This window comes from Stegostoma tigrinum, chromosome 34 (assembly GCF_030684315.1).
Source record: "Stegostoma tigrinum isolate sSteTig4 chromosome 34, sSteTig4.hap1, whole genome shotgun sequence".
Taxonomy (NCBI): domain Eukaryota; kingdom Metazoa; phylum Chordata; class Chondrichthyes; order Orectolobiformes; family Stegostomatidae; genus Stegostoma; species Stegostoma tigrinum.
The window spans coordinates 9,482,429-9,554,517 of NC_081387.1; the positions used below are offsets into that span (position 1 = coordinate 9,482,429).

General features: G+C 40.1%; 2 protein-coding genes across 2 annotated transcripts; one reads left to right on the forward strand and one right to left on the reverse strand.

Annotated features, from left to right (window-relative positions):
- Positions 1-23,129: 23,129 nt before the first annotated feature.
- LOC125467732 (muscarinic acetylcholine receptor M2-like) lies at positions 23,130-24,548 on the reverse strand. The gene has a single exon (XM_048563892.2). It carries the CDS (start codon positions 24,546-24,548, stop codon positions 23,130-23,132), a length of 1,419 nt encoding a protein of 472 aa, XP_048419849.2.
- A 9,343-nt stretch (positions 24,549-33,891) lies between these two features.
- On the forward strand, positions 33,892-48,545 carry LOC125467734 (probable G-protein coupled receptor 139). The gene is made up of 6 exons (XM_048563893.2): positions 33,892-33,959; positions 39,827-39,935; positions 42,012-42,107; positions 45,524-45,647; positions 46,917-47,734; positions 48,486-48,545. The coding sequence occupies exons 1-6, from the start codon at positions 33,892-33,894 to the stop codon at positions 48,543-48,545; spliced, it is 1,275 nt and encodes a 424-aa protein (XP_048419850.2).
- Positions 48,546-72,089: the final 23,544 nt, after the last annotated feature.

A 72,089-nucleotide genomic window follows, 5' to 3' on the forward strand; every position in this document is an offset into this window, starting at 1 on the left:
TAGTGTGTTAAGCCTAGTGATCGTATTGTTTAAAAAAATGTCGTTAAGTGCTCTGGCAGGAAGAAATATTTTAATGACTAGACAAGGTTGGAAGGGACTGAAAGGTTAGAAAAATAGAGAAAATCACAACCACCCCGAAATGGAAACCAGATGGGTTGCCACATCTGGTAGTTTCATACCTCTGCAGCTTTTATATGTCATTAATTTCTTGTATTATATCTTCATTGGCATTAATGCTGAACTTTATAGTGATTCTTTGTATAATTTTGCAGAAGTCAGATATATATTAGTGAATTTAAGTTGTTATGTAAACACAGTTTTTCCTCTGGTTACTCAGCTCAGATTCAGGGACCAAGTCAAGAAGTGTATGTTAAGTGTAGACAACTACATCAAGTGGATCTCTGAAAGACTATAAGGGGTGTAGTGGTACTCCTAAGAGGGAAATTGATAAGTCTAACATGAGATATGAAATGTCCTTGACAAGTTATATTAATGATAAATCAAAAAGATTCTACAAATGCATTAAGAACCAAATAACCACTAAAGTGTGAATAGGGCTGCTTAAAAATCAAAGAGGTCATCTATTTGTGGAGCCAAAGGAGATGGAAGAGACACTAAATATATACATGGATGCACATTACTGAAAAGGGGTGTTGGGTGTCTGAAAATATGTGAAGGTGGATAAATCGTTGCGACATGATCAAATCCATCCCAGCACATTTTGGGAAGTTAGGAAGGAAATTGCAAAGCCCCTCAAGGAGATATTTGTATCATCTGTAGCCACAGGTGAAGTGCTGGAGGATGAGAAGGTGGCTAATGCTGTGCCGACATTGAAGAAAGCTTGGAATGAGAAGCCTGGGAGCTGCACATTGGTGAGACTAACATTAGTGGTGCATAAGTTATTAGAGGGCATTCTGAGAATAGGATTTACATGCGTTTTGAGAAGAAAAGACTAATTAGGGATAATCAGCTTTGGGGTGGGATGACCAAATGATTCATTCGACACTCAGGAGTACATAGTATAAAAGAATTAATTGACATGACACTGCTGGGACAAAATCCAGAAAGCTCTTCACTGAAAAAAGGAAAATATGCATTTTTATAAATTTGTTTATCCCAGTTTAACATTTATAAAACAAGCATATTATTAATTAATAACACACATTTCCAAATAACCCACAGCTTCAGGTAGGCATGCTTGATGTCAACGTCTGTGCTCAATTGTCTCATGATGTTTACATGACTCTCCCCTCTCCCTTCTTGGTGCTTTTTTCAATGGACACTGCATTCAAGTACATTCTTTCTGAGGTATTTGTCAGCTGCAATCTGTCATCTGCCAATTGATTGGAAAGTTGGCTGTCACTTATGGATATTTTAAAATGCTATTCACCTCATTATTAGAAATGCAAAAGAATATTGATCTTTACTAATTGTTATCATATCATTTCCAACAAAGTTTTATGGTTACACCCAATGTTCTAATTCTGCAGCTAACGAGCCGTGAGCAGTTTCTTTCTCACCATGTTTACTCAACACCTTCATCTTTATCCTTGTGTGTCATACAATACGTTCATTCAACCCGCATTATAATGCCTGCCAGTTTCTGTATCTGTGATTCTAATTCTCCCTGTTATGATGTGGGGTTACTTTTACTGTCTGAGTCTGGCTTGCTCTCATACTTTTATCTGAATCTTTTCCTCTCATGCTTCGAGTGATTTTTTTTCTATCTCGGTGAATCTATTCCTACTTCAGAATCTATATCTATGTTTATTTGAAAGATCTTAAGTAAAACCTACTATTAGTATTTTAACAGATTGATTTAATAATTAAGGGTAGATTCATTAATTAAATGTAGTGTGAAATGTCATTAACCTATGTCATAGGTGTAGACAATTGCAACTACATATTCCGTGACAGTTCTGTTGCATTGAACGTGCAAAACTATTATTATTCAAACTTGTGCAGGCTATGCTCAGCAAATATTGACCCAAGCTCTCTGACTACGCTCAGCCATGACCTGTTCCATGAACCATGGGCTGCTGTTGACAATTTTTTGCTCCTCAGTCATGGGCAGCACTAACAAATCACCCTCCCACACCCACACCTTTTCCATAAAGGTCACCAACCGAAGGCAATTAAACTGAATATTGCTTTCAATTTATCATCCAGTATTCTTTTAAGATTATTTTATTTAATTCAGTATAATCAACTGCGAACAGGTATGACCCACCCTGCTTCTTAACTGTTCACACCAGTGAATTTGTGGTGGATACATTGCTTCTTAGGACCACTCAAAGCACAAATGCTGCAGTGATTTCTTCAACCACCTTTGCAGCTACAGGTTTGTGTGGGTTGTGAGACAGATGAGTAGGTATACGGATTTTGTCTCTACCAACACAACCCTATTTATCCTTAGCTCACACATTTTGGATTGCACAACAAATTGACTCGAATTTCCCAGCAACTGACCAATACTGTTCAAACATTGTAGTATTCCCTATCACTGCAATACTCCTACCTAGCTTAGGATTGCCTCCTAAACGTTGAATTTTTTTCCCCATTAGTTGTCTATATTTTTCATTTGCCTTTCATGTCTACTAATCCTTCCATCTCAGTGAAAACTTCTTCTCCCAATACTGTGCCCTCTGAAATTTTAGATACCCAAAATTGCTTCGGACTCATCTGTTTCCAATAGTTGTTTATGACTTTTATATGTGTGTATTTTCTTACCATATACTCCTTGAGTGCAAGAGTTATATTTTATGAGTAATAAGTCTGTATCTGTAACTGACACTGACACTCTTATGTCTAGATACTCTTCATACATGTGCAGTTTCTTTATGAATACTGGTGAAGTTTGACTATATGACTCATCTTCTGCTGTACTTCCCCAAACAGTTCACTTAAGTGAGGAATAGCATCTTCTCTTTCCTCATAATTTACGAGGTAATTGTGGAGTGGGCAGCATTTACAATTCTCATTGTTTGATGTGCCTCTTTCAAGCTTGGTCTCTAAGTAGGGTCGGTGATGGGGCAATATAATCAATGGCGTCTCTATATTTCAAATACAGCTCTACTGCCCTTATTATCATAGTGATGTGATGAGGTCATGGGTGATTGCTAACACTTTTGTGCTACTAAGACCAAAGAGATAAACTCTTGTTAGAACTTACAATATTCTAGTATCACACGAGATTGGATTATAAGAACCACAAATCAAAACGTGTACATGCATATGGAATATGGATGCCTTACCTGGTTCACTACCTAGAATCCATATATGTGATCCTCTTGTTCTCTGTCAATCAAGTGATTCATTTTCTTAGCATATGATTCCATCACAGTTACCCAAGTAGCTGTTTCTTTGGTGTCTTTGCATAGACCTGCATGTTCCATCTGAACATCCTCAGCCTGCATTGTCAATTATTTCATAATTTTTCTCAACTGTTGTATCATGCTTATTCATACCTCACTTTTCTAATGAATTAACAATGGAAGACCCATAATTAACCCCTGTCAAAATGTCATTCACTATCTCCTGCTTCTGTGTAGTGAAAATATGGTATTCCCAGAATTTATTAGCTCCCATGACATCAGAAGCTTGATGCTTTATTACAACGCTCTGAACTTTGGATGTGTGAGACATTGTTCAGGATAGGTACAATCTCATGGTGTGCATTACCATACAATATTGCTTTCTCTTTAACAGTACTATTTAAGTAACTGGACCATCTGTCAGGATGGGGCATTTCAATTCTATTGAGGTTGTAGGAGAGGGAAATTTGAAGCAGGGGAAAACACACTTAAAATGGTAGTACCTGCAACCACCACTCCACAACATACAAGCACGTTGTGTTGGGCACAATCACTTACTCATTTATCCCTTTGGTCAATCTATGAAATATCTACTTGCGGGTCTTCAATTCCCCCATTTCGAAACATGCCCAATATTTATTGTCTGTAAGGTTCCAGTTGATAAAGTCTTCATTAAATCAGGTACTCACTTCATCGTTAACGAGTTCTTCTTTTTACTATATTCTGCTACTTTACTGAATATTTCCCATCAATCTGCTGTCCTTCTATTAAATTACCCTTTACATCTACCGCTGCTCATGAGGTCCGGGGTCCTCCCTCGTAATATTCCTGATCCATCTACAAATAATTCTGGATATTGAACTCTATTTTGTTGAATTCAGAATCCACCATTGGAATTTGAACCCAGGTCCCCAGAACATAATCTGGGCCTTTGGATTAACAACCCAGCGATAATACCATTAGGCAATCACCTCCCTGCTTATGGGCACCTCAATACCATTTTTCTCAGATTTTGAGAACGTATCATCAGATAATTTTGTTCAGTGAGAATTTCATTTCCAAACTTCCAATTGCTCTATTACTTTGATACTTCAATACCAAAGCATATTTATGATGAACAGCTTTTTTCATCTGCTATTTAAGATTCACTCATGTTTCAAAACAACATTTGGAAGTTCACTCTGGCCAGATGATAATTGAAGCAAACATGCTAATTTAAACATAACCTGTGTGAAATTAAAGTTTACAGACTTTTTTCACAATCAAAAAGCAACACGAGTAGCATGTTAATTTGAGGAAAGAGCAAATAAGTTGTATCTTCTGACCTAATTTTTACTTCTTCAATTCACTCAATTCAACTGCAGCCAGTCCCAAGAGGGCAATTTTTACCGTGTTTTAAGAATCAAAATTTTAAATCGACATTTCATTGCAAGTTCATTCTTTACACCACCACAGATAAAAAGGGCAATATATTAACCATTCATCTTCCACACTGATCAGGCACACACCATTCTTTCAAATCACCATGCATTCCCAAAATACAAACTAAACTCAAAGTATTTACAGATTTTGAGCTCCAAGAGAGAGGTGGTGTGTGGGGGTGTGTGGGTTGGGTGGGGGGATTGGTGGAGAAAGAGAGAGAGAGAGAGAGAGAGAGAGAGAGAGAGAGATAAAAGGCAACAAATGAGGATGTATACAAACCAGGCCACAACTGTTGACACTTAGTGGAGGGGCTATAGGTACTCATATTTGCATCCTGAAAGGAAAGAATTATGACCTCCATAAAAGAAAAGCCCATCTCTCTCCCCCACCCCACTTCTCTCTCTCTTTTCAGGGCTCTTAAATAGAGAGAAGCATACAGCAGCTTCACATTCAAAGATTAACCTCTGAGGGTTCATTGTTAAGTAAGAAAAGCCTTGTTATGGCTTTTTCTTATAGACATTACCTCGGAAGCCGAAAGCCGCAAGAAGCGAATAATAAATGGCAAATGCTGGTCCATTTCCTGGTGCATGCATTTTCAGTGAAAATAATGTACTGGTGCACAATGTTCCCATCAATGTCATCTGTGGCAAATACTTGCTGACTTAAGAAATCCTCTTTAATTTGACATGAGATCAGAGTACTTTTTTCAATCATCATTGTTTTTAAGTATAGTGGGGAAACGATTAGGCAAGTCTCTAGGATCCATGACTCAATAAAACAAATCACAACACAGACTTGTACCCGTGCCTTGCTTGCAGTGCTAAACCAAACGGTGCACATGCACATTACAAAATACTTCACCAGGGCAGTTGCAACCCCTGCACACATGCATCAAATTAATCTTCTCGCCTGAGTGCTACTATACTAGTAGCCAAGACAGAGGTCCCCACAGTGGCTTTTGAAGGTCATGCTACAGCCCGTCCTGGAGACTGGGGACTTGCCAGAGCTCTGGGTAATCATTACAATGCATCAGCACTAAATACATCAACATCAGGCAAATCACCTTTTGATTAACCTTGGTTCAGCCTAACCTTTTAGCCCAAGTCTTATCTTGATGGGCAATCCAGAGATCCCAACTACAGACTGTCATTTGGTTCATTTGATTTGCCCTGGAGGGCTTAAACCACTGCTACTTAAGGGTATCATGACTGGCCACAAGGTACATCGCTTGTTATCCTGGTATCCCTACTCTGTGAGACTGAGTGAATACCATGTAATTTCGATTTCATCAAAAGATTCAAGCAGGCCCAGGTACAGATTGTAATGAATACAAAATACTCACATAACCCCGATTCCTCTGTTATCTGTGGTCCTGCCTCTCATACCCTGCTCTCAGCACCAAATTTTCCGGATGGAATAACCATGTGATTCACTGGAGACCTAAAAGTTCATTTCCAGCATCACGGAGTTTATTCAGCTTACACCAGTGGGAAGAAATCCTCTGAAAATCTAAAGAGGCCTTCTCGAAACAAAGTGAAACATATTTTTTATACATTAGCTTCATCCTACCTTTAGCATTTGCAAACCAATCATTTTATTAACCAAATACACATAATTCCAAATAAGCTACATTTATGACTGCACAACTAGAGAGCGACAGGTCATTCTTGGGCCCTTTACAGTGTATACTGTATTCAAATACATTCTTTCCCAGACATTTGCCAACAACAAACTAATTGGCACCTGCACATCACTTAAGGACCTTTCAAATCTCTTATAAACCTCATTCTAAGAAATTCAAAGGAATATTGATGTTTCCTAATTGCTATGCTATCACTTCCAACAAAGTAATATGCCTACACTAGAATTCGCTAGCTACTGAGTTATGAGCAGATTCTTTCTCACTGTGTTTGCTACTGTGACTTTAAAAAAAAAGTTATTTTGTCCTGGTTTTTATTTGAAGAAATGTCGCAAAGGCAGAGGTACTGAAATGTCTAGGAAATGAGAAAGGTAAAACGGCTTAATAAGGGAACGGGAGTGGCCAGTTGTTTCCAGTTCAGGACTTTTTACTTTTTGTTCGTTGTGACAGTCAAAATATCTTTTCAGCACTAAAGCATTACAATTTTCAGTAATCAATTCCTAACTGACTTTATCTGAAAACTGTCTGGATGTTCTTCCCTCCTACGGTAAAAATTTAAGTTTGAATTTAACTTTTTGCTCAGTCGTATGCTTATGGGATGTTGCTATATTGGAACTGTTAATTACTTAAGCTGCTGTATTGGGTTGCTTAAGTTTTCCAATAGTTAAAATTCTGCTTTATTTTGTTCATGTTTCAAATGTAGTGTTTGAATAAATTCTGCTTTGCTAACACTGAGTGGTTTGCCCAATTGCATCACGTCCAGAACACCCTCTGCACATCTACCTTTAAAATAAGTAAATAGCAGGGTTGAGGCTACCTTCTTACAATATTTTGAGAGGGTTTGGCCTATTCCATAACACTAGACACATCTATCTTTATCCTTGGATGTATTACAACATGCTAATTCACCCAACATTCCAATGTCGGCTAATTTTGGTATCTGTGATTCAATAGCCCATGAACTGATGTCAGGACTGCTTTTGTTGTCCGAGGCTGGTTTACTGTCATAATTTTATTTGATTCATTTCTTCTATTGCTTTTGGTGTTTTCTGAAAAAAATATATTTGAGTCTACTTCAGAATTTATCTCTATGATTGTTTGAAGGATCTTAATTAAAACCAAATAAGAGTATTGTAATGTTTTGATTAAATAATTAAAGAGCGACTCACTAATTCAATATAGCATAAAATGTTCTTATCTATGCCTTATGCATAAATAACTGCAGTCGCATATGTGATCTCAGTTCTGTTACCTTGAGTCCACAGAGCTTCTATTGTTCTATTGCTCTAGTTTACACCAGTAGGTGTAATGATTCTATTTGTTCGAACCTGCATAGCTACTTTAAGCAAATATTTTCACCGACTGCTATCAGTCATGTTCTGCTCCATTATTTATGGGCAGCCATTGGCCATTTTGTGCCGCTCAGTCATGGACAGTCCTAAAATTCAGCATGGATTTTTGTCCTAAAGTTGTATCTCACAAACTTAATTCTGATTACTGGAGAACACAACCAAAAGATTGATCAGAGCAGCATGGCGGATGTTGTCTGCATGGACTTCGGTAAAGTCTTTGACAAGTTTCCACAAAGTAAACGGATTAGTGAATTTATATAATATGGAATTCAGAGAGAGTTGCTCAAATAGATACAAAATTGGCTTGAAAGTTGGAAACTGAATATATTGGTGGAGAGTTGCTTTTTGAACTGGATGCCTGTGAATGGCAGTGTTCCAAAGGGATCAGTGCTTGTCCACTATTGTTTGTCATTTATATAAACAATATGGATGAGAATTTAGGAGAAACGATTAATAAGTTTGCAATGCAACAAAATTGATGGTATTATCAACACCAAAGAAGGCAAGCCAGGTTACAAAAAGAATCAGTTGGGCCAATGGCCTGAGGAGTGTGAGTTGGAGTCTATTTTCGATAAATGCGAGGCATTGAATTTTGGTAAAGTGAACAAGAGCAAGACATGGATTTAATGGTAGGCCCTTGGCAGTGCTGTTGAACACAGAGAGCTAAGGGTTCAGAGATACACTTCTTTGACAGTTGCATCACAGGTGAAATGCGTTTAACACACTGACCATCACTACTCAATATAGGAGTTGGGAGTTGGGACATCATATTGATTTTATATCAGGCAATGATGAGGCTACTTTTAGAGTACTGTGCACAATAATCGATGCCATCTGATAGAAAGGTTATCATTTCTTTGGAGAGGATTCTGAAAAATAGATTTACTAGGATGCTGCTAGGAATGGAAGATTTGAGTTATAAATCATATAAGGCTGGAACATTTCACCAGAGTGTAGAAGGCTGAGTGCTGACCTTATAGGCATTTATAAAATCGTGAGTGCCATAGATAAGGTAAATGACAAAATGTATTTTCCCTAGGATGGGTGAGTTCAAATGTAGAGGATTTTTTTTGAGTTGAGAGGAGAAATATTTAACAAGGAACTGAGGGGATTTTTACCCACAAAGGGCGTTTCATATGTGAAATAAACTGCCAGAAGATGTGATAGATGCAGGTACCATCACAGCATTTAAAAGTTATTTGGGCAGGTACATGAAAGGAAAAGTTGAGACTGATATTGGGCCACATGTCAGAAAGTTTTCAGCTTTAGAAACTTTGTCTGCATTGGTGAATTGGAGTGAAGTGCTGTATAACTTTATGACTCTAAGATGAGACAAGAAGGTTTCCCAGCATATCTTCTGTTTGGAACTAAACATTTCCGTCACATATATATCAACTTATTCAGCATGGTGTCCGCTGGAGACATGAACATGGTGGAAGCATTGGATAAATGTCAGGGAGGTATTAATTAATTAATGAGTTCAAATTCTTGCTAGACTCAAAACTACAAGCTGATGTAATGCATTCTCCACTTGCTCAATTGTCAGCTAGATGTTGCAACGTATTCAATTGAAAATGCTGCCCGTGTTGAAAACCCAAGTTGTGTGTGCGAGTTGATTATCTTCTTCTGAAGTAATTGAACTGATCTTTACTTCATACAATTGCTTACGCTCAGAAAAGGCAGATCTCCAGCTTTTAGTCTTAGTGACAGCAATGATGGATTTAATTACATGGCTTGTTGGCTCATGCGTCTACTATTTGGAATCGTCTCCTCCCCTCAGCTTCTTGTAGCTCTCCTTTCTTTATGATCATTTGCTTCAAAAATTGGATGTGGTCGTTATGTCTGCAAACAGTGTCCAATCTCAAAGATTCCACATCTCTCTCAACAGCGCTCCGAAATCTATTCCCAAATGTTTCAGAAATATATATGTAAAAGCCAGTCAGGTGAAGCTTCTGTCTTTTCCCCAAAAGGCATCTTATCAAAGTCATGAACAGGATCCTCTCTAACTGTAGCCAAGATAAACATTCACTTGCCGTCTTTCACTAATTGCCTGCCACCTTCATGGCACAGTCGCATTCAATGATTGTGACTCTGCCACCTTTGACTGTGCTATATTTGTTTTGATTCATCTTTCGTACTTTCTAAGTTTTTGATATTCTTTAATGTTGCTTCTTGCCAGACTAATTGTCTGTGATGTATATTATTATCACGAAAGATTACTCTTTATGAAATAAAACGAGGTTCGGGATTACAGTGAAACATTTTGATCACTCCCATTCTTCTGCTGTTATGTGCATCAACAGATTTTTCAACTTATTATTGTCGTTTATTCCTCATCAATTTGAATGCGAGCTTATTAAGCCTGGAAACATGCAACGGCTTTTATTTAGTATTTATCTTGCAATAAATAGTTTGATTCCTGTGTTGCGAGCCTTCAGCAAATGTTTTACAGGTCAAGCGAGTTTTGAGAAGATTTGTAGCTCTTGTTTTACAAGTCTATTAAATACACTCGAATGGCAGAGCAAGCTGAATGGACTGAATGTCGGAATTCTGCTCCCATATCTTATTGCCCAAAGATACCTATGAAAGCCCTGATGATGTAAGAACAAAGCACATTTATATGCTACCATTTCGCATTGGAACGCAATAGAGTGCCTGGTTTAAGTGATTATGAGAGGAGAGGTACACAGAGAGCCATGTCCCATTATTTTCTCTTCTTTCATTGTTAACTGAAAACTTTCAGCATCAGGAATTGGTTCTAACCCTGCAACAGAACAAGCTCATCCATTGAATCATATCTGTTAACAGACAAACTTGTTTTCCACCTTATTTACAAGCAAAGGTCAACTGTTGCAAAATTCAATAAAGTGCATGGATGCATAACTAAACATCAAAATGAATGAAATATTTAACTATATCCTCAGAACAGTTTAAGAATAAAACAACAGGTCATATTTTTCATTTCGTCGATACAAGTTTCTTCCAGAGTACACATACCTGGAGGACATTTCTAATTGAAGTTTCTGCAGCTCCTGTTCAGAGGTTTTGAGCTGGATGCAGATCAATAGAAGCTGAGTCAGGTCATGAGGTTGAAAGTTGTCATGAATCTTGTACAACGATACAGTCACATCTAGAAAAATAAACAGTCTGAGTGCTCAGTGTTCAGATGCAGAAGATTCCTGCTGCAAGTAAGCCTGTTAAAGGGATTCTTGTGCTTCATAGCAGTAATGCATTTGAAATCTAGCCCCCTTCACCAAAGTCATCATAAAAGTTCAAAATTTTCTTACAATAAGGCAGCATTCATCAATTTAAAGAGCTGAAAGGACATAGATGTTCCTTTGTTTTTCGTACTGACTTTTACTAATCATTTCAAACCTCAGGAATTAATTGTTACTACACCACGAGAGGAATCACAAGCAAGTTTTCATGTCTTAATTTCATGACTTAATGTCGATAACCAAATATGTTTCTAGCAACACTTAAATGATTAACAGCTGCTGGTAAATAGGTTCACTGGCAAAAACCATAACTGTCTTAGAAACTTCTCATGCATTCACATGCATGTGGGCAAAACGAAAGACTCAAATAAGAGAGACTGAGAAGGTGTTTCATTGATCCATATCCACAGCATTTGCTGATATGATCGCTCTAGTTTGTTAGGACTTGATATGCTCTAGTTATCTTAAGCCAGCAACTGTATTTTGGATCCTTGAGGCACAAAGTGACCTGTTGGCTAAATGACATACCTTCCAGCAGATAATGAGGATAAAGAATGTCTGAACATTTTTTTTTACTGTGAGCAGAGATCCAGTGGCTTATGAACAAGCAATCACACTTGCCATCAATTCATACAATGGCATACCACGTTACAAAACAAAGTCAAACAGAATAACTGGAAACAGTACTCGAACACATCAATGCATTCAACATTCTTCTGAAAAGAAGGTCAGTGAAACACCGTCACCTGTCTCATCAGGTTTGGTTGCACATATACCAATGATCACTACTGTAGATGTTAAATAGGATTTCTTGACAATGAACCCATGAAAAGTGAATGACCCAAATGGAGTCACAGCCCATGCACTCAGATCCTGCACAGACAAGCTGGTGGCAATGTTTGCTGATATCTTTAACATTTCCTTCCTACGATCTGATGTTCCCTGCTTGAAAAGGAACACTGTTACCACAATGCCGAGGAGAAATCATTCAACCAACCTTAATGACAGCCACCTGATGTCTGTGCCTGCCTTAGTTATGAGAAAATGTTTTCTGAAGAAGGGTCCAGGCCTGAAACATCAGCCTTCCTGCTCCACTGATGCTGCTTGTCCTGCTGTGTTCATTCAGCTCTACACCTTGTTATCTCAGATTCTCCAGCATCTGCAGTTCCTACTATCCCTACACATGCTGACATCTAGCTCTCGGCTCCACCCTCAGTATGTGGATCCTCGACTTCTTAACTCATTTACTGCAATCAGTAAGAATATGTGACAACATCTCCTCCAAGATAATCCTCAACACCGGTGGCCGGCAAGCCATTCCCCAAATGTACAAATTATACACTCACAACTGTATCGCTAAATCCAACCTAAACCCCATTTAGAAGTTTGCTGATGACATCTCTATTGTAAGTCAGATCTCAAACAGCAAAGAGACGATGTGCAGGAAGGAGATACAGTGCTTAGCAGTATAGCGTAAAGACAAAAATCTCTGCATGAACATCAGTAAAATGAATGTGCTAGACATGGACTTCAGGGTGCAGAGTTGAGGCCAGGGCCCGGTCTGCATCCCAAGTTCCTGAGAATGAAGATCACTAACAATTTGTCTTGGTCCAACAAGCTGACACGACAGGCGAAAAAAAGCACAACAACATCTCTACTTCCTCAGGACGCTGAGGAAATCCAACATACCTGCAAAAACTTTTTCTTTAAACCAATGCACCATGGAGAGTATCCTAAGTGGATGCATCAGAGTGTGGTATGGCAACTTACTTTCATAAAACCACAAGAAGCTATTGAGAGTTGTGAACACAGCCCAGTCCATTATGCAAACCAGTCTCCCATCCACTGACTCCATTTATATTTGCCAGTGTCTTGGGAAAGCACCAAATGTAATTGAAGACTTCTCTGACCCCAATTATACTCTCTTCCACTCTCTTTCATTGAGCAGAAGATATATAATGTTCAACATGCATACGAACAGATTCAAGAACATCTTTATCCCGGTTGTTATCAGACTTCTGAATCACTTGTGAAAAGTTAATTGTTGATCTCTCTCTCTGCACTTTCTCTACTAATGTAGCACTGCAGTGTACACTCTGTTCTGCTATCCTGATGTGGAATGATCCTTGTATGGAAGGTGTTACCAATATAACTTTTGTCACTCTATCTCTAAATATGGCAAGAATAAATCAAATCAAATCAAATTAAATTTCAGATATTCTGGAATCAATCATATAGATTTTGGCAGGCAGAAGACCTCTGTCATTGATATTGGGTTACTGTTCCAGAGACCAATCACCTGCTTGTAGGCTCAGCCTCACTTGGACAGGTCTGCTGGCTCCAGCCCTTCTTCAGTCATTTTCCAAATGCCTGAATAAGCAATGATATCAACCATACTTGCATTTTTTAAAAAAAATCCAGTAAACCTGTGATCATACTTTGGGATTTGTTTTAAAGAAACAGCCCTTTTCCTATTTCAGTCTACATGAACCTTACTTGTTTATGGTAGACCTGTCCCTAAAGCAAAAGAAGAGTGGGAATCAGAATCTGTTGATCAATAATGGATGTGTCTACCAGGTATCTGGAAGCCGTCCCATTACATAATTATACAGCTAAAGGACTGTAAAAGTGTTGCAAATTTTTGTTTTCCTGTATACGCACTGTGTAAAGAGGTACAATCTAAATGAGTGTCAAATATTACCTCAAGGTTATTCAAGGAACTTATGGATAGCTTAAGAACAAAACAATTTAAATCAACTGATTCCCACCCAGAATCGCTAGGAGCATTGGAATGACGACATCAAACTGTCAGGACCACGTTGAGAGTGTATAATCATGAGGATTTAGGAATTCCATTTGTACTTTTTGCAATCAGAGATGTACCCAATTGATGAACTAAATTCGGTCCATTTCAATCAGAAATGAGTTGAGAGGACCACTGAACTTCATTAAAGAAGAAATGTAGCCACATTTCAGAGACTGTATATTTGGATTTATTGCTAAATTTGGATCATACCAGACTGAAAGTGGCCATTTTTTACCCTTTCTTCCAAATAAGTATAACACACATAGTTTGGCATTTTAAGGAAAGAAGATTTATTACCTTGATCATACACAAAAGCTGGCCTCTCTCTCTTCACCAAAACGCCTAAAACTGTTATTTTCTCACCTTATGTTTATCCTTTACTCACAATAGAATACTAATAGTTTCACAGCCATGAAACAAAAGTTGTGCATCTGTGATTCCAGCACTCATTTTGGTTTTTCTAAGTGGGTCGGAGGAATATTGGTATCTTTGAATATCTTTTGTTTATTTTTAGTTCCCTTTATGAATGCATTTATTCCTCTATTTGTCATCATAGTTAGTTTTATTTTTTTAGCCAAGTCCTGCCAGTGCATGCCAAATCTCAGAAGTCCATTTGTCAGAACTTGTAACCATTATGCCTAGTTAACTTTCAACTGTTGAAACAGATTTAAAATAGTAGGGTAGGGGAAACCCAGCGAGATATTGAGAGAAGAATTCAGTCTGAGACTGGTGAAGTTGGGAACATGAGCGAGTCAAGCAGTCAAGGCAGACAGGAACAAAGTAGTGAATGAGGTGGGACTGATAAATTAAACAGCATTTATTTCAATGCTGGAGGCCTAGCAAGTAAGGCAGATAGACTCAGGGCATGGTTGGGGACATGGGACTGCAATATCATAGTGATTACATAAATAGAGACAGGTCTGGAAGGTTAATTTTCCAGATTATAGGTGCTTTCAGAATATATAGAAATGGGAGCAAGAGATTAGAAGGAGCGGAGTTTTTGGTAAAGGATAACGTGACAGGTGTACTTAGGGAGGACATTTCTGGGAATACGTTCAGGAAAGTTAGTTATGTCAAACTGAGAAATAAGACAGGGAAGATCACACTATTGGGATTATATGATTGAATCTCCAATCGTCAGCACTAAATTGAGAAGCAAATATGTAAAACGATCTCAGTTATTACTAAGAATAATAGAGTTGTAATTGGAAGGAAATTTTAACCTCTCAAACACAGACTGAGATTGCCACAGTATTAAGGGCTCGGATGGAAAGGAAACTTTTTATGTGACCTACTCTTGGGAAATAAGACAGGGCAGGAGATTGAGGTGTCAGTGAGGGAGTACTTTGGGGCCAGTGGCCTTATTTCTATTCATTTCAAAACAGTTAAGAAGAAGGTTAGATCAGAGATAAAAGTCAAAGTTCTAAATTAGAAGAAGGCAAATTTTGACGATATTAGGGAAAATTTGCAAAAGTTTATGACGGGTGGGGGGGCCACAGCAGATATTCATAGATTAACGTTGGGTAGAAATTCTTCAAAAAATTAGGTAACGAGTATGTTCCAGTTTGGGTGAAGGGCAAGGATGGTAGTTGGAGAGAATGCTGGATGACTGGTGAAACTGAGGTTTTAGTTAAGAAAAAGAAGGAAACATATGTTAGGTACAGAAAGCATGGATTGAGTGAATCCCTCGAAGAATACATAGACAGTGGAAGCCTACTTAAGAGGCAAATCAAGAAGGCAAAAAAGGGACATGAGATAACTTTATCAATTAGGGTTACGGAGATTTAATGGGATTCCAAAAATACATTAGGAAAAACACGTAAACTAGGCAAAATAGGGACGCTTAATGATCAGCAAGGCCACCGATATGTGGAACCATAAGAGATTGGGGAGATACTTAATGAGCATTGTGCAACAGTGTTTAATTTGGAAAAGCACATTGAAGCTAATGAACCTATGGAAATAATTAGTAACATCTTGATAAATTTTCATATTACAAATGAGGAAGTGCTGGACTTCTTAAAGCGCATAAAGGTAGATAACTCCCCAGGACCTCATCAAGTGTACCCTGGAACGTTTTTGGAAACCTCGGGAAATGATTTTTATGCCCCTTGTTGAGATGTTCGTATAATTGTTCGACACAGGTTAGGTGCCAGAAGACTGGAGGTTGTCTAACGTGGTGCCACTATTTAAGAAAGGTGGTGAGGGAAATCCAGAGAACTATAGGCTGATGAGCCTGATATAAGTAGTGAGCAAGCAGTTGGAGGAGATCCTGAGGGATGGGGTTCACATTTTTTTGGAAAGGCAAGGACTTATTAGGAACAGTCAACATGATTTTGTGTGGAGGAAGTCACTTCTCATTAACTTAAGTGTTTTGAAGATGCAATGAAGATTCTTGATGCAGGCAGAATGGTGGACATCATCTATGTGGACTTCAGTTCGGAGTTCGTCAAGGTTCTCTATAGTAGACTGGTTAGCAAGGTTAGAGAACATGGAATACAGGGAGAATCCACCATTTGGATACAGAACTGATCCAAAGCTAGGAGGTGATATAGGTTTGTTTTTCAAACTGGAGGCTTGCAAGCAGCGGTGTGCCACCAGGGTCAGTGCTGGGTCCACTGATTTTTGTCATTTACACATCTGATTTGGATGAGAACACAGAAGGTATGGTTAGCAAGTTTTCCAAAGACACCAAAATTAGTAGTGTCGTGGACAACCAAGGAAGCTAACTCAGAATACAATGGGATTTTGGCCAGATGGACCAATGTGTCCAGGAGTGGCAGATAAATTTTAATTTAAATAAATATGAGGTGTTGCATTTTGAAAGGCAAATAAGATCATGACTGATACACTTAACGATAAGGTTCCTGGGAGTGTTGGTGAATGGCGAGACCTTGGAGTGCAGGATCATATATCCTTGAAAGTTGAGTCACAGTTAGACAGGATAGTCAAGAAGACATTTGGTACTCTAGCCTTTATCGGTCAGTGCTTTGATTATAGGAGTTGGGAGGTCATGTTGTGGCGGTACAGGACATTGATTCAGCCTCGTTTGGAATACTGCATTCAAATCTAATCACAATCTAGATGTGAGATTGCTCGCTGAGCTGGAAGGATCCAGAAACTCAACCTGAGCTACAAATCTTCTCAAAACTCTAATCACAATGATGCAGGAAAAATGTTGTGAAACTTGAAAGGTTTCAGAAAATATTTATTGCCAGGGCTGGAGTTTTTGAACTCTAGGGAGAGGCTCAATAGGCAGGGATTGTTTTCTCTAGAGTGTCAGAAGCTAAGGAGTGGCTTTATAGAAGTTTATAAAATTATGAGTGGCATAGATACGGTGAATAGCCAATATCTCTTACCCAGATTAGCAGAGTCCAAAGTCATATTCTAAGGTGGGAGAGGAAAGATTTAAAAGGGGCACAAGGGTCAGCTTTTTCACACAGGGGTTTGTGCCTTTATGGAATGAGCTGCAAGAGAATGCGGTTTAGACTGGTACAATTAGAACATTTAAAAGGTATCTGGGTGAGTACAAAGGTGTTTACAGGGATATGGGCCAAATGCTGGCAAATAGGACTAAATTAATTCAGGATGTCTGGTCAGCATGGATGAGTAGGACAAAAGGATCTATTATTGTGCTGTACAGTTCTATGACATGGTGACTCTATGAGTTAAGGCATATTCAACAAGTAAGTGTCATGACCTTTTGCCTGTCAGGGTACACTGAGCAATGGCTACCATTTGAAACTCGATGTCAACTTCCGTGGCACTGTTCATGAAATGGAGCCAAGGTGAAGTCGAATAAGTTGTGAAAAGCCCTGATGTTAGTAGTATGCTGTTCTTTTTCTGAATACTTTTCCCAAGTATTTCTCTGTGATTCGTGGTAAAACAAAAACAAGCCCAGGTATGGCTGCACAGTAGCCTGTTCCCATGCCAAGTCCATCTCTTGCAAAACAAAATGTTCTTAAATATATTTCAACTCTGCTCCAATTGTTTATTGTCAGGTCTATTAAACCTTCATGATATGCTTTGAGATATCAGTTTTAGATTCATACACTGCAGTCTACATCTAAATACTGTCACTTTGTATGGTTAACATTTTTAATGAAGACCAGCGGATTATGATTGTTGCTAATATGCATTTTGTTTTTATTGTGTTGGGTAAAAACTTCAAAGTGTTTGCCAAGCAAAATGAAAGCTCTTAAATGTTTCAATTTCTGTATTAGAGGGCATCATTTGATTATATTTATTTTCTCAGAGATTCACACTACTGGCCTTTATATTCCCCAGGTGTAATCCTGAAAAAGGCCTGTGGTTATCCTGAAGTCACTAACAGAAATTACTGTTTTGAACGATCAGGATAATTTCAGGTGGATTGCACTGAATCGTTCAATTGGGTTGTGTCAAGCTTCTCCACGTCTGCCTGGCATTCCAATGATTACACCACTTCTTTTTTTCCTTAACAAATTTGTTAAAGGTCCAGCTATCCTTCTAAGATTTGGGAAAATCAACACATTTTTACAATATCACTTTTTTATTTGGTTCAAAATTTGCTACAGCAAATTCGATTACATCATTTTCTTTCCATTGCCCATTGCATCACTTATCTTTGTCCTACAACATGCCCTAGAACGGTTCTTGTTGGCTTTCTGATTTTAATTTTGATTAATTTTATATCTATTGGGTCAACGATATTTTTATCACTTTGACCTGCCCCATATTGTCTTTGAATGGGTCCCTGAAGGCATTAGCACTTGCTAATACCGCTTCAATAGACTAATCTTGGAAAACAATCGATCATTACCAATGCTGCTCACCATGTAATTAGGTATGAATCTGTCATTACAATTTTATTTCTCTGTCTATAATCCAGACAGAAATGAAGAGATCTATCTCATTTCGGAACTAACAGTGACCTCCACCTGCTTTGGATACTTTAATGAAATCGGTTTTTCAGCATAAAAGATCAGATCGTAAAGTCCCTACTGTTTGGAAACAGCCCTTTTGGCCCAACAAGTCCACACCGACTCTCAGGGCCTCCCGTCCAGACCACCCCGCTATAATCCACCTAATCTACACACCCCTGAACACTATGGACAATTTAGCATAGTGAATTAACCTAGCTTGCACATCTTTGGACTGTGGAAGAAAATCCGAGCACTGGGAGGAAACCCATGCAGACACAGGGAGGACATACAATTTACACACGGATAGTTGCCCGAGGATGGAATTGAACACGGGTCCCTGGTGCAAGTGAGGTAGCATGCCACCCAATCTGTTTTAATTTTGTTTGCAACGGACCTTGTTTTCCTGAATCAACTATGAAAAATGGTATTATATTGATCCTAATTCACCTAAGTGAACATCATAGCTAACTGACGAGTACATCCAACAATATATCTACAGGCCACCTTCTCATTTCACAGCAGACATACCAAATCCTTCTGTGCCACCCCTGATCTAACTGTAAAAATGAAAATAGCACATCTAATAGTCGCTGTATTCTTTTTCACATAAGCTAATTGAATTATGTCTCCTCCTAAGATAACATGGTGTGAAGCTGGATGAACACAGCCGGCCAAGCAGCTTCAGAGGAGCAGTAAAGCTGACGTTTCGTGTCGAGGCCCTTCTTCTGAAATATGTCTCCTTCTACTTCATTTTTTGTGTGTGCCATCTTCTTGTCACCCAAATCATTTGTTCCTCATGAATCCATTATCTCATGTTCGTGCTTTTTCAACATGTTAACCTGTCATAGCTGACACTTTTTCCGAGAATAGGAGTATTTGTAGGAAGATATTACAAACCCCGACACATTCATTACTTTACCTTATATCAGGAACACAGCTGAGCTGATCACAAGACTCCTACAACCACTGAGCATCAGAGGGACACACAAACGCACATCAACCTGAAGCCAACTGCTCACCTGGACAAAAGACCCACTACCCACTATGGACAGCTCCAACATCAGATACAAGATTTCCTGCAAAGACTGTGGCAAACACTACCTTGGATAAACAGGAAGGAAATTATTTAAGGATACACGAACATCAACTAGCCACAAAAAGACACAGCCAGTACTCACTCGTCTCCACACACATGGATATGGAAAACCACAGATTTGATTTGAAAACATCAGTATCCTGGGACAGGCAAAGCATAGACAAGCATGGGAATTCCTAGAAACCTGGTACTCCACTAGGGCAAGCCATCAATAAACACATAAAGCTAGATCCCATATAGACTCCATTGCAAAGGAAACCTGGAAGTGAGAGAATCCAGCTCAATGGATGCCAGAGATTAAATGATAGGGGGAAATATACAATAGTGCTTCAATGGCTGCTGTACTGTTAATGTTACTCAGCAGGGTAATGAAACATCTGCAGAACAACAAACCTGCTCGGCGAGCCAACCATCCACAGAAAAGGTCATGTGTCTGCTTTAACAATGTATTGTTAGGTTAATTCAATTGCCAAGGATACAGCAAATGTTTGAGAGAGTGGGAGAAGTGCCAACATTCCATTTTGGAAGGAAGAATAAGTAAAGAAGCGGAAGATGTAAGTGGAGATTGCAGAAACATAAATAAATTAGAAACAAGAAGATAACCAGGCAGAAGATACGATTCACAGATGAAGGCTGAAAATTGAGCTTGAGGCAGAGGATGTGGGCGAGATCCAAAATAAGTTCTTTGCATCAGCATTCACCCAAGGATATAGAGGATAGTGAGATTTCCGTGTAGTACATTACTATGCTAGGGCATTCTGAAACCAATAAATAAGTGTTGTTAGATGGCTTGAAGTGCATTAAGGTCGATAAGTCCCCAGGTTCTGATGGCATATACCCCTGGTTTTTGTTCATTTGCTAGCCACTGGAGATATCCTAGACGACTGGCGTGTAGCTAACGTTGTTCCTTTGTTCAGGAAGGAAATTAGGAATAATCCAGGAAACTATAGAATGGTGAATCTTATATCTGTGTTTGGGAAGCTTTTGGAGAGTATTCTTTGGGATAGGAGTTACATATATTTGACGTAATCAGGGACCGGTAGCACGACTTTGTTTAGGGCAAGTCATGTCTAACTAACTGGATGGAATTTTTCAAGGAAATAAAAAAGCTGATCGATGAGAGTAGAGCTGTAGATGTTGTATAGATCAATTGTAGTAAGGCTTTCGACAAGGTATCTTATGGCAGCCTCATACAGAAGATTAAGATGCATGGATACTTGTATTCAGAGTTGGCTTGGCCAATGAAAGAGAGAGGGTGCTCGCAGGTGGGTAGTTTTCAGATTTGGGGGTCCATGACGAGTTGTGTTTTGCAGGGATCAGTACTGGGACCTCTGTTTTTTGTTAAATATATAAATGACTTGGGTGAAAATGTGGGTGAGTGAGTTAGTAACTTGCACATGAGACAAAGATTAGTGGAGCTGTGGATAGCGTAGAAGGTTGTCAAAGGATACAGTGGGATATAGATCAGTTGCAGATATGGGGGAAGAAATGACAGATGGAGTTTAATCCAGGTAAGTGTGATTTGCTGCACTTTGGCAGTTCAAATGTTAAAGAAAAGTATACAGTTAATGGCAGGATTCACAGCATTGATATACAGCAGGATGTGGGGTTCAAGTCCATACCTCCTTGAATGTGGCTACACATGTATGTAGCCTGGTAAGGATGCAAATGGACATTGATTACAAGAGTCAAAGGTTAATGTTGCAATTTTTTAAGAACTTTTTTAGGCCACACTTTGAGCATTGCATTCAATTGCTGTTGCCACAGTACAACATGTATATGGATGTGTTGTGGAGTGGTGCAGAAGAGGTTTACCGGGGTGCTGCCTGGATTACAGGGTTTGAGCTACAAGTGGAGGCTAGAAAAAAAACAAAACAAAACAAAAAAGAACTCTGGTTGTTTTCTCTGGAGCGGCAGATGTTGAATGGAAACTTAGAATAATGAAATACAAGGATAGGATTGATGGTCAGAATGTTTTCCCCAGACTTGATATAGCTAATACTAGGGGCATTCATTTAAGGTAGGGGGCAGACGTGATGTGCAAGGTTTTTTTACATGGAGCCGGAGGAGTTTGGAAAGAATGGCCACGTATGATGGTGGAGGAAGATTCAGTAAGAACAATTAAGCAACTTTAAGATAAGCACATGGACATGCAAGAATATGGACAAAGGGCAAGCAGAAGGGATAAGTTTCATTTGGAGCCATGTTTGGTATAGCATCGTGGGCTGAAGGCCCGTTACTCCCTGTACTGTTCAATGTTCTATGTTCTATGCACCTCTGAGATGCAATGGGATTTTGATGTCCAGTTGTGCCTGAATCACAACAAGTTAGTCTGACTGTGCAGAAACTAATTTGGAAGCCTCTGACAAGAATACTGAAATATTAAACAAGTAAAACATCAACTATATTTTGAAAAATTCTGTGTCTTCTGAATTATTTTTGTAAAGTCGAACCTTGAATGTTTAGTGTTCCTATTCCTCTCATGTCTTTTTTGTATTCCTGCTGTTGTATGGCAGTATTTTGTCATTTTAACCTCACTCTTCTTAATAGACTTGATCAATTTAACAAGACTAAGAACAGGCTTAATAGACAGTGGGAGACAACAACATTTCTAAAACATGAATTTAGAAAACTGTGACAGAGATTAGGTAAGTAAATGTTTTCTAGCATATTCGCTTTGTGTTAGCAACAGAGATCTGCAATGTGTCTGTGATTTCTAATTAAGCACAATTTGATTCAAGGCAGTAAGTTGTTTATCATTAAGCACAGGCCTTAAGGCTGTTATCCCTTTAAAACTTTGATAACGGATTTCAGTGCTAATAATTACAAGAAGCACATTGAAGAAACTTCATTTCAATGAAATCGTCCTTAACAATGCAATAATAATATTTTTTAAGAAGTCTAGAGGTGAACTCAATGTTATTTTCATTGCATCAATTTATTTTCTTTAATTAACTAGCCAGCATCAAAATCTTTCAATCAAATCTCTAGGCATGGTTCCAGATGATGCATTCACTGGAAGTAAGATCTTCATAGCAAGGTCCGATGAACTGGATTGGTTTGTTTTTACGCAGTGTGTTAAATATTACGTTTCACAAATAGGAATTTTATAGAAGTTAACATGTCTTACTATATTTTTGACTAAATTTTATGAAAGTTGACGTTTCTGTTCAATAATGCATACAATCTTTGCAATTAGCCATCTCTTTGTTTAGATCAGACATTATGCATCCATTGTAAGTAATTCAAGTGTGGTTATGATATGTTGAAATTAAACGACTGCTTTATTAATTATACTTACATCACCTCATTGTTAAATTGAGTTATGAACCTCGCCATCATCAACCTGTTCAAATGAAGACGTTGTTGCAGCTGTATTTATCTTGTGGCACAAATACGCCCTTTGTACTGACATAACAGAAGATACTTGAACGTTTTCCTGAAAGTAGCATTACAAAGTGCATAACAGACTGGGTTAATTGTACTGTTGATGTAAGCAAGCCAGTATCCGATAGTCCAAAGTATTTCGGGGATACAGATGGAACAGACGGTACTAATGAGCACCATGACAAAATACGGGCTCCACGTGATGATAAATGCCAGAAGAATGGCCAGGATTGTTCTTGTAACCTTCTCCCCTCGGGTTGTAGCTGTATTTGTCTTCTTGCCTTTCGTCTTGGGCATTTTCACGGTCCTGTGTAATTCTTCACTCTCTTCACTCCATTTCTTGCTGATAACTTGTGGTGCCATTTTGCCCCTACCGCTACTAACGTCACTCTTTTCAAATTTTCCAAGTATTTTAATGAAAGGATGTTTGGAGTTATTAGTCCTCAAACCATTTTGCTTCGTATAACTATTTCGGATCCCCTCTTTTCCTTTCTGATTTGATGCAATAGCACTGAGGCAAACTGACTCATTCCTGCACTCTTTCTCCTCCTGTGTATAATTGACCGTTGTTACTTTGATATTCATTTCAACCGCTTGCTTTTCGACATGAGTAAAATGATACACATCATTTGGTGTAATGTCAACATTCGATTTCGTTATTTTACCTTGTACTAGTTGGGATATTCTGGGGTAAACACTGCCCTTCTTTGGCTCAGATTCTACTTTATCCTCCGTTTTTCGGCTCTTACTGGCACGAGCTATTTTGACGTATAAAACCACCATGATTGTAACAGGGAGATAGAAAGCCACGACAGAAGTGCCAAACGTAACAGCTGGGATTGAGAATAACTGCACATAACATTCACCCTCTTGGACTGCTCGTTCCCCGACAACAAGCTGCCAGAAGAGAATGGCAGGAGCCCACAAGAGAAATGACAGCAGCCAAACAGCTGCAATCGCCATCCCTGCCATTTTAGTCGTTCTCTTCATTGGATAGCTGAGAGGCTTTGTCACACAGAAATATCGGTCAAAACTAATGACAAGGAGATTCATACCAGAGGCATTGCTGGCAACATAGTCGAGAGCAAGCCATAAATCACATATAACTGGTCCCATAGGCCAATAGCCAACTACCGTGTAAATGGTATACAGATTCATGGAGAATACACCAATAAACAAATCAGCACAGGCTAAGCTCAAAATGAAGTAATTGTTAATAGTTTGCAAGTGTCTGTTGATTTTGATAGAAACAATGACCAGAATATTTCCAATAATAGTCACTAGACTTAATGATCCCGTCATAATTATGATGAAGACTACTTTGATCATGGTATTATAAACACCACCTCCAATATCAAACAATCCAGATAGGTTACTGGGAGGGACATTTATCTCCGACGAGTTCCACATCTTTTCATCTGGCTTCGCAGAATCCACACGGGTTATTTTTAAATTCGGAAAAGAAACAAATAATTAGGATAATTGTCATACAACTGAGCGCTAATTGAAATTCTACCAACAAGAACTAAAGACAACTACTCCTAAAACGTTGATCTTTCATTTTCCATTAAAAAAAAACCTGCGGATGCTGTGAATCAGGAATAAAAACAAAGTTGCTGGAAAAGCTCAGCGGGTCTGTCTGAATCTTTTTGAGGAACAAAAGACTGAGTTAACATTTCAAGTTAACGGTTAAATCTGTGATATCGAGCGTCTGTTTCCTACAGTCCCATATCCGTACAGTTCCATCTGTGGGAGACGAGGTTGAACATAACCTGAAGCTATAACTGTTATAGTTCATCCCCTTAGAATTTAAGGATTCGAGGAAATGGAACCCGGAACAGATCCAAGTGTTTGTGCAGAAACCGACGAGCTTTAGCATGAATCCCATTTCTCGAACAAAATAAGGTATCCATACAGCTTTGTCCCCGAAGAATCACAACCTGACCCAGGTAAAATGTACGAAATATGTTGACCACAAAAGCATAAAATTCCCAAAGACACTGAACAGTAAAATGATCTATTTCCTTTGGCTCTGCACTTCTGAGTTCCCGGACATCTTACTGCTTTTACGATCATGGAATCTCGTGCTACTTCTACCAGAAAGTAATACATGCCCTATGATCAATGAAATTAGTAGTAGAATCAGAGCGATTGGGACATCTGAGGCAATAATATAGTGAAAGAGTTTAACTCTTAACCATGCTGGTGAATCCATAACATTTCGTGATGCAAAACAAAACAAAGGAACATTCCAACTTCTGCATTGATCTACCAGCGTAACATGTCGTGTGAAGTCTTTCAGGTGGTTCAGTGCAGTCACTGTTCCTGTCGTGATACTTGCTGCCTTCTCGGTGCAGTATTGACTCCTCAGCTTTTAGTTTAAAAAAAGCCACAGATCAATCATAAGTGAGAATGACGGTGTAACAGTCAGAACAATCTGGGGTAGCATGAGACAGATCAGCATGAATATTACATGCGGGGATGAAGTACTGTAAAGCAAACTGCTTCTAATAATAAAATAGAAGGTGTCTTATTATGAGGTGGGTAATGACAAAAAGATCTGTCAAAAGCATAGTCATTGCATAATGTGTAATACACTTGGAGAAACTGAGCTTTCCCTGAATTAAGGTCATAATTGACATAATGTTAACTGCGAAAATAAGACATAAAGAGTGACGTTTAATTTAGACTGAAATTGAACTGAACACTTTCATGGCGTACTTAGAAAATTTTAACATTTTATACAGATACGCACGCTTGTATGGAGAGGTGTGTGTGTAAAAGTGTCCAACAAATTAATGCATCACACATATATATGCATATATTTGGTGTTGCATGAATGTGTTCGACACTTTCACTCCTACTGACGTACATTTTGCATTTTGTCGTTGAAGAAGCAAATGGTCATTTCGGAAACTCCTTAATCTATTTAGACTAAAAGCTAAGTGTGTACATATATCCAGAACGACTTGCATTTACTTATAAGGCTGCATAGACAAATAAAGGTTGGTTTTACCTCACGCTGACAAGAACATCTCCCCTCACTATCGGTATCAAGCCGAATCATTATGCTGGAAGATGCGGTGTGTTTTGTGACCATGTGTAGAGCAATGCTTCTTCAATGACGAAATGCAAAATGTATGTCAGTAGGAGTGAAAATGTGTTCTGTGCCGCTGGTCAGATTCAAAACCACATCAGAATAAAGTTATGAAATTTTGCATACTTTGATTGGTCATGACCTATGCTTTGGTATTATATTCAGAGCATTAATGAACTTTCACAAGCTGACATTGATCAATTAACAAACGGAAATGAAAAAATAAAGTTATTTAGACACAAGCGGTGTTTTCTTTCTTACAAGTGCCGTATCCTCCACAATCTGTTGCCTGATTGTGATGCCTTTCCAACTCATACATGTCAAGATCGTATTCGTTTCTATGACGTCATCACGTGTAACGACAATGTAATGAAGAGATACTTCAATTCTGGGGAAACACGTTAGCACTGATGAAACTTAGAAGCTGGATAGCTGACAATGTGGTATATCACATTAAAATTAGGCAGTGTTAGGAGGTCGCCAATCTGATAAGCCAAGACAATGCCTGAGGTTCTGAATCACAAATATTGCAATGTAGATATGAAAATTATCAGCGCCAATTACTGCACAAAATTATCTCTAGCTGATGGATTTAATCATTTCATTTTGGTAGCTGTGGGCTGGAATCTCCAAACACTTATGACATGTGATTTTAGAAGTTCCAAAGCAGACATCAGCCATACAAGCAAGTCCAAAGCAGAAGTCAGCACACAGTAATGGCAAAGAAGATTTTAAAGTGTGATGTTCGAGGTACATTTGGCCCTTCCAGAACTCTCTTCCTCCATTAACCATGGGGCCAAGATTTTCAGCTGTCTTTGATAAAGCTTTAAGTTTCCTGTAATTAAACCATTCTAAATCACTGTTGAAATGAGGATTTCATTATATGCAAACAGCTGATTTGGATTTCTGAATTCTGCTCTGACTTCACAAAGATTTTAATTTTCATCAGAAGCCTTTGGAGTGAATACATGGTGAAATAGAGGATTTTGAACTCAGACTTCACAATTTTTTTGTGCAAATCAAGTGTAATTGAAACATGAGTTCTTTTGAAACACCGTCAAAATATGGTAGTAGTTGAACGCCTCAATAAAATGATGAGAACAGTAATGTAGGGGTGCATAGTTCATAGCATAAAGAAAACTTACCAGGAATGTCGATGGCAGTAAGCAGAGAATAGTATATCTTTTCAATATCAACAAAGAAGTGATGTGTCTGCCACTGATCCATTCCTGTGAAGCCACTGATACCTGCTCGTGCCAGAGGTGCTGCTGCTGACACTGAGGGATAAAGCACATTGAATCAATCCCCTAATAAAAGAAGAAAATAAAGTCTCAAGAGACACAATTTGGGTCTATGGAGATTGATACTAGTTACAGTCGCTGAACAAATGCATTCATTTAGCCACGTTCAAAGCATCACCCCCTGTTATTCTGGCATAACTGTTAACCTGCGGGAAATGTCGAGCATGCATGCATCCAACAAGTTCCAACTATAACTGAACATTTTACTTTTGGTTAACCCTTTGAGTCGTGAGGTACAGGATTTGCTGGTCTCTAATTTCTCTAGATTCTCTTGTCAAACAGCTTCTTTTCAGTGTTCCCTCATCACTGCTAAACTGACTCGAAGCAGCATTGTCAAAAGTTGGACATTGTACCCCACGTGTCAATATCTGTCATCTTCATATCTCACTTGCAGGTATTTATGCAGCACCTGGCTGGTTGTTAATCAATTTCTAACAAGTGGTGATTTTATGAAACAGGAAGGTTTTCAATACAATTACATCATTTGTCGTTGTCTTATCAATGAGCGTATGCTGTTACAATTCACACATTACAAGGCATCTGAGTTTCTGACTGGCACTGACAAGAAATGTTAAGGACATACCTGAGACAGTAAAGTTGGCATTTTGTTCACTGTTTTCCTTGTCTGCCCTAAGTAGTTTAGGTGTCAACTCAAAAAAGAGTGCACTCCTTGTAGATTTGCGCTCTCATGTGCTCAGACAGGCAGCTGTTGCACCACAGTCTCTGTAACTGCAGATGCACCTACAGAATTTCCGATGTGTGGAGATTTCAATGCCAATTGCGAGGTTGCATGGGCACTTGAATATATCAACATCCTCCAGCATCACATTGCTAAAGTGAACCGTTGGTGGAGTGTGGCACCGTCCAGAACTATTTCACTTGTTTCATGATAATGCTGGTAGGCCAAACACTTAATAATCCTGACAGTGTGCTTCAATTTGAAAGCGCTCATTGGTATTTCATTTAATGTAGGATCAACAACTTCCAGAAATCTCTTTTTATATCTCTCTCAGGTTTGATGTCTCTTTTTACAACCTGGACAATTTTTTTTTATGGTTTGTCTTTGGTGGTCGTGTTTACACCATTCATCTTCCCTAAGAAGACATTGGGCCTCTTTACTGCCAGTAAACATCTGCTTGAGAATGTAACTAACCTTTTCACACTCATTTTTTGTTTGCCTTTCTAATTGTGCTTTCTCAGCAAAACATTACTAATTGCACTGTCTTAACAAAAGCATTAATTCAAATTCTTCTGATAAGAGCGAAATTCAATCACTTTACAGCTTTTCCAAGCCATTGAACAAAATTTGCTTAGACCCCCCAAACAACTCGGAGAGATGTTAACTTCAACAACAATTCAGTATATGTTAGGCATTTACTTTCAGGTCCAGTGTGTTAAAAAAAGACATCAGGACATTATATTAGGGTGTACAATACAAACAAAGAGAAGACAATGCTTCATTCTGTGGAGTACATTTTGCAAATTTACTTTCTGAGAAGAGAATCATGTTTAAAACATTCTCCGTGATACATAGTGGAGTAAATGTCCAATAAGTTTTACAGTTACAGAATCTGTGATTATTCTTCTACTGGGTTACAATACTTTAATCATGCTTATGATTAAACACTGAGAAATTCCTCCATCGGAGAAAGAACTTTCTCGATATCAACTTGTGTTTGATGATCGTATAGCTGTGTTACTTGGAGCGTTGGGATTGGTAAAATGCTACCTAGAGATAACTACCTAGCTCTGGCATGACAAATGATAACCACCACTGCCTCTGACTTCATTTGACCCACATTCTTTGATACTGGACCTGTTGACTTTTCGATCACACTCTACATCACAGTGAGTTCTCTGCACCTGAAGGCAGTGAGGTAATTTGATGAAGTTATAGCAACAGTAATTGTTGCATGGGCCAGCAATCTGTTGAAAGTTAATCATGAGCATCCCCTACTGCAAGTTGTAGTGGCCCACATTTAAGTCAACAAGATACCTGCTTGCAACTTTATCCACACAGCTAGGCTTGTACTTCTCCAAGTAGATAAGCTGAGATTCTCTGTCAGATGAAACATGAGGCAAGTTAATCAGGTTATTGTAAACAGGCAGTTGTAGGCATACAAAAATTCTAGTTATGGCATCTTTGTAAGGCATAATTGAGCCACAGACTGAAATTTTATACTTAGTAAAAAGTAGAAAGAAAAGCCTGGTTCTACAGTATTCTGAGATGTGCAGGTAATTGTACAATTGGAAAGGCAAACAAAAAAAGACAGTGAAAAGGTTAGTTGCATTCTCGAGCAAATGTTTACTGGCAGTAAAGAGGGCCAAAGTCTTCTTAGGGAAGATTAATGGTGTAAACAAGACCACCAAAGACAACCGGAAGAAAAATGTCCAGGTTGTAAAAAGAGACATCAAACCTGAGAGAGATAAAAAAAAGTTGAAACTTAATTGCAGATGTAGATGACTCAAACAATTTTTAATATCCAAAGGTCAAGGGAAGAGTGACAAAGACAGGTTGCAAAATATAAGGCGAAGATTTGGTTTTTGTCTCCTAGTTGTTTGTGGAATCAAAGCAAGTTTTGTTCAATGGCTTGGCAATATTGTAAAGTGACTGAACTTCGCTCTTAACAGAAGAATTTGAATCAATGCTTTTGTTGAGAAAGTACAATTCGTGATGGAAGATGTGTAAATTGCAATGATTTATTTATAAATGAAGTTTTAGTTCAAAATCCAATCATGGCATGTAAGTAACAGTTGTCGTAAAATGCAGTTGCAAATCTGAAAGGCTATTGGTTGATCTCTCAGGCTGATTCTTCTCAACTTGTCAGGTATGTTAAAGGAGCTTAACATTAGAGTTGATTTTGAAGACTTTATAATGATTCATAGAAATTAATATCTTTCCAATTCTTCCAAATTAAAGTTAGTACAGAATTTGGGGGATTCTTAGTGAAAAACAATGATTTAGGTTACTAGTAAATGATGTGGTGCAGTTGTCAAATGAAGGATTAAACTTGTCAGAACCATTGCACGATCTCAAAGATAGATGATGGACATAGCTGCTAAACATCATAAGATTATAGGAAGGCCTAGGGCTGTCCACAAAATTGTCCATCAGTGATCCTATATTTACTAGATTGTACATAGATATTAGGGGAATGTGGCTGACAGTGACATCAATGATGCATATAATTATTGTAACATGATGAGTAGAAAAATGTTGCAGTCTGTGATTGTCTCTGACATGTTCCACATATGGGACAACAGAGCTCTGAAAAATGATCGCTTGTGCTAAGGTACATGGGCCTTGAGATTACTCTTTATATTTCTCTGACATTGAGTCAGAATTTTTCACACTCATCTTTCTTATATTGGATGCAACAAAATCGCTTAACTTCTCTCAAATCAAACTGCAGTCCCTATCACTTGCCTAAAGTAACTGAGAAAGAGAGCTACAGAACTTGAGCCATATTTTAGAACCTCCCTTTAAGTGATATTTTTAACTATTACAGTTATGTCTAGGCCTGCTAAACTGCAAAATTTTAATGAGATCCATTGTTTATGTCACCATTTATAGCTGCCTATCACAGGCATTTTAGACCCAGCATGTTGGCACTTAATTATGATGTATTCCTGATCATTGAACTTCATGACAAACTCTAATGTTCTTGTGGATGAGCCAAAACTAGTGCCCTACATAGCTGATCATTCAACTGGGTGAGTAACATTGAAAGCTGCAGCTGGCCCATAACATTTTATGGATTGCCACTCTTGTTCTGTTCAATTTGCTGAAAATATATTCCATTTAATGATTAAATGTAGAACATTGTACTTTACAGCACAGGAACATGACTTTTGTCCCATGATGCCTGAACCAGCCATGATGCCGCTCTAAACTAAAGCTAACTGTCTGTACATGGTCCATATACCTGTATGTCCTTCATGCTCATGTACCTGTCTAAATGCCTCATTTACTTAACATATCATCTGCTAAATTCTCCTCCTTGTGATACATTCCAGGCATATCCCAGCCTCTGTACATCTCCTTTTATCTCGTACCCCTCATCTTAAATCTATGCCCCTTGTATTTGACATTTTCACCCTGGAGAAAAAAAAAAGACTCCAACTATCTATCCTATTCATGCCTCTCATAACTTTATATGCTTCTGTTTGGTCGACCCTCAGCCTCCGAAAATCTTGTGAAAACATTTCAAATGTGCCCAATTTCTCCTTGTAACTGATATGCTGCAAATCACTATTGCTCCCTTTCCAAAGTCTCCACATCCTTCCTATATTGTGGTGACCAGGTTGCGCATAAACACTAGCCAGTTCATCCATCTTTACATTGTGATGTGCAATTGAGTTTTTTTTTGTTACCGTGTTAACATGAGATCTTGAGCCGTTGTGCATGAAACCAGTAGTTAAGTTGGATTTAGATCAAACATCAAGTTCTTCTGATTTCCTTGCACATAGCCTGAATTTAGCAGCTCCATATTTCATGACTTGAGTAGTCCAAATGATGGTGAAGATGTTAATATATTGTCAGTAAATGAGTTGGAAAACTCCACCCCAGATTTAACTAGACGTTCTTGAGCAATTTTGTATAAGTAGTTGTGTTTACTTTTTCAGGTGGCAAATACTGTGCCGCTTCAGCAGATGACTTTTAACTAGATGGTCTGATTCGTCTCAAGTTCTGTTATTAACTGCATGGGCCCATGAAAGTAGGTGGTATTCCAATAGGTTTGTGCCCTGTAGATGTTACACTGACTTTGAGTAGATTGGGTGGTGTATCGCTTGTTGCAAATTCCAAGCATTGGTCCACCTTTATCATCAGAATACTTAAATGCTGATCTGGTCAAACAGAGGTATCATTCCATAGATTATAGGGCAGGTAGAAATGGTAATTACATCAAAAGCCTGGAGGGCATTCGATATGATGCCACACATATTCACAATAATCTATTTCACAACATAAGTGTCCATATTGATAAACATAATATATTAGCTTATATGGAAGATTGGTCATCTGTTAGATAAGACAGAATTGTGACAATGGAGAACTTTCAGGCTGGCAAACTGAAAATAGTGAATTGCCACATGTATCGGTTTTTGGGCCACAATTATATGAAATAAAAAAGAAAGTAAACTGAGATGCCAAGAATGAAGCCAAATTGCAGTGAATCTACAGTGTAACATCAGTGTAGAAACAAAAAAACATGCTAGTTGGAAGACAATTTGGGAAAACATGACGTTATTCACTTCAGCAAGAAAAGGCACCACGCTGGCTGACTAAGTAACAACGTCACCTCCCGATGCCGCCAGTTTGGGTTCGATTCCACTCTCAGGTGGTTGGGAGCGTGAAGTGTGCACATTCTCCCTGTGTCTGCATGGATTCCTCTCACAGCACCAATATGTCCAGGTTAGATGGATTGACCATGCTAAATTGTGCAGATGGCTGAACCATGGGAAATGCAATGTTATATGGGTAGATCTGGGTCAGAAGCTCTTTAGAGGGTCAGTGTGTTCTTGATTGGTTGAATGGCCTGATTTCACACAATATGGATTCTATGGTAAAATGGATCTGACCATTTCTTTTTTAATGCAGTAGGCTGAAGCCAACATTGATGGGAGGTCCTCCTGCATGAGTTACAAAATTTAGTTACTTGTTCTGTAGATAATAGGAAAAGTAAATAGAATGCTGTCTTTTATTTCAAAATTGAAGTATGAATGTAGTCAGGGCTTATTTCAACTATGCAAGGCACCAATCAGACTCCAACAAGAACATGGTGAATGGTTTTGTTATCCTAGTCGAAGGAAACAGTGACATTGGAAGCAGTCTACACAAGTTTGACTTGTATGATCATAAGAATGCAGGAATATTCGTATTTCAGTTGTTTAGTATGCTGGGTTTGTGCTGATTAGAACTTCGAATTGTAAGTCTTTATTGAAACAGATAAGATTCTTAGGGGGCTTGAAATTCTGAGAGGTCGTTTCCATTTGTGAGAGAGCCTGGTATTAAAGGTCATAATCATAAGGTACTGATTCACTGATTTAAGACAGAAATGAATAATTTCTTTCGTCAGAGGACAATGAATTTGTGGCATTCATTACTGCAAAGTGCCCTTGAGGCTGTCGTTATTAATAGTCAATATTGAGACAGCCACATTTTTTAAACAATAAACAAACAAACAAAAACGTAATGTAGAAAAGTCAGAATAGTTGATTTGAGAATGATTATATAAGCCATGATCTCATTGATTGATGGAGCTGTCGGCAGTGGTGAAGGAACTGTGAGGAGTGTGGCAGTGGTTGTGGGCCCAGAGCGGTGAAAGTAAGAGGTCTGTTGCATGGAGCGGCTATGGTTACAGAGCAGTGTGGGCTGGAAGTCCGGTGCGTGGATGCAACTGTGGTCCTGCGACCAACGTGGTAAGAGTGAGCCCGAAGGTTTGGTGATGGAGGCCCCTCCTTCATCTGCGACATGGACAGCAGGAAGCCTGAGGTTTCCTGGAGAACAGGTGAAAGCGGAGGACACCCAGCCCTTTTAAGAAAAAGTGTTGAAAATTTAGTATTATTCCTTTATTTTTCCACTTAATACTGCGAAAAACTGCAATGTTAACTTTTAACTTTACTTCTTAATTTTTCTACTCATACCAAAAACAACACTAATGCTCTAATTTTAACTTTGTTTCTCTTTATCGCTACTTGTAGCTAAGTTTTATACATAGCTACTTTTGTACCTGAGATAGCGCCATGTGCAGCAACATTGTCTCCTTTTCACTATACTACTGTACTTCTACACTCGAGTACACCTGACATTAAAGCTAAAATGAAAAAAAACATTGTCTTACAGAAGGGTTACACTGCCAGTTGCTGGAGATTTGTGGAATTACATTTTTGGAATGAGACGATGCTTGCCATTTAGCAATTTAGGTCTGTAATCTGTCTGCCTCATTTTTGTTAACAAGAATGGTCTGATTCAGTATGAGACAAATTGTAAAAAGAGGTAATCACCTTTTGAAATCATGCTGAGGAAGAGGGATATTGGAGAATTAGATGTCAAACATTGTAAGTATGGGCAATGCCCTAACTGAAGAATTTCCTGCTGCTTCACCGTTTACCTTCCTTACGTCATAAAGTTAGAAGTAGGTATCGTTAATGACAAACTCACATAGGTTTAGGAAATGAAGAGTTAGGGTGAAGGAATTAACAGATGCACACGGAAATGAGAAGAAAATAATCATGATAATTCGTTGGAGTGGAAATAAATGAAATGGAGAAAAGTCAAGGGAGCAGCAGAAGAGACAAAGTAAAAAAAAGATCAAATGGAAACGGGAAAGTGAATTACATTTTTAAAGCTATAAAAGTCAGGATGCGAAAATAATAAAGGATAAATTACAAGACGGGCAAAGAAAGTGAAGAAGCTCCGTTGACAGAAACGAGGAGAAGTTGATGAAAAAGCAGCAGGAATTTGGAAAAATAAAATCATGAAAGAAGAGGTGCTTGGAGAACAACATATAGAGTGCATGTAAATATTGTGCACAAAGCTAAAGAAAATAGAAAAGTAAGTAGCAAGGAGCAAAAACGAAGTTGCTGGAAAAGCTCCGCAGGTCTGGCAGCACCTGTTCAGGAGAAAACAGAGTTAACGTTTCGGATCCGGTGACCCTTCCTCAGAAGTGATTTACAGCATCAGCAGTTCTTCTGGTTTTCAGAAAAGTTAGTAACGTTATTAAAACGTCCAATAAAACAAAAAAAGAAAGTTGAAGCAATGTGTTGAATCAGTAAATGAACGTGTAAAATACATGCCAGACTGATTGTTTTAAAATTAAGTTCAACCGTTGTGAACATTCGAGAACAAATAGAAATAGCATTGAATAAGCCGAGGAAAATATCTATTGGTAAAGAGTCATTTTGAGTTGAGTTGATTGTTTTACAAGAAATGTAGTAAATGTGAAATGAATCTTAAAGATCGTGCTCGTGGATTAAAGAACAAAACGTTACCAATTACTTCTCTCTGAACAGATGAGAAAGGAATTTTCATGACCAAATAAGTATAGTACACTTGGCAGCCCAGTCGGGCTCTGTGCTCATCGATGTACTTCAGGTTTACTTCCTTCTTCCATACTGCGTTGTGATTTGGACAATCTGAGTAGTTTGGCAAATGCATGGCTGATGCGCTAAAATGTGGATACATATGAGGTTATTCATCTTGGTGACAACAACAGGAAGACTAATTGTTATTTTACTAGCAATAGATTGAGTGAAGACAATGTGCAATGAAATCTGGATGTCCTCATATGCTAGTCATTGAAGGTAAGCCTAAAAGTGCAGCAGGCACTAAGGAGGGGAAACTGTATGTCAGCCTTCATGGCGAGAGAATACGAGTGCACGAGGAGGGAGGTCTTGTTGCAATTCTACAGAGACATCTGAATACCCCGTGAAGGTTTGGTCTTATCATATGAGGAAAGATGTTCTGGCTATAGAGGCAGTACAGCTCAGGAAAACAGCAGCTTCACCCGTGAGAAGGGAGGATTTATGTGTGAGGAGAGGTTGAAAAAATATGATTATGTTCAACAAAATTTAAGAAAGGAGATGGACTCATAGAAATGTATAAATTTCGAGACGGAATAGATAGACCAGATGCAATGAGGTAACTGTGCCACAGTTGACACAGCGGTCACTTGCCTTATTCTGTGACTTAGCCATTTTTCTCAAAATAAATATCGCCTTGTTTCAGCGATACTTGTAAGTAAATAAAGCAAATTAACATTCTACCTAAAATGTACACTGGAGAAAAAATCTCCATGGGAAAATAACGTGCCTGGGAAAGCGTCAATCAGATATGCAAACAACATGCATATGCAATTTTTTGATTCTGAAAATTTGAATTTATATTTCCTATCAACTCTAGAGATTCCCTTTCTCAGACATTTTGGAACTTAGCCTATGTGTTCGAGATAAAGATTGGCATCTAGGCTTTACTGAGACACCTTAAAAATAAAATACCTGCTGGTCTGTCCTTGCAATTCAGTTATATCCATGTAACACATACACAGATTAGTTTTTCACTCTAAGTACAAAATTGACTAATATGTGCTTACTTCTGGATTATCATCAGCTCCTCAAGCAAAATTCCTCATTAAAAGTAGAACCAACATTTAGTGATCAATGTAAAAGCACAGCATTGAAAAATGCGTGAGAAAATGAACAAAAGATTTGGAATACATCTACCCAGGAAACAATTACAAATACATTATTCATATTTTTTAAACTGAGCATAGTTAACATTGATCACCATAGAATATCATATATGCTTGCGTATGTAGAGTGAAACATAAATCACGTTTATCACCTTCACGCATTACCCCATATTCCTCGTTATTTCGTTAAATGCTGAAGTCAATGTGCGATGTGTTGTACTGACTCATCATTGATGAATCAAAGTGGACTTGAGAATATAGTGTATATCTCTTTGTGGTCTTTGCATTTATATTTCATCTAAGATTATTTTCCATTCCTTTCCCAGGCACGTTATTTTCCCATGGAGATTTTTTCTCCAGTGTACCTTTTAGGTAGAATGTTACTTTGCATATTGCAATCCTTCTATCCATGCCATTTCTAAAACAACATATTTCTCTGTTTATACCTCATTTGCCAGCTACCTTCTCACTCCACGAACTTGTCAATGACCTTTTGGATTTCTACACTGTTCTCTCACAGTTTATGATGCTTTCAAGTTTTGTATCATCTCGTAATTTACACTGTGCAGAGAAATTTAAATAATTAAATGTTCGTTGGGAAATTAACACCTCCCAATTCTGAGCTCTGCAGAAATCCACTACATGTGTTCATTTGACTTGAAAAGTTATTCATTAGCTATTAATGTCAGTGTCCTACCAATCAACCAATACAGCTTCCACTTTACGAGTAGTTAAACTATGGATACTTACCAAGAATAGCAACAGTAGCAAGGAGAGAACAGTAAATCTTTTCTATACCAACAACTAATCAACTAAGCCTCTTTGGCTGGAGCTTGTGATCCTTCTTTATTCTCCTACTGCCAGGAAGAAAGTGAAAATAACTGAAATGAGTCGATTGTTAAAAGCCGAGGTAAAATGTCCAGTGACGTAGTTTAGTTCGAAGGAGACCAGCATTCATGGTAGTCGCTGAACCAACAGGGCCAGTTGACCCTCTTTCCAAACAATATGTGCACTGTCAAAACATGCTAACGCTTCCATATCCATGAAAAGGATCTGGCGGCCATTGGTTAGACTGATAATGTTTAAATCATTGTTAGTTGACACGGTGTCTCAGTGATTTGCACAGCTGCCTCACAGCGCCAGGTACCCAGGTACAATTGCAGCCTTGGGTAACTGTCTGTGGAGTTTGTACATTCTTCTCATGTCTGCGTGGGTTTCCTTCGGCAGTGTAGGTGGATTGGCCATATTGTCCAGGGACGTTTGGGTCAGACATGGAAAATCAAGAGTAGGATAATGGTTCTGGGTGGGGAGCTCTTCAGAGAAGCGCTGTCGACGTATTAGGCCAAATGGCCTGTTTGCACACTGTGGGTAATCTATGCTAAATTTATTCAATTTCTAGGCCACTTACTCATACCGGTAAGAGTGCACTACACTGCTGTGTTTCTAGAACCAGGAAGTAACAGCTAAATATGACAAATGTTTTTTCTTAAAGAACATTCCTGAGAGAGTCGATTATTTTGATGATATTCCGCACAAATAAAATAATTTACTCATCTGTTTTGTGGCACTGTGTGAAATACATTTTGTAATTCTATGAACTCCGAACGAATAACATTGTTATTATCAACGCACTTAGTTTCTATGCAAAAACAATATAAACGGGTTAAATACACTATCCCTTTTAAAACAATCTTGCTGATGAAGAACGATTTGAATGTTGTATTAACACTGTGCTTTCGTCCAGGCCAATAATATTAGACTTTCTTCAGCAGGTTGTGCAGTTTGTAACATTAAATTGGCAAGATCAGAGATCATGCTAAAATTATGTCTTTCCACAACATCTCATTAGTCAGTGGAACCATTTAATCATACTTATTCAGTGAGTTTGTTTCATTTTCGGTATGATGTTGCTTTTATTTCTCCTGATTTTATTATTATGGAAATGTCCATGCAAAGAATGGCAGATTCTAAAGTTCAGCCTTTCTCATAGCTGCCATTTTCCCCTTCATAGTAAGAGAGTACTATAATAGCAACCTATGCTTATAGTACAAAAATCTATTTGGGGCGGTGATGGTGTTGTTGATACATTTAAAAATGCAAAGTTTGTAAGACCTATATGCGGGGATAATCTCAAACATTTTGGAACAGTACTCAGCATCCAGTTGTCACCTTTTAGATTTTGCATTGTTGATGCGATTCTATAGCTGAATGGCATCTTCTGTGCTCTTTGACTCCGTGACGATAATTTAACATTTTGCCCTGTGACTCTGATTCTCAACAGCAATTCATTTCATAAATGGCTTTATAAGGAACATCAGTAAAACTAAATTGATTTATTGCATTGCCCTTCAGTCGATCCCATTCGAATACTTTTTAACAGTATTAAGGTTTGGATTGATTATCAGTGCGAAGGAATCCCGATTACACAATCAAACAGATGATTTTCCACCAGGTTGCCATAGCTATGCAAACATGCAAGTATGCAAATATTCCTTGTTGTGTTTACTAATTGCGAAAACACAACTATTTTCAATGTAACATGAAAGAAACTGGCAGAGCGACAGTAACATGCAGCCTACCATTGAGGAACTGCGAGCCGACGTTTGTTTGTCATTTAGCTCAGTTGATTCAATGGTTGGATTGCAACGCATAACAACACTGACAGCCTGGCACACCAGCTGAAGTTCCCAAGACACACCTCCCCTGAAGTGTGGTGAGCTTCAGGCTAAGCCACTACTCGGCATTTCCTCACAGCACCGTGATATAAGCAATATTGTCTTTCTAATCCTCATGCATTAGTGCATCAGGAGTCGTAACTTTAATTTAATGTCTGCTATCATTGTCTGGTAGACAGAGTCCTCTGTAGATAACACAGTTAGGAGACAATGCTACGCAGATTTTGAAATTGGTTTGAATGAAATATAAATGACAGCTTTTTTTTTCAATCAATGTCAGATAGGTTCATTAGTTTACTTCTTTGCTCGTGTAACATGCCAATCCTTGAAAGGTGGTATCTGGCTTTAAGTTACGTTCTTAACTTGGCCCTTGTGGAATCATTGCTACTAAAGTTTTTTTTATTATTATTATTTTGTCCAGCTGGTGTCTGCTTGAAAGCGCCAAACCACATCTCATCAACGTGCAAAATTCATGGACATGGTTGCTGTTGCCGTTTGAAGGAATCACACAGCAATGTTTTCGTTTTCTGGTGATTGATGTTAAAGATTTTTCACAGATTTTTGATAACATTGTCTTATGAGGTTTGTGCACTCTCTGATTTCTTGACACAAGCTATGAAGTCATATCGCACAGCTTTGGTCACGTGCTATTTTCTACCCTGTGAATCAGCCCGAGACGTCACTGCCTTATTTTGTGGGTTAGTGGTTTTGTATCCTGGAAGGACAGTTTGATCAATTATTTTGACTTAGAGTGGGATATAAATGAAAGTCCACACAGGTTAGAGTTGGAATTTCCAGATCCTTTATAGTTTACAGGAGCATGTTGCCTAGGCTTCACTGCCTTAGCCAACTGCTGATGCTACGGCAATTCAAAGGAATTATCATGATATTACAGTTAGTTTTTCGTGCGGTCATTTGTGGTTTCTTCACCAGCTGCATCTCCAACATGCCTTAGTAATGCATGTTTTCAATTCAGGGTTATGAGGCAAGTGACCTGTTATTAAATTACAAGTTTACAGATGTCCTTGATATTTCCAACAGACAATTATTGAGTCCCGTCATAGCCAAAGACACTATAGTTTGATCAATAGCGACAGTTTTCTGGAGAGTACTGATGAACGACAGCAAGCCAGTTTCTAGAGCCCGATAATGCATAATCATTGCATAGCTGTTCTTCTTTCTTTGCAAGCAATGGTACATCATCAGCACAGAAGAGTTCTTTGATCTCGAATTATTACACTTTCGTATTTGCTTTTAATTTCATCACGATATCAACCTATTGTGGACTTATTGTTGACCTGCACTGTGGTTTGTGGTCCCCAGGGAAACTTAGGTTATTTGCACCAAAAGAAAAATGACAAAGCAATTGTACTTTTATTTCACTATATATCTCTGGATGAAGTAATAATATTTTGGTATCTCTTAAGATACCGCAAATTTGCCGATATTCGATCGCCAGTCTGAATTATCTTTTCATTTTTAACAATCTTACACACAGTTAACATCATGACCGTTATGGTATTATATCAGGAAGGTGTAATTTCTCCAGATGTGTTCCACACTACCTGGTGGTCATGGCAGCCTCAGATATACCTGCTGCTATTATTGGCTTGAAAATGAGGCGTATTTCCCATGGTTTACCTGAAAAACAAGCAGTTTCGTTTACTCCACCCTATCATGTAATGTCTGTGCTATTCAATTTTACGCTACTACAGAGGGTTCTTCATGGCTCAATAGCACTTCTGCCTTTGATCGATTTGTGATTCTGTGTTCCCACAGAGTTAGACATTGTACAGGAGAACTACAGCTGTGTCTCTGCGGAGTAACTGCACTGAGCTTTTTAAAGGATATCACATGGGGTCTTTATGAAAAGCGATCGAATGTTCAGGGTCACAGGCAAACTGCTCAACAGCACAACTAGATTGTATATATAAGCTCAATTGAAGAGTAGCTCTGAGTTGGTTGTGATAACTATGAGAAATTATTGAGTGAAGTGGAGTAGTAAATACCCACAACGAAAATAAAACAAATTACACAATATAGCCTACACATTTTTAGTGAGGAACTTTCATGTTTAAGACATCACTCATTATTAAAGTTACCAATGAGATCCCATAGTACATACACTTAAAGCAGCTTCTTACAAAATACAGTGCAAGTGGTGTTTTTAGGTTTTGTATTCGCTATTGCAAGTTTTTCTATCCTCTCTGATTTAGTGTCTGAGATACTATCTCATTCAGTATATGGAAATACACACTTGAGACAAAAACAACTAATTTTCATTTCAAGCAGAACGTATTTCCTGATAATTCACATAATTTTATCCAGACTATTGTCAATGGAACAAATTCATTCATCCAAAGAATTTCCTTTTCTTAAAAAACTTCAGGCAGCATTACAACTTAACAATAAGCACAACAACATTGTGTTTGGTGTTCACCAAATAAAACTATGTCCTTCTATTTACATAAATTGATATTATGGAATGTACAACTGGGACACAGCCTGATACAAATGAATCATGTAATTCGAAAAAAAAGTCACAAGATCCAAAATGTATGCCTGTGACTTTTTTCCATGTCTCCAACTCTCCATCTTGTTCTCAGATTCATTTCATTCGTCTGCATTCAGCTGTGCTCAGGAGGGAGCAGAAAGCATTACCACCTGACATTGGGATTACTCCCGAATCACGGTATTTTGAGGTACTTGACGAAAACAATACGTCATAATGCTGAACAAAATGTAATAACTAAACAGCAACCAAGTGGAAATACGTGATACATTAAACGTTGGGATCTTTTGTGGAGCAGTAATTGGACTCAAAAACAAGAGATTACAATAAAGTTGAAAATACAATGATGAAATTATTAAAATAAGAATCAATCAAAATACACTTTTCCAACTCAGAGTTGATGTGTTTGCAAGGAAAGGAAATACCATGTCAGCAGCTTGACAAAATGCATCAGCTGCAGGATCCAATCTTATTTTCAACAGATTATTTCCAGTCCACACTATCCTTCTTTATTATATCATTATCCACTGGAGTTCTTTCAATAACTCCAATAATGTATTTGCCTATTTTCGCTTTGGAGGTTGAATAACGATCTTGTACACCTCAAAGTCATTTGAGGCTTCTAGAACGCACAGTTATAATTCTTTTCCAGATGTTGTATGAGCAGAAATTTCTGTCCTTGGCAATGACATTTGGATATCTCAGGTATAAATCACAAATGGGCTATGTTAAATTGGAGTTGAATTAGCAACAGATACGGCACCTTTTGCAATCCTCTCCCTGCTCTAATTAAATGCTTCAACTTTCTCTTGGCCCATTATAAAATTCATCTCCTGAATTTATCCTCTATAATACAATATGCATATCCTTCTTCCTGATTATCGGACGCAAAACTCCCCATATGCTTTCCTCAATAAATCCCCACAACAATTTCCCTGCTCACATTCTTCCCTCTTCTTTTCCCATCCATGATTTTTCCCACTCTCATTTACAATTCTTCAACCACTTCTCCACAATCTCCTCCAATTCTATGAGCACTGCTCCCGTTTCCCCATAGTTAGAATCACTCCAGTGCAGAAAAAGACAATTTGGCCCATCGAGTATGCACCAACCCTCCGAAGATCATTCCACCTCACATTAACTAAGGATAATCTATCTAAGATGCAATTCAGTTCGATATTTTATCCTCTCAATCGCATTCCCATCTCATCTAACATTTCTTCCTCCTCCAATTCTCACTCAATTGCCTCTCCCTCTCAACATCCCATTTTACAACTCCATTTCCCAATGCTATTCCTCGGATCCCTCTTCCCTATGCTGCTGCTCTTTCCCAGTCTGCAATCTTCACAATCATTAATACTCTTACTGCACCAGCTCACCCCCACATCACGTTTCTTCTCGCATTCGAATCTGGCTCATTCTTCCTTCTACCCTTCGGCTTGCACTCAATGATCCACGCTCCTTTCACCCATTTCTCCAATTCTGTTTCATAACTAGCAGATCATTCTTCCCTTTAAACCCTCCTTTGTTTCTGTTACCCATAACATACACTCCATACCCTTTCTCGTAGACAACTCTCACAATGCTATTACTCTCAATTCTCGCTTCAGTGACGCCCCCATATTCCCATTCCTTTTCTCCCCTACCCCATACCTTCGAAGAAACTCTTCTGGAACTCGTTCTCACTTTTTGTTTGAAGTTTTGACTCTTCTCATTTAGATCTTGTGTTGAAACACTCATACCATTCTTTCTGTATTATCTTTGTCTGTTACCTTCTCCCGGTAGTTTTGCATGTGCATTAGGAGAAGGATCTGCTTTTGTTCCTGCTTTTCCTGTATATCTTGCTCCTTATCAGAAATCCTTGGGAAACATGTATTCACTGTTCCCAATGAGTGGTGAAGACAAAAAGTACAGAGAAGCGTGAATTCCAAGTTGTGAGTTGATCTCCAAGAATTTTGTTTTAAAAATGTGCCCAGTGATAAAAGGAAGGTATCCAAAGGCAAAAAGAACTAAGCAACAGCTGCTCTCCTGGATATGGGCATTGATTTTGCATTTCAGCATTTGGGCTCTTTGCAGTCTCTCAGTTTCATGAAAAAAACACTCCAACCCTGTTCTCTCAGTTTTTCTATCGTAGTGAAATCCATCAAACTAGGGAACCTCTGTTGATTACAGGTGTTTAGTTAACTTTTCAGCTCACCGATAATTTTATTGTCAATTACAATCCTGTTAGCTCCATCCACATCTGTAAAAATGCCTGCGTTAATACATAATGGTGGCGATGTGCTACATGATTCCTGACTGCTACCAATGCTCAGGGCTTCAAGCTCATCATGCACCCAAACACAGTTTCTCATGGCAGTTAAAACGTTGTTCAATGTATCCCTCAAGAGCGGGACCAAGGGTAATTTCCTACAATATCTTTACATATACAACCAATACTTTCTCATTGAAGATATAATGGCTTATCATACTTTTAAAATCAAATTCGGTAAAGTATTAATCAAGCATTTAGTCTCCAGCAATAGACAACAAGTTGCTTCTGAAATATATTTCATCATGTCTCATAACTTGCACGACTGAGATGAATTAATTGTGACTGCCTCAATCATTCCATGTAAAAAAAAACTTTTATAACGGTCTCAGGGGAGATTAGTCATTAATCACAAGTTTTTTTTGAAGATGATTTATTCATTTTGGTTTGGGTTGTAAATTGATTCTGTAATTCACTCCTGAATTAGAAGCTCACAAGTACCTTTTGCATTGATTTTTTTTCAGCACTGAAAGTAATTGCTGGTCACATATTTTGTTATATAATTGCATATTTTCAAATCCCACCCCCATTATAACTCAGCACGCCGCCGCACTCCTTATCTTGTATGATAGAATGCAAGTTTAGTCTTGACAACATGTCCGTACAGTTCGACCCTTGAATCCCTGGCGGTTTATCATTTGCCCTCGAGGATTATGGATAAATTGCTGGAACCAACAGCTTGTCCACGTGCTGCGAAATGATTGCAGCAGAGCTATTTGGAGCCGTTGAAATTAATGGTGTCTCTTGATTTGAAGCTTCTTAAGTCAATGTACTTGTACTCAATCCTTAAACTGACTGGTCAAAATTAAACAAGGCAACGAGATGCCAGGATTCAATAGGAGACAACTCAGGGGCTCTTTTAGCACACTGATTATGTCCCTACTTCTGAGCCAGGAAGCATGGGTTTAAGTTCTACCTACTCTGGAGGGGTTTAACGAAATGTCGGAATAAGTTGGCTAGGAAAATATTGAAGAGACCCGAGGAAGCACTCTTTAGGTGAAAGTTTATTGATAAGTGAATGTAACAGAGTGTTTATCAGAAAATAATGAAATTATAGACATAGTTTGAATGGCTCATGAAATTTCTGGGAAGTTATAGTTTCCTTTTGCTAATTGATGTCAGAAAAAAGTCTATCACGATTCTTAAAATTTCCCCTCTGTTCTAAATGTTGCCCATTGAAACGAGGCTGTGATAACTTGTTTATGCATTTTCCACTAAATTAAACTGAACAGCTGCACTGTCAATATCCCTGAGGAGATCCCATGCGGTATAAATAGAATCCTCTGTCAATGTAGCTTCACGCAGAGAACTTGTCATTAAAGGGAGAGCAGACCACAAAAATTACACAGAAATTAATGGAATTTTTTCACAGCATCAGCAAAATATATTACACGATTATTGCTGTCGTCGGTGTGCCTGGTAAGTAGCTATGACTATGCAAGTTTTGCAAAACTGTGTGTCATATGGTTACTGTTTTTGTTCTGTGCCTATCAAAGCTACATGGTGATCTGAAGGCGATCCCCAGAAAGACGTTTGCTCTGTGATACCTTGTCTTGCCCAAAAGTGATGAAATACTTAAACGGTGAGATCCTATCTTCTCAACGGATAACAGACATAATTGCAAGTCAAAGGCTCATTGAATTGCATAGTCAGTGCACTTTGTAGAATATTGTGCTCAGCTGAATCAAAAACAATGCAGGCAATAAACAACTGCACCTCCCAGTCGCAAACCATTTCCACTCCCCCTCCCATTCTTTAGATGACATGTCCATCATGGGCCTCCTGCAGTGCCACAATGATGCCACCCGAAGGTTGCAGGAACAGCAACTCATATTCCGTTTGGGAACCCTGCAGCCCAATGGTATCAATGTGGACTTCACCAGCTTCAAAATCTCCCCTTCCCCCACTGCATCCCAAAACCAGCCCAGTTCGTCCCCTCCCCCCACTGCACCACACAACCAGCCCAGCTCTTCCCCTCCACCCACTGCATCCCAAAACCAGTCCAACCTGTCTCTGCCTCCCTAACCTGTTCTTCCTCTCACCCATCCCTTCCTCCCACCCCAAGCTGCACCTCCATCTCCTACCTACTAACCTCATCCCACCTCCTTGACCTGTCCATCTTCCCTGGACTGACCTATCCCCACCCCACCTCCCCACCTATACGCTCCTCTCCACCTATCTTCTTTTCTCTCCATCTTCGATCCGCCTCCCCTCTCTCCCTATTTATTCCAGAACCCTCACCCCATCCCCCTCTCTGATGAAGGGCCTATGCCCGAAACGTCAGCTTTTGTGCTCCTGAGATGCTGCTGGGCCTGCTGTGTTCATCCAGCCTCACATTTTATTATCTTGGATTCGACAGCATCTGCAGTTCCCATTATCTCTGATAGCTCATGATATTACTTTGGGTTGCAGTAGAGTCTGGCAGTCTCCACAGCACTTTTTTTTTCAGTGCGAAATTCACTCTATGTGGAAGCATCGCTTATTCATGAAAGAAAAAAAAATTATGTGCATGAACTGTTTAGCATCTAGTATTTACAAATTAATCACACTGCAACTATTTTTTAAAAAATAGTTCATCCTCTTATTTTGCCTACAAATCTACATATAGAGAAACCTTACCTTGTCTACCTGAATCCTGTAATATGTCATCAGTAAATTTCAGCCTTTTTTTTCTTGTCCCTCTTACAGTTAATTTAGTTGCAATTTTAATCTTATCCCGGGGAAAGTGCGGCCTTTCGAAATGCACGACGTACTACCTCGTCGCTATGGCAACCACGGATCTACTGGTCATTACCACTGCAGTCATATTTGAGAAGATAAATACTTATTATTTTCCAGGATCATTCCTGGATATCACTCCCATATGCAGTGTTATCTTCGTCCTTTGCTATGTAGCCACAGACTGTTCTGTTTGGTTCACTGTCACTTTCTCCTTTGATCGATTTGTGGCCATCTGTTGCCAGAAGCTGAAAGGAAAATATTGCTCAGAGAAAACAGTCACCGTGGTTCTTGCAACAACCTGCATTTTGCTCTGTTTAAAAAATATCCCCTGGTACTTTGCAGTTGAATCAAAAGAGTTAATTGACAATATACCTTTTTTCTGCAATATAAAACCAAGCTATTATACTGATCCAGGCTGGGTGGGGTATAATTGTGTTGATAAGGCATTAACTCCATTGCTCCCATATATTTTTATTCTGTTATTCAATGCTCTTACAGTAAGACACATATTCGTTACTAGTCGCGTCCGTAAGAACCTCAGGAGCCAAAGAAAATGTGACAATCACAGTGATCCAGAGATGGAAAGCAGAAGGAAATCTGTGATCTTACTGTTCACCATATCTGGTAGCTTCGTACTCTTGTGGCTGTTATACCTTGTGGAATTCTTTCTGTATATCATTACTGGAATGAATCCCGAGTATTACAATCATTCTTTATGTATATTTGCAAATGTTGCAATTATGACGCTGAATTTAAACTGCTGTACAAACGCATTTATTTATGGGGTAACTCAGTCCAGGTTCAGAGAGCAATTCAAAAGTGCTGTTAAATATCCTGTCATATTAATTATTCGAAATCTTAATAAACACAACAACTGAGACAGCTTCAAACAGGCAATCTATTGGTTTTCATGGCTGTGGGTCTCCTGGAGTGGCAATAATCTCAAAATTTTTCCTGGCTAATACTGTTCGAAATTTTACTTTTTCTGAAGCTATCTTCAACAATATGGATGGCTGAGCTAATCTGGTAACTGGATATAGTTGGTGAGATCAGAGTATGACTGATACGGAAGCATATTGTTTGAGGTGACAAGAGGTTGTGATGGTACGTTATCAGGTGTTGTAGCAGTTGTACAGGCTGGTGGATTTCTAGGTGGTTGATGCTCTCAGAGGGAGGCAGGTGGGTGAACTTTGAGAACGGCAACCTGGTACGTGTGTCAGATAGCTTCTGATCCAGGTGACAGCTGGATCAGTCGTCAGATGTTGCGTTTGTACAAAGCTGGAATGTTAGGTTCCCGAGTGAGTTGGTGAGTCAAGTGGACGATATTTGAATTTGTAGTCTGATGAGATGGAGATTGGTCGATGTTATCAGATGGCAACTCAATAGGACGGCTGCTGGTTTAACTACCTGCTAATTGGCAGTAATTATACTTTTCCTTAATCTCTAAATTTGAATTTATTCTAATTTTACCAGAATAATTCCCAATTTGTACTAAATTTCTTTGTGTGCAATCGGCTTCTCTCTGTTTGTCTTTAGCAAGGTCGCACTGAAAAGACTGAGGGCAGCGTGGATCTTTCAGCTGCTCCTGAGATTTAGTCTTATAACTAGATTTCCTTCCAAATCTCTTACAGCCATTATATTTCACTGTAATAAGGTTTTTAGCTAAGTACATGAACACGACATCTTTGGAGGGATTTGGGCTATGCTCAGGCAGGTGAAACTTACTTAATTTCGGAATTCGGTCAGCAGGGACGGGTTGGATCCAAGGATTCGTTTCCGTGCCGTACGACTGTCCCCCTCTATGAGTGAAACTGCTTCTTTTCTTAACCCGAGCGCACGTTCAGGGGTATGTTCAAGGCATTGTAGAAAACAGCGAGTTTCAAGTTTGATCGGTTGTTTATCAGGATGGATCACACGGCTTTCATAATGGATGCGATACTGACAGTGCTAAAGGAGGAACAGACAGGGTCTGATGTCAGAGAACAGAAATATTAGCAATCACAATCACAACCTGTGATTTGGAGTCTCTGTGAGGCTGAATCGCTGGAGTTTATGAACTGCTGTGATGACCAGAACACTGCTGCTTCACACTGGATCGATTATCGCTGTACCCATGATAATTGGATGAATATACAGCCGTACTGCAAGGAGGCAAAGGGCATGGTGTGAAATGGAAAGTTTTAGTCAAATTCCTAGTCTCTGCTGTCAGGAACAAGTCCTTCAACACTTCCAATTTGTTGCAATGTGGCACCATATCCAATGCTTTCTGTACAACATCGACGGCACAAACCATATCCACTGCATGTGCCACTTTGCCAAACAGCTCAATCAAATTTGTAAGACGTGAAAACCTCTTGACAAATCCATGTTGATTGTCCAATATTTACCTATTTTCCCCCTGTGTGATTACCTCTATCTATTTTCCCACTATTGATGTCAAGCTGAAATGCTTGTAGCTTCCTGGTTATCCTTTCCCCAACAACAGTGTCACATTTGCAATCTCTCTGTTCCCCCAGAAGTAATTCTATGTTGAGAGAAACCTGGAAAATTTCCGTCACCAGCTTTGCAATTTGTTCCCTAACCATTCTCAGCAGTCTAGGATTAATCCCAAAAAGCCTGGTGACTTCTCTATCTGGAATGCTGTCACCCTCTTTAGCATCTCTTCTTTATCTATCATTATACTGCTCAGTTGCTTAACACTTACGTTTTCAGCTCGACCACTGCCAGCATCTTCTAATTTAGTAAAAACTGCGGCAAAATATTAAGTTTGTACATTTATCATATTATTTTCTTCAGTGAGCAGCCTACCCTGTTTGTCCCCAATGGGCCAATCTATCATAGATTCGTAGAGCCATAGAGCATGGAAACAGACTCTTCGTTCCTATAGTCTATCTTGACCATGTTCACAAACTAAACTAGGGCCCGCATCTCCCCAAATCTTTCTTTATCATGTACGTATCCAAGAGTCTTTTAAATGTTGTAACTGTACCTGCAAAAATCAGCTCCTCTGGCGGATTATTCCACACACTAACCAAACTCTATGTGTAACAAAAGTTTCTGCTCATGTCTTTTTAAATCTTCCTCCTCTCACATTAAATGAAGTCCCCGAGCCTTGCACATTAGATAAAAGACTTGTGCTATTAATCTTAACTGTGCCTCTCATGATTTTACAAAACATCTATAAGAATGCCCTTCAACATCCAACATTCCGGTGAAATTAAGTCCCAGTCTATCCAGCCGATTTTTATAACACAAACCCTTCATTCGCAGCAACATCCTGGTAAATCTTTTCAGTGCCCTATGTAGTTCCATAATATCCCTCCTATAACAGGATGATGAGAACTGCACACTATACCTCAGAAGAGGTCTCACCAAAAACCTGTACAACCTTAACATGGCATCTCCAGTCCTATAATCAAAGGTCTGAGCAATGAGGGCAAGCATGTAAAAAGTCTTCTTATCTACCTTGTCTACTTATGACACAAATTTCAAAGAATGATGGTGCGGTCTCTCTGATCATCAATTCTACCCAGGGTCATACCATTCGTTCTTCATTATCCTTCACTAATCTTTAATTATTAATGTTTGAAGAACAGTTTTTTTGTTTATTTCAGAGCAGTCTGCCATGCTTTCATTGTGTTTCTCCTTAGCCTTCATCATTCCAGCCTCCATCTCGACCTCCATTTGATATACTTTTTTTTGACGTGGATTGCTATTAGTATTCTGGTATGGATAAAATGCCTCTTTTTTCATACTTATTTTCTCACCAGTACAGTTGGGCATCCTGGGTGCACTGTTATTTAGTATCAAGTTTTGCATGGGTATGTACCTAACTTGCCCTCTATTCCATTTATTTTAGGAAATTCCCCTATTTTACATTCACTGTTTTTCAAACAAAAACCATGTTCAATTGACGTGCTACAGTTCACTTTTAATTCCCTAAAATTTGTCTCTTTCCAATCTGGGTTATTAATCATTGACTGATTTTTATTTTTTTAACTTATTCCAACTTAAATGTTAAACCTAGCTATATTATGACCACTTTTTCTCAAATGCTCCCGCACTTCCATATTGTCCTATTCCCTGCCTTATTTCCTATGACCAGATTCTACACAACTCCCTCCCCGATAGAAGTGGAAATGTACTGTCCTAGGAAATCCACCTGCAAAATTTGCAGGAATTTCTCCCCTTCAAATTTCTGCCTTTTTTACTCTATGGTAATTGAAATCACCAACGGTTGCAAACCGACTTAGCTTGCAGATTTCTATAATCTGCCTACTCATGAAATCTTCTACTTCTGCCCCACTATTTGGGTATCTAGAATAAATACACAGAAAAGTGATTGTTCCCTTCATTTTTCTCACCTCTATTCATGTCGACTCTAATTCAGTAACTACAGTATGTTCAAGGACAATAATATCATGCAAGTGGTAGTGTTGGACAAGCGAATGGAGCTAAAGAAGACCAAATCTCCTGGCTCCGATGGGATGCATCCCAGGGCACTAAAAGAGATAGTGAGAGAAATAGCAAATGAGCTTGAGGTAATTTTTCAAAGTTCCTTGGACTGTGGGGCAGTTCCAGCAGACTGGAGACAGTAAATATGACATAGAGATAACACGGTGTTGAGCTGGATGAATACAGCAGACCAAGCAGCATCAGGGGAGCAGGAAAACTGACATTTCAGATCTGGGCTTCTTCTGAAGGAGGGTCCAGATCCAAAACATTAGCTTTCCTGCTCCTCTGATGCAGCTTGGCCTGCTGTGTTCATCCAGCTCTAGACCTTGTCATCTCAGATTCTCCAGCATCGGTAGTTCCTACTATCTCTGAAGCAAGTGTGATGCCACTGTTTTAAAACATAAGTTAGTTAAAAGGATGGAGAGTTATAGACTGGATAGTTTAAAATATGTAGTAGGGAAAATGCCTGAATCTGCCATCAAGGAAGAAATAACAAGACATCGAGACACAAATTGTGCCATTGGGAAGATGCAACATGGGTTTGGGAAGGGCATATCATGTTTACATAGTTTAGGAAAATTTTGCGAAGACATTATGAACATGGTGTAAAACGGGGTAAAACGGAGATGTGGTAAATCAAGATTTCCGAAAGATATTCAAAAAGTTGTTACACAAAGGGCTGTTGTATCAGTTAATAGTGTACAGCGTTACAAGCAATTTATTAGCATGGACAGATGATTGGTGAACTAACAGAATGCAAAGAGTGGGGATAAGTGATCAGTGACTAGTGGCGTGCCTCAGCGATCACTTTTGAGCCAACAATTGTTCACAATTTGCATAAATGACTTGGAGTTGGAGACTATGTGTAGTGTGTGAAACTTTACAGATGACGCTAAGATGAGTCATGGACCAAAGTGTGCAGAGGACTATGGAAGTTTGCACAGGGAAATAGATTATTTCAGTGAATGAGCAAATGACTGACAGATGTGGATAAATAGAACATAGAACATAGAACATTACAGCACAGTACAGGCCCTTCGGCCCTCGATGTTGTGCCGACCTGTCATACTGATCTCAAGCCCATCTAACCTCCACTATTCCATGTAGGTCCATATGCTTGTCCAATGATGACTTAAATGTACCTAAAGTTGGATAATCTACTACGGTTGCAGGCAAAGAGTTCCATTCCCTTACGACTGTCTGAGTAAAGAAGCTACCTCTGACATCTCTCCTATATCTTTCGCCACTCAATTTAAAGCTATGCCCCCTTGTGCTCGCCATCACCATCCTAGGAAAAAGGCTCTCCCTATCCACCCTATCTAACCATCTGATTATTTTATATGTTTCAATTAAGTCACCTCTCAACCTTCTTCTCTCCAATGAAAACAGCCTCAAGTCCCTCAGTCTTTCCTCGTAAGACTTTCCCTCCATACCAGGCGACATCCTAGTAAATCTCCTCTGCACCCTTTCCAAAGCTTCCACATCTTTCTTATAATGCGGTGACCAGAACTGTACGCAATACTCCAAGTGCGGCCGCACCAGAGTTTTGTACAGCTTCACCATAACCTCTTGGTTCTGGAACTCGATCTCTCTATTAATAAAAACTAAAACACTGTACACCTTCTTAACAGCCCTGTCAACCTGGGTGGCAACTTTCAAGGATCTGTGTACATGGACACCGAGATCTCTCTGCTCATCTACACTGCTAAGAATCTTACAATTAGCCCTGTACTTTGCCTTCCGGTTACTCCTACCAAACTGCATCACCTCACACTTGTCTGCATTAAACTCCACTTGCCAACTCTCAGCCCAGCTCTGCAGCTTATCTATGTCTCTCTGCAACTTACAGCAGCCTTCGTCACTATCCACAACTCCACCGACCTTAGTGTCATCTGCAAATTTACTAACCCATCCTTCTACGCCCTCATCCAGGTCATTTATAAAAATGACAAACAGCAGTGGACCCAACACCGACCCTTGCGGTACACCACTAGTAACTGGTCTCCAGGATGAACATTTCCCATCAACTACCACCCTCTGTCTTCTTTCAGCAAGCCAATTTCCGATCCAAACTGCTATATCTCCCACAATTCCATTCCTCCGCATTTTGGACAATAGCCTACTGTGGGGAACCTTATCGAACGCCTTGCTGAAACCCATATACACCACATCAACCGGTTTACTCTCATCTACCTGTTTTGTCACCTTCTCAAAGAACTCAATAAGGTTAGTGAGGCCCTTCCCTTCACAAAACCGTGCTGACTATTCCCAATCAATTTATTCTTTTCTAGATGAAGATAAATCCTATGTCTTATAACCTTTTCCAACACTTTACCAACAACTGAGGTAAGGCTCACTGGTCTATAATTACCAGGGTTGTCTCTACTCCCCTTCTTGAACAGGGGAACCACATTTGCTATCCTCCAGTCATCTGGCACTATTCCTGTAGACAATGATGAGTTAAAGATCAATGCCAAAGGCTCGGCAATCTCCGCCCTGGCTTCCCAGAGGATCCGAGGATAAATCCCATCTGGCCCAGGGGACTTATCTATCTTCACCCTCTGAAAGATTTCTAATACCTCTTCTGTGCGAACCTCAATCCCACCTAGTCTAGTAGCCTGTATCTCAGTATTCTCCTCGACAACATTGTCACTTTCTAGAGTGAATACTGTTGAAAAATATTCATTTAGCAATTTCCCTATCTCATCTGACTCCACACACAACTTACCACTACTATCCTTGATTGGGCCTAATCTTACTTTCGTCATTCTTTTATTCCTTAAATACCTATAGAAAGCCTTAGGGTTTACCCTGATCCTATCCACCAACAACTTCTCATGTTTCCTCCTGGCTCTTCTGAGCTCTCTCTTTAGGTCTTTCCGGGCTACCTCGTAGCCCTCAAGTGCCCTAACTGAGCCTTCACATCTCATCCTAACATAAGCCTTCTTCTTCCTCTTGACCAGCGATTCCAGCTCCTTAGTAAACCATGTCTCCCGCGCTCTACATCTTCCTCCCTGCCTGACAGGTACACATTTATCTAGGACACACAGGAGCTTTTCCCTGAATAAGCTCCACATTTCTAATGTGCCCATCCCCTGCAGTTTCCTTCCCCATTCTATGCTCCCTAAATCTTGCCTAATCTCATCATAATTGCCTTTCCCCCAGCTATAACTCTTGCCCAGTGGTATACACCTATCCCTTTCCATTACTAAAGTAAACATAACAGAATTGTGATTGCTATCACCAAAGTGCTCACCTACTTCCAAATCTAACACCTGGCCAGGCTCATTACCCAGTACCAAATCTAATGTGACTTCGCCCCTTGTTGGCCTATCTACATACTGTGTCAGGAAGTCCTCCTGTACGCTCTGGACAAAAACTGACCCATCTATAGCACTCGAACTATAGTGTTCCCAGTCAATATCTGGAAAGTTGAAGGCCCCCATGACAACTACCCTGCTTCTCTCACTCCTATCGAGAATCATCTTTGCTATCCTTTCCTCTACATCTCTGGAACTATTCAGAGGCCGATAGAAAACTCCCAACAGGGTGACCTCTCCTTTCCTGTTTCTAACCTCAGCCCATACTACCTCAGTTGACGAGTCCCCAAACATCCTTTCTGCAACTGTAATACTGTCCTTGACCAACAATGCCACACCTCCACCCCTTTTACCATCTTCTCTGTTCTTACTGAAACATCTAAATTCCGGAACCTGCAACAACCATTCCTGTCCCTGCTCTATCCATGTCTCCGAAATGGCCACAACATCAAAGTCCCAGGTACCAACCCATGCTGCACGTTCACCCACCTTATTCCGGATGCTCCTGGCTTTGAAGTAGACACACTTCAATCCAACTTCTTGCTTGCCGGTGCCATCTTGCTTCCCTGAAACTTTATTTCAAACCACCCTACTCTCAACATTTTCTACAGTTGAACTACAATGTTGGTGCCCATCCCCCTGCTGAATTAATTTAATCCCACCCGAACTGCTTTAGCAAATTCCCCCCCCCCCCCCCCCCCACGATATTGGTACCCCTCTGGTTCAGGTGAAGACCATCTTGCTTGTAGAGGTCCCACCTACCCCAGAAACAGCCCCAATTATCCAAGAATCCAAAACCCTCCCTCCTGCACCATCCCTGTAGCCACGTGTTCAACTCCTCTCTCTCCCTATTCCTCACCTCACTCGCACGTGGCACGGGCAACAAACCAGAGACAACAACTCTTTTCATCCTAGCTCTCAGCTTCCATCCTAGCTCCCTGAATTTCTGCCTTAAGTCCCCGTCTCTCTTCCCACCTATGTCATTGGTGCCAATATGGACCACGACTTGGGGCTGCTCCCCGTCCCCCTTCAGGATCCCAAAACACGATCAGAGACATCATGCACCCTGGCACCTGGGAGGCAACACACCAACCGTGAGTCTTTCTCGTCCCCACAGAACCTCCTATCTGTCCCCCTAACTATGGAGTCCCCAATGACTAATGCTCTGCTCCTCTTTCCCCTTTCCTTCTGAGCAGCAGGGACAGACTGTGTGCCAGAGACTTGTGCCCCACTGCTTTCCACGGTAAGTTGTCCCCCTCCAACAGTATCCAAAACGGTATACTTATTGTTGAGGGGAATGGCCACAGGGGATCCCTGCACTGATTGCCGGTTCCCTTTCCATCCCCTGACCGTAACCCATCTGCCTTTTTCCTGTACTTGAGGAGTGACTACCTCCTGTAACTCCTCTCAATAACCCCCTCTGCCTCCCAAATGATCCGAAGTTCATCCAGCTCCAGCTCCAGTTCCCTAACGCGGTTTTCAAGGAGCTGGAGTTGGGTGCACTTCCCGCAGATGTAGTCAGCAGGGACACTATTTTGGTAGGAATACAAAAGAAAATGATGAATATTTGAGTGAGGGAAAGTGCAAGTCGGCGAGCAAGGAAGGGGAATTGAGAGTATTTCAGTAAGGGAGAAGGAAAATTCTGGAAGTGAGAGGTAGAGTGAAAGTTATTGAGTGAGGAAGGAGTGAGAGTCAGTGACTGATGGCGTGGACTGAGAGTTTCTCACTCTCTCTCTCGATTCCTGCACTGACGGCTCTTCCTCTCTCCCTCAGATGCTCCTCTTGTGTCCTTTAGCCATCTGGGTAATCCTAACTGGCTCTCCTTTCCCGTCGCTTGTTTATCCTCAAGTTATTGAAGTGATTCTGTGCAGGGGCAAATATTGATTGATGGGAGTCTGTTTATTGGGATTTTACCTAATCATGACAGGACCTACCAGATTCGGAAATAGATAGAGTTTGATTCAAAGCATCAGCCAAGTATTCCTCTCAGTTTGAGCACAGCAGCCTGGATGTGCAGGTGGTGGTGATTTATGATAACACTCTTTCTCACTGTCAGAGAGGAAACCAGACTCAAACCTGGATCGTGGACCAGTGCTGAGCTGATTCACCAGAAAATGTTAAGGATGGAAATAGAGGAGAGAAATAGATGTTACTGTTCAGTATGTCATAGTTGTCACAATGTTCCTGGAGGAATATGATCAAAAAAGATTTATGCTATGATGCTATGACATGACAATATCTAATATAGCCTTGGAATTTAACATCCAGGACCTGGTATGTCCTCAGATGCTGCAGTATGAACGAATATAATATGCAGAGGAATGTCTCAGAACATTATGGCACATATATCATGGCGTGTTGGGTTATGTCAGGACCCAGTTTACTCCAGGCTATTGTGTTACATTACCTTGCGGAACCTGGGATATCAAAATATGACAGGGCACAGTGTCACTTGAACTTATATATTACAATTTCAACCTGGGAGGTCAGAATATGAATCGACCCAGTGTAGCCTGCAATATTACGTTATGACAGTACTTGATGTAACCTGGAATATTAGTGAATGACAGGACCTCATTGTAGCTTGGAACATTTTTCGTTATGACAATACTGAGTGTTACCTTAGATATAACAGCATGATAGTACAATTGTAGCTTGGAATATTACTATACAGCAGTTAGCAGCACCACAACAGACTACAGAATAGATAAATCATTGACAAATCAACTTCCCACACAAACAAATGTGACACAGTGCAATTTGGCAGGAAAAACAGAGAAGCCACTCCTTCGCTTCAGGAAGGTGTTGCGTTGGTAGGTCAGAAACAAAAAGATTTCAAAGTACAAAGGGATTAACCATTTAAAATTGTATAAAATCCAGATCATACATCGACCATGGAACTGTACAGAACAATACAAACCCTTTGGTTCACGATGTTGTGCCGACATGTAATCTTATGAAGATCAAACTACCCTGTACACATTACATTATACTATCATCAATATGCCAATCTAAGAGTCGCTTAACTGTCTCTAAAGTATCTGACTCCACCACCACTGACAGTAGAGCACTCCACACACCCACCAATATTTGTGTGAAGAAACTACCTCTGACAACTCCCCTACACCTTCCTAAAATCATCTTAAAATTATTAACCCTAAGAATAATCGTTTCCGCCCTGGGAAAAATGTCTCTGGCTATCCACTCTATCTATGCCTCTCATCATCTTGTACAACTCTTTCAAGTCATCTCTCATCATTCTTCGCTCCAATGAAGAAATCCCGAGCTTCCTCACCTTTTCCTTGTAAGACCTGCCCTCCAGTACAGGCGCCATCCTGGTAAATCTCTCTGCACACTTGCTGAAGCTTTCACATCCTTCCTACAATGAGGTGACCAGAACTGAACACAATATTCCTAGTGAGGTCTAACCAGGGTTTAATAGAGCTGAAGCATATCCTCATGGCTCTTAAACTCAATTCCCCTACAAATGGAAGCCTACACAACAAGCACCTTATTTACAACCTTATCAACTTGGGTAGCAACTTTGAGGGATCTATGGATGTGGACCCCATGTTTCCTCTGTTCCTCAACACTGCCAAGAATCCTGCTATTAACCCTGTATTCTGCATTCAAATTCGACCTAACAAAATGAATCACTTCACACTTTTATGGGTTGAATTACATCTGCGACTTCTTTGCTTAACTCTGCATCCTATCAATGTGCCATTGCAAACTACAACAGCACTCCACTCTATTCAAAACTCCATCAACATTTGTGCCATCAGCAAATGTAATAACCCACGCTTCTACTAACTCTTTCAAACATTTATAAAGATCACAAAGAGCAGATGCCCCAGCACAGGTCCCTGTGGAACACCACTCATCACCAAGCTCTAGCACTGAATGCGTTCCATCTACTACGATCCTCTGTCTTCCAGTGGATGGCCAGTTTTGTATCCAGACAGCCAAATTTCCCTGAATCTCATGCCTCCTTACTTTATGAATTATCCTACTATGGGGAACCTTATCAAATGCCTTGCTAAAATCTACACACTCCACATCCACTGCTATGCTTTCATCATTGTGTTTTGTCACATTCTCAAAGAATTCAATGAGGCTTTGTGAGGCATGACCTGCCCCTCACAAAGCCATACTGACTGTTCATAATCAGACTGTGCATATCCAAATAATCATAATCACTATCTCTCAGGATCCTCTCCAATGTTTTGACCACTGCAGAAATAAGGCTGACTTGTCTGCAATTCCCAAGATTTCCCTATTCCCTTTCTTGAACAAGAAAATGGCAGTTTCCACCCTCCATTCATCTGGTATTACTCCAGTGGACAGCGAGGACACGAAGATCATCATCAAAGGGGCAGCAGTCTCTTCCTTCACTCCCCGTAGAAACCTTGGGTTTATCATGTTTGGTCTCAGGGGCTTGTCTATCCTCATGATCTTCTTCAAAATTTCTAGCATATCCTCCTTCCTGATATCAACCTGTTCTAGCATATCTTTCTATTTCATACTGGCCTCACAAACACCAGGCCCCTCTCATTGGTGAATACTGAAACAAAGTATTCATTAATCACAACATAGTGTGGAAAATCAATTACTGAATCCTATTTCTAGAGCAATAGAATTGTAAACCATGGACAGTTATGTTCGGCCTGTATGAAACCTTTGTTAAATAACATTTGGAGCGCTGATTATTTCTGGTCACTGATTTATCAAAATGTTTTTGCAGGCAGTGAAGAAGTGCAAGGAGGATTCATGAAGGTCATCTAGAAATAATTGGATTGCATATGCGATATGTTTGACAGACTGGGCCTCATTTTTCTCTCAGAAAAGAACGGTAGAAAAGATGATCTAAGATAGATCAGGAATGTTATGGAGGTTTGGAGAAAGTGGTACAAGGAAACAATTTCATCTTTGTGGAGAAGAGCATGACTAGAGACCATCAATATCAGATAGTGACCAAGAAATGCATAAGGGAATTCAGGGGGATCTTATTCACTTCAAATTTGGCACAAATGTGGAAGTCATCAAAGCAGAGGAGTGGTTGAAGAGAAACTGTAGAGATTAAAGGTATATGGAAACACTAGTTGTGCTAAATGGTCTGTTTCTGTGCAATGTATTTTCTACAGTCCATGTTATTTCAGTCTCTCTATATCTTGCTCCCTCATTTTCTTTTGTTTGTTCATGTGCTATGGTTGCTGCTGGGACAACTTTCACTGCCCACCCATAGCTGCCATTGACAATGTGCTAGTGAGCTACCATCTTGCAACACTGCAGGGCGTATGGTGTAGAGGAGCTCCAGCCTTTGAATGCACCCAAATTGAAGGAGCAGTGATGTATCAATGGTTTGAAGGGCAACTTGCAGGTGGTGGTATTCTTATGTATTTCTTCCTTTGTCATTTTACATGACTGTGGTTGTGGATTTAATTTTCTATGGAGTCTTAGAGAAATTCTGTAGTACATCTTTTAGATAGTACACACTGCTGCAAGTGAGTTTCGGTGGTTGAGGGAATGGATGCTTGTTGACATTTTGCCAGTGAAGCAGGATGCTTTGACCTGGATGTCAAGCTTATTGAGAATTGTTGGAGCTGCACCAGAAAAATCGAGAGGCAGTCCATCACACATCTGGGTTACATTGTGGACAGTTTTTGAAGAACCAGGGTGTGAGTTATTCAGTGCTGAATTCTGAGCCTCTGATTTTGCTCTTTCCCCCAATGTATCTACCTGTTTGTTCATTTAGTTCAGTTTCTGATTAATGGCATAGTCAAGAATGTTGATAATGGAAGATTCAATAATGAAAATAAAATTGAGTATCAAGAAGTGATGTTCAGACTCTCTCTTGTTGGAGGTGGTCCTTACATGGTCCTTTTTCTCACAATCTGTCCTTCTTTATGTCATTCTTCGTTGTCTTTCTCATTGTCACTGTATCTTGTAAAGTCTCTCCTCTCTCCTTCTCTTGCTTTGAGTCTCCATCACCCTCTTGATATGATTATTTCATTCTTATTTACTCTCTCTCCCTTTCTCTCTTTTGATCTCATTCTCTTGTTTTCGCTTTCTCCTTCATTCTCTTTCTGGCTATCTATCTTTATCTGCCTCTCTCTCTCTCTCTCTCTCTCTCACTCACACACACACAAACACACACACACACACTCACTCATTCACTCACTCACTCTTCACAACAGATCAGATGTCTTACTCACAGATTGTTGTCTACATTGGATCGTTCTCGGGATCGTTGTGTTCATAACTCCCAGCATTGTGGCTCTCAGAATCTGCACCAAGAATTGTACAAACTGGTATGGAAAATAGTCGCTCCAAAGGGGATGTCAGGATTTGGGTAGGAGCCAGGGACCTAGCCCAAAATGAGGGGAACAGCTGGGTACATTTGTGGAGTGACTCTAAGTGAGGGTGAAACTCAATGCTTTTGGGGAAGGATCTGAGTTTGTGGAAGAATACTGAAGAAAGGGTATTCATCTCGGTCAGGTGCTGAGTGTCAGGGTATGGGTGTCGGGCGCCAGGTTAGCTAGGGAACACACAGAACGAGTCGAATTGTGTACCGAGGCTTCATGGTGGACCTACAGATTACCAGATTTGGGAAAGGCTCAGACTTGGGGGCTGGGGGGGGGGGGTGCGTTAGCAATGGGTTGAGAGGTTCAGGTCCGGCTAAGGATGCGGATTTTGAGGTTCATCAGGAACATCTCAGTGGAGTGCTTTTTCCGCTTTTTACTCGCACTTCCAGCCTCCATTCTTCTTGATTCAGTCAGTCTCTCGTCACTCATTGAACTTTTTTTTCCTTTCACAGTGAAAGGGAACAGCAGCAACAATCCCGCAAACCGTAAGCTGATCATCAATTGAAGACATATGTTTCAACATGTGAATCATTGTTCATTCTGTAAAGGGGCTTGTGTGATTGCGTTTTTACGTCTGTGCGTGTCTCTCTTTTCTGTCTTGTTATGTCCATCCGTCTCTGCAACAGCATTTTTCTTTCGTCTCCTTTCTCCATTTCTCTCTCACTTCCTCTGTCTGACTTTGTGCTTCATGTTCTGCCTCTGTCTCTGTCTGATCAAGCACAGTCTTTTGATGCATCTCTTTCCGATATCAGCTTCTGACAAAGAGGAATGCTCAGGGTCTGAGTTACGAGTAGTGTTGATTCGCAATGGATGCAAATCGTTCTGATGGGTGTGGTGTAATTTTCTTTATTGTACAATCTGGCAGAGTTAATATGTGCTCATTGTAGGATGCTCCTTGCGTAGAACTTTGAAATCAGCTCATGAAATTCCACACCCAATTTTAAAACTGGCAGTCAGGAGATGGTTATTCCTCGCCTGAGAATTGCCTTGCTTCATCGGGTTGTTTGTGAGATGTTCATCCCTGCTGTTGCCGAAATCTTCGCAAAAGTTAGAGTTTTTTTTAAAAAATGATTTGAAAGATGCAATTTTCAGACACAGATTAACGAGGGGGGCGGGAAGGGGGGAGAAACGAAGCAGGTTTCTGTAGTTAATAAGAAATTGCTATTTGTGACAGGTCATTATATTCTAACTACAGGCAGTCAGTTGGACTGAATTGAGTACACCCTACAAATTTAACCTGTAAACCCCGATAAAGATTCCCTATACACACAGACAGATATACAAACATAAACGGGGGTTGGGCCTGGGCGGTGGGAGGAAGACGCCCATGGAAGTAATGAAAACCGGAAAAAAACAGCTCTTTTTCCCAAGACCTGTTAGGGTGTTTTTTTTTGCCGAGCTTTGATCCAATGATTCTTGTCCAGCTTCCTTTCTCAGAGTGCTTCCACCGGGTGGAAGAGGGACAAAGTGGTGTTTTCACTTATCCAATCAAAGTTACAACTTGTAACATCTGCTGGAAGAAACATGAACTTTTTTCAGCTTTAATTTGGCTTACTACAGGGAGCAGAGAGAGAGAGAGAGAGTTCTTGGCTGCTAAATTGCTGCTCTGGTCTGACTAGTTTCTCTGTCTTATTTACAGCCCAAGATATTCACCCACCTAATAACTAGTCGCACATTTGTTGGCAGGCAGAGGATAGTTGGCATTGAAAAATGGCCACCCATCCATACCAGTCCGCTTGACCTGTAAACTTTGTCTGCACTCCTGTTTAAACATATGGCAGGCACACGCACTTTATCAGAGCCAAAATGCCTCCCTGAAACTTTAGACGAGCAGGACCCTGTTAGGGCAAATGCCCTTTATCTGCAAATACAATGTGAAATGTTATTGATCGTCCTGCAGTCATGGAAAGATTCGTACTCTGAAAAGCGAGCTCCCTGAGTCATGACCTTTATTATTCTCCCTGTCAACCTCTTCACCCTCTCCCCCACTGGTTCTGTTCATGTAAGGCTGGGATTGAAATCAAGTTCTCCAATCAGGTTTCAGATCACCCATCGTCATATCTCCTTAAGTGCCTTGTCAATGTTTTAAATTTATAAACGATGTCGTGCACCTTGGAATGTTCCAAATGTATTAGGTAACTGGAAATTAAAACGTTAAGAAATAGGAAGTTGAGCAATCCATTTTGCTACTTGGACCCGAATTATATTGGTTGTTGTGATTATTTTCTCAGGTAGACTTTATTTTCCTATTCTGTTCCCATGTTTATCGTTCTCCTGAGTACATCCCTGGAAGTCGTGAAACGGGAAGGGTCGTGAGAATTAATTTCTTAAGGAGAATGGCAATGTGGCCAGATTTAAAGGAGAGAGAGGGGAAAAAAGATAGAAAACGAGGAGAGAGGGAGAAGCATGAACCAGAAAAAAAATTGTTATGGGTACGTGGAGCGCCTAAGGCATATTCATCTTAGCAGTCACCATTCTGAGGGACTGGACTTGTTATGTGTTGTTTAGAACATCTTGGCTATGCCATTCATCATCAATCTACTATCTCCGATGGCGGACGTAAAGACGCCACTCACGCTAAAACCGTTCACCTCCTTTAAATTGTGAACTGCATTAGGGTTGAAAGGTGGACCAACTTGGAATATAATGACCAAAAGAAAAATAATTGTTAAAATAAAATTTCGTCATCGTTTACATGTTTTTTTTTTGCTCTAGTCAGTACTTTAATTTCTGGGCAGGTGTGAATAGCCAAGAATCGAACCATTGGAATTGGGGGAGAGATTGTGTGGCTGCTGCTCCCCTTTGTAACATCTTGCGGGTGTGATTATCCTCCTCCAACTATACTACCTATCTTCCATCTCTCCATTCCTGCAGAAATTTCTGGACATTAAGCAATTTATGGTGCCGCTCTGCTGCTGGAGATCTGGAGGTAATTATAAAATCAACGAAGTGGAAACGCTGGTAATATCTCTTCCCGTTGACTTGCTTTGAAAAATTGGAGAGTCATTCCATGTAAAATGTATTTGAACAGCAGTGTAACTATATCGCGACAACTGCGCCTCATCCGGAAATGTGTGGAGAATCATTGAAATATTCAGGCTTAATTCCTGTCGTGATATGACATAAAATCCGAAAGCAACAGGAACGTGAAGCTGCCGGATGTAGTGGAGACTACATTTACAGACATCCTTCTGCTCTCCATCTTTGTTCTGACGCCTGAGTCCCTTATGGACTGAAAAGGTCCCAAAAAAATGTGAATGATAGAGCTGGCAGCAACTGAATTAAAGCATGGGAAATAGTGATATTGAAATCTTATTAAAGCAATGAAAAGCCAACCATGCAGAATTTATATAATAAATGTGACTTGAAATTACAGAACAAGTGAATAGTATAAAATAATTTCTCTGCATTCAGTTGTAATTTAAACGATCTTTCAAACTAAGCAGAATGCTTTATCACTTGAACGCACAGTTTCAGTGGGCTTGCTGAAAAGTTTTACTTTCAGCTTGTTGGAATGAATTGCTATGAAATGATGAAATGAGAAATGATAGAGAACCAGTAAGATGTTATAAGGCTGCATATTGTAGTCCAAAGGGATCACTAGGCCCTGGTACGATGTTCATTTAAGATACTGGGAAGTACTGAGGACAGCTCTGATTCAGTAAAACCGCAGAACACGTGGACAGTATATATGCTGTTACCATATGGTGAAGAACATCTAGTGCCCATTGAAACGTGTTTTTGCAAAACATAAGAATTGAATGCATCTGAGATTAGAGACCACAGGGTTTTTTAAATATAAAGCTTTTGAAGTACAGTGGGAAATATGACGGTCATCGAGGCAAGCAACTGCCTCGTGAACTTTATCTAGCAGGAAAAGAAAATCATTCTCAGTATACGGATATCACAGCACCGAATATCATCAGAGAGATGAATCGGTTAACTGGATAAGAGACACGCTAAAAACGCTCCTAGAATCCGGTTTCTATCAGAAGACAAAGAGACAGTTAAAAATGCCAAAGGCCAATAAATATCTACATCTCAGTATGGTAATGTGCTTCACAATCAGCGCTAAAATAGCATATACATAGGCCATGCTACGCTGTAAATCACTGTCTTGAGTTTATCGCTACAGTTCACTTGCTTACGTAGCGAACTTGTTCTGGCCCTGTTTCATCAAAATTCCCTCCAAATTAAACATTATTGCAAATCTATTTTCAAAAACAAGAGCTTTAAAACGGAAAACCTGTCCACAATATTGCAAAGAATGGACCTTGGCACATGAAACAAAATGTATCATTCAGCTGGATGAATGTATTATCTGGTGAAGCATGATACAGCATAGGCTGATGTTCCTGAGAAGGGAAGGACATATTGAACAAGGTTAACTCAGAGTGAAGATTGTTAGTCACAAAGTAAGCGTGTTGGGATAAATCCTGAAGCCATTGAATACAGCTGAGTATTGTCAAGCACAAGAAAAATACAATGGTTAATTTTCCAAAAAGAAAGTTATTTGCAGTTCCAGTCTGCACCATGAAGCTACAGAGACATAATCCTGCAAGGAGCTAGAAACAAGGACTCACTGGTGAGTGCTGTACAAGTGGCCTTTTATGCTATCATAGAAGAAATGTTTTAGGTACAGTAAAAAAAGCAGTGCCCTCCGCTCCCTCCGCTCCAATCCCAACCTCACCAACAAACCCGCAGACAAGGGTGGCACAGTGGTAGTATGGTGCACTGACGTCTACATCGCCGAGGCCAAACGCCAACTCTCCGACACCACCTCCTACCGCCCCCTCGTTCATGACCCCACACCCGAGCACCAAACCATCATCTTCAACCCCATTCATGACATCATCACCTCAGGGGACCTCCCACCCACAGCCTCCAACCTCATTGTTCCCCAACCCCGCACGGCCCGTTTCTATCTCCTTGCCAAAATCCACAAACCTGCCTGCTCTGGTCGACCCATCGTCTCAGCCTGCTCCTGCCCCACCGAACATATCTCCACCTATCTGGACTCCATTTTCTCCCCTTTGGTCCAGGAACTCCCTACCTACGTTCGTGATACCACCCATGCCCTCCACCTCCTCCAGGACTTCCAATTCCCTGGCCCCCAACACCTCATTTTCACCATGGATGTCCAGTACCTGTACACCTGTATTCTGCATGCAGATGGCCTCAAGGCCCTCCGCTTCTTCCTGTCCCGCAGGCCCGACCAGTCCCGCTCCACCGACACCCTCATCCGCCTAGCTGAACTCGTCCTCACACTCAACAACTTCTCTTTCGATTCCTCCCACTTCCTACAAACCAAGGGGGTGGCCATGGGCACCGGCATGGGCCCCAGCTATGCTTGCCTCTTTGTAGGTTACGTGGAACAGTCCCTCTTCCGCACCTACACGGGCCCCAAACCCCACTTCTTCCTCCGTTACATTGATGACTGTATCGGCGCCGCCTCTTGCTCCCCAGAGGAGCTCGAACAGTTCATCCACTTCACCAACACCTTACACCCCAACCTTCAGTTCACCTGGGCCATCTCCAGCCCATCCCTCACCTTCCTGGACCCCTCAGTCTCCATCTCAGGCAACCAGCTTGTAACTGATGTCCATTTCAAGCCCACCGACTCCCACAGCTACCTAGAATACACCTCCTCCCACCCACCCTCCTGCAAAAATTCCATCTCCTATTCTCAATTCCTCCGCCTCCGCCGCATCTGCTCCCGTGATGAGGCATTCCATTCCCGCACATCCCAGATGTCCAAGTTCTTCAAGGACTGCAACTTGCCCCCCACAGTGGTCGAGAACGACCTTGACCGCGTCTCCCGCATTTCCCGCAACACATCCTTCACACCCCACCCCCGCCACAACCGCCCAAAGAGGATCCCCCTCATTCTCACACACCACCCCACCAACCTCCGGATACAACGCATCATCCTCCGATACTTCCGCCATCTACAATCCGACCCCACCACCCAAGACATTTTTCCATCCCCACCCGTGTTTGCTTTCCGGAGAGACCACTCTCTCTGTGAGTCCCTTGTTCGCTCGACACTGCCCTCCAACCCCACCACACCCGGAACCTTCCCCTGCAACCACAGGAAATGCTACACTTGCCCCCACACCTCCTCCCTCACCCCTATCCCAGGCCCCAAGATGACTTTCCACATTAAGCAGAGGTTCACCTGCACATCTGCCAATGTGGTATACTGCATCCACTGTACCCGGTGTGGCTTCCTCTACATTAGTGAAACCAAACGGAGGCTTGGGAACCACTTTGCAGAACGCCTCTGCTCAGTTCGCAATAAACAACTGCACCTCCCAGTCGCAAACCATTTCCACTCCCCCTCCCATCTTTAGATGACATGTCCATCATGGGCCTCCTGCAGTGCCACAATGATGCCACCCGAAGGTTGCAGGAACAGCAACTCATATTCTGCTTGGGAACCCTGCAGCCCAATGGTATCAATGTGGACTTCACCAGCTTCAAAATCTCCCCTTCCCCCACCGCATCCCCAAACCAGCCCAGTTCGTCCCCTCCCCCCACTGCACCACACAACCAGCCCAGCTCTTCCCCTCCACCCACTGCATCCCAAAACCAGTCCAACCTGTCTCTGCCTCCCTAACCTGTTCTTCCTCTCACCCATCCCTTCCTCCCACCCCAAGCCGCACCTCCATCTCCTACCTACTAACCTCATCCCACCTCCTTGACCTGTCCGTCTTCCCTGGACTGACCTAGCCCCTCCCCACCTCCCCACCTATACTCTCCTCTCCACCTATCTTCTTTTCTCTCCATCTTCGGTCCGCCTCCCCCTCTCTCCCTATTTATTCCACAACCCTCACCCCATCCCCCTCTCTGATGAAGGGTCTGGGCCTGAAACGTCAGCTTTTGTGCTCCTGAGATGCTGCTTGGTCTGCTGTGTTCATCCAGCCTCACATTTCGTTATCTTGGATTCTCCAGCATCTGCATTTCCCATTATCAGTGTTTTTGTTTGTTTGGTTTTTTTTCTAAAACTGTAAATTGGTATTATGGGATTACTGGGTTTACAGAATGTGGAAAAAAATTTTGTTTTAATGCTATAGTTGCATTTGATGTATTCTATTTTATATTAATATCTTCTGTTAAGAAACGTTTGCTCCATCATTATGGAAATATCTGGTGCATTGTCTGTTCATGATTGAGTAAGAGACCACATTGTTGAAAGCAAAAATCTCAAAACATCAATGAGGGATAATCACAGTAATGGAACTAATTCCATTCAAACCCATTTCCAAACTCAATCGCAAACCTTTCCACAATGACAAATCAACTCAGAACATTGCTGGATAAAGTACTAAAGATAGGTCACCTATTGATGACTGGTGTTGTCACGTCTCTGCTACGCATTAATCTTTAAACATTATTGGATATAGTATACTCCATTCATTTTCTTTTAAATGAAGTTAGCTTTTGCTAATCAGCTGATATCTGACTGTGTTCCATTTTAGGTAACTCACTTAATATCGCTTGTCACTTGCCCATCAGAGAAGGATGACCAATAGGTGCATAATTATCTACATGATACTTCCTCAACTAATTTTCTTTTCTCGTGTTTGGAGATGCTAATAAACACCACCGGACTTATTTTTTTAACCAGCACCAAATCACTCACAATGCTGTCTTTCTAAAGCTTTTCCTACACATGTTAAACTCATTTTGAAAATCTTACAATCCACCCTGAATTCATTCCTGAATTGTGAAAACTTTTACATTCATGATGCAGCTTGTCAAATTGACAGTGAGTGAAAAGATTGTGAGTGATGTGTGAGTTTGGCTTAGTGTGATCATTTCAGAAATTTAGGCTTCAATAATTTTATTGACTTGGTTTTTAATTTTCCACCCCTTCCCTATCTTCACTTTGTTAATCTCAGGCTCTTCAGTTTTGTTCATTAATGTCTCAGCTTCTATTTCTGGAAATAGGACAGCAACTGATATTCATTGCAAACCTCCCAACTCTGTCACCTCAGTTGATTACACTTCATGACACGCTGTTTCTTTAAAGCATGCTGTTTTATTCCCCCACGTAGTTTATCCCATCTGTTCAGATGAAGCAAATCTCCAATTCTTGCACCTGCTACAATTTCCCTTCTTGAGAAATGAGAAATAGGCCCTTTCATTGTGCCCAATCCTTTCAGGTCTGCTGTCATCAATTCCCCGCATTCCCAGAAAAATAATTAGGTTCCATGTGTGTGTGGATCATTCTCTTTCACTGCTGCCATCTCCAGCATTGACTTCTGAAGGATGCCTAACTCAACCTGAAGCTTTAATCCTAATTTCACAATTGCTGAGTATTCCCAGCATTTTCTCCTTTTCATATGTCTCAAACCATAGCTTCTTCATAATTACACTTCACTATCCCTTCCCCGTTCACTTTTCCAACCCACAATCCTTCATCTTATTCCTCTTCCCCATCTGCCAAAATCCCCAATTCCCAATTTCACATCAGAATTTCCCCTCAACAAACTTCTTCCCCATCTGCCATATCTGTTTGTTCCCCTTCCCTGTGCTCTATTCTTCTTCCTAATATCTCTACCCATTTCATTCCCATCTCACGTTTCTAACACGCCCATTCCTCCATTCACATTCTTCTTCTTTATTTTGTTGCTCCATTGCTCATTCCTCCTCCTCCCCCTTCCCCTGTCTTCCTTCCTCCTAAAATAGCATTGGATATGACTTCTGCAAAGAATTACCCTGCTCCCTTCCTGGTTTCATGAATTAAGTTAGTTGAGATGGGTTCAGAGACTGGGCCTGAAAAATCTTGCAAAGCTATGTATGGATTTTTTTTTCTATTCTGTCAGAAATAAGAATTCCTGCCCAGATAGGAAGATTTTGGCCGTTTCGTTTACTGGGAATTTTATTTTTCAAGTGTCACTGTCTTCATTCTTGAAGATATTGAGCAAGTCCATAATAATAGGTTAACATTCACAGTTGTGTTAAACAGGATTGCAATTGTATCAATTCCCTACAACATATTCATTCTCCTTAAAGCTGTGTAAGGGTAGGCAATGTCCAAGTGGTATTATTGAAGAGATTATTAGTCCACAAACTCAGCTAAGGTTCTCGGGACCCGATTTTGAATTCTGCGACCACAAGTGATAGAATTTGAATTCAATAAATAAAAGGCTAGAATTGGAATCTACTTATTACCATTAACTTATTGTCCATTATCAAAAAAATTTTAAAAAACAAACCACTTAGGTCACTAATATCTTAGGAAAGGAAAAATCTGCCTTCCTCACTTGGCCTGACCTACATGTGACTCCAGACCAACTGCAATGTGGTTGACTCTCAATTGCCCTCTGAAATAGGCTATCAAGCTATTCAGCTGTACCAAATGCTACAAAGTCTCAAAAAATTGAAACCAGATGGATCACCTGACATTTACCTCGGCACCAGAAAAGATAATGTCAGAAACAACCCCGTTGACCCTGCAAAGTCCTGCTCACTAATATCTGGGGGCTGGTGCCAAAATTAGGAGAGCTGTCTCGCAGGCTAGTAAACAACACCATGACATATTTCGACTCACAGAATCATATATTACAGACAATGTCACAACCACTATCACAATCACTGGATATGCCCTGCCTCGCAGGCAATGCAGATCCAACAGAACTGGTGACACAGTGGTATATGATCAGGGGGGAGTTGCTTTGTGAGTCCTCAATGTTGACTCCAGATCAAATGAAATCTCATTGCTTACGGGAAAGGAAACCTCCTGCTGATTACCAAAAACTGTCCTCCCTCAGCTGATGAATCAGTTCTCTTCCATGTTGAACAACACTTGGCGAAAGCACTCAGGGTGGCAATAAATGATTGGAGACACTGGATATTCCAAACCCTTTGGGCCATGACAACCCTCTGGCAAGAGTACTGAAGACTGGTGATTCAAAACCTGCTGCTCCCCTAGACAAGAAGGGCAGTAACAACACTGGTATCTACCTGACAATGCAGAAAATGTGCAAGTATGTCCTGAATATATAAAGCAGGATAAATCCAAACTGAGTAATTACTGTCCCATCAGTCGACTTGTGATTATCAGTAAAGTGATGGAAGATGTTATCAGTAGTGCTATCAGGCAGCACCCTGCTCAGCAATAACTGCTCAGTGGCGCCCAGTTTGGATTCTGCTAGGGTCACTCAGTTCCTGACCACTTTAGAGCCTTGGTTCAAATATGGACTAAAGAGCAAATTTCCAGACATGAAGTGAGAGAGAAGGCATTGATATCAAGGCTGCATTTGACCAGGTTTGGTATCAAGGAACCAGAGCAAAACTGGAATCAGAGGGTATCGGGGCAAACTCTCCAATAGCTGGAGCTAACCCTGACACATAGTAAGATGGCCATGGTTGTTGCAGTTCAATCATCTCAGCTCTAGGACATGTCTGCAGGAGTTCCTCAGGGTAGTCTCTTTGGCCCAACCATCTTCAGCTGTTAATCATAAGGTAAAAGTAAGCATGTTTGTCATTGAATGCACACTGTTCAGCACTGTTTGCTACACCTCAGACACTGAAACAGTCCACACTCAAATGCAACGAGGTCTGGACCATATTTTTGCTTGTGCTGAAAGGTGTCAAGTAACATTCACAAAACACAAATGCGAGGCTGTGATCACGAATAGGAGACAATCTAAATATTCTCCTTGGCATTCATGGTGTTACCATAATTGAATACCCCACTATCAACATATTGATGATTAACATCAACCAGAAACTCGACTGGATGCACCACATAAACAAAGTGGCTACAAGAACAGCTCAGAAACCAGGAATACTGTGGTGAGTAACTTGCACCTTGACTCCTCAAAGCCTGCCCACTATTAACAAGGCACAAGTCAGGTATATGCTGGAATATTCCCCACTTGCCTGGATTTGTGTGGCATCAACAACACTTAAGAAGCTTGATACTGTACAGGACAAAAGTAGATTGCTTGATTGGCAGTATACCCACGAACATCAACTCTATCTACTAC

What these genes read in the sequence shown, in the direction of transcription:
- LOC125467734 (XM_048563893.2), top strand. Translation starts at nt 33,892, where the DNA reads ATGGTTACAGAGCAGTGTGGGCTGGAAGTCCGGTGCGTGGATGCAACT. An exon ending in CCGAATCACGGTATTTTGAG is followed by an intron (nt 42,108 to 45,523) that starts GTACTTGACGAA and finishes CTGTCAATGTAG; the next exon opens with CTTCACGCAGAGAACTTGTC. An exon ending in CAAACGCATTTATTTATGGG is followed by an intron (nt 47,735 to 48,485) that starts GTAACTCAGTCC and finishes GTTTGTCTTTAG; the next exon opens with CAAGGTCGCACTGAAAAGAC.
- LOC125467732 (XM_048563892.2), bottom strand. Translation starts at nt 24,548, where the DNA reads ATGTGGAACTCGTCGGAGATAAATGTCCCTCCCAGTAACCTATCTGGA.